At 45.0% G+C, this 72,089-nt stretch overlaps 3 protein-coding genes across 5 annotated transcripts; all 3 read right to left on the bottom strand.

Annotated features, from left to right (window-relative positions):
- Positions 1-31,722: 31,722 nt before the first annotated feature.
- On the bottom strand, positions 31,723-33,627 carry LOC147978696 (uncharacterized). Its single transcript, XM_087546472.1, has one exon. It carries the CDS (start codon positions 33,539-33,541, stop codon positions 31,856-31,858), a length of 1,686 nt encoding a protein of 561 aa, XP_087402598.1. The 5' UTR covers positions 33,542-33,627; the 3' UTR covers positions 31,723-31,855.
- Positions 33,628-34,214: 587 nt separating this feature from the next.
- Positions 34,215-44,040, bottom strand: MSH7 (MUTS homolog 7). 3 transcript variants are annotated; one of them, XM_087546471.1, is made up of 18 exons: positions 43,659-44,040; positions 41,580-42,675; positions 40,997-41,092; positions 40,475-40,530; positions 39,786-39,852; positions 39,114-39,209; positions 38,471-38,599; positions 38,359-38,392; positions 38,246-38,293; positions 37,969-38,165; positions 37,233-37,359; positions 36,967-37,109; positions 36,832-36,846; positions 36,472-36,657; positions 35,959-36,345; positions 35,773-35,869; positions 35,276-35,403; positions 34,215-34,955 (listed from the first exon to the last, which is right to left on the bottom strand). In XM_087546471.1, exons 1-18 carry the CDS (start codon positions 43,832-43,834, stop codon positions 34,485-34,487), a joined length of 3,549 nt encoding a protein of 1,182 aa, XP_087402597.1. In that variant the 5' UTR covers positions 43,835-44,040; the 3' UTR covers positions 34,215-34,484. The 3 variants fall into 3 exon arrangements, with proteins under 3 accessions (XP_087402597.1, XP_048562203.2, XP_048562202.2); XM_048706246.2 differs by lacking the exon at positions 36,832-36,846; XM_048706245.2 differs by having other exon boundaries at positions 36,832-37,109; positions 43,659-44,039.
- Positions 44,041-49,669: 5,629 nt separating this feature from the next.
- LOC125542998 (DDT domain-containing protein DDR4) lies at positions 49,670-55,345 on the bottom strand. The gene is made up of 11 exons (XM_048706243.2): positions 55,142-55,345; positions 54,939-55,049; positions 53,948-54,040; positions 53,825-53,862; positions 53,637-53,718; positions 53,397-53,503; positions 51,735-51,897; positions 51,568-51,657; positions 51,329-51,449; positions 50,853-50,895; positions 49,670-50,757 (listed from the first exon to the last, which is right to left on the bottom strand). Exons 1-11 carry the CDS (start codon positions 55,286-55,288, stop codon positions 49,965-49,967), a joined length of 1,788 nt encoding a protein of 595 aa, XP_048562200.2. The 5' UTR covers positions 55,289-55,345; the 3' UTR covers positions 49,670-49,964.
- Between the last annotated feature and the right edge of the window lie 16,744 nt (positions 55,346-72,089).

The following is a 72,089-nucleotide window of genomic DNA, read 5'->3' as shown; positions in this document are numbered from 1 at the left end:
ACATCAGAAGTAACAATGGCACTAAGTTCAAGAATTCTGGTCTCGATGACTATCTTGATGAACTTGGTATCACTCATGAGTTATCTGCTCCTTACACTACTCAGCAGAACGGCGTCGTGGAGCGCAAGAATAGGACTCTTGCTGAGATGGCTCGCACTATGCTTGATGAATACAAAACGCCTCGTCATTTCTGGACTGAGGCAATTGATACTGCGTGCCACATCATCAACAGAGTATATCTTCACAAATTCTTCAAAAAGACTGCCTATGAACTCCTCACTGATAAGAAACCCAATGTAAGTTATTTCAAAGTCTTCGGTGCTAAATGTTGGATTAGAGATCCTCATCACAACTCAAAATTTGCATCGAAAGCACATGAAGGTTTTATGCTTGGTTACGGAAAGGACTCGCGCACCTACAGAGTCTTCAACAACGTTCTTCACAAAGTTGTTGAAACTGTAGATGTGCGGTTCGATGAAACTAATGGCTCGCAAAGAGAGCACCTACCTACTGTGATAGATGAACCAGCACCTGAGGAAACTATCAAGTTCAAGGCTACTGAGGGTGTCATTCCTGCTGAAGAATCTGCTGAAGAATTTATTCCAGAACATGAAGAACGTCGAGCTAATGCACCTGAAGAAAATGTCGAAGAAAATGGTGCTGAAGAAAATGCTGATCAAACTCTTCAACGACAACCAGCTCATCCTCGCATTGCAAAAGAAGTGCAAGTTGAAAAGATCATCAATGACATCAAAGCGCCAGGTCCTCTCACACGCTCAAAAGCTTCACATTTGTCTAACTTTTGTGGGCAGTATGCTTTTGTCTCTATTACAGAGCCCACTAAGGTAGATGAAGCATTTCTGGAGCCTGAGTGGATTCAGGCCATGCAAGAAGAATTACATCAGTTCGAGCTCAACAATGTCTGGGAACTGGTCAAACGCCCAGATCCTCACAAGCACAATATCATCGACACAAAGTGGATCTACCGCAACAAGCAAGATGAAAATGGCCTTGTGGTGAGGAATAAGGCACAGCTTGTAGCTCAAGGCTACACATAGGTTGAAGGAATTGATTTCGATGAAACTTTTGCACCTGTTGCTAGGCTTGAGGCTATTCGCATATTACTTGCTTATGCTAACCATCATGATATCACTTTATATCAAATGGATGTGAAAAGTGCATTCCTCAATGGTAAGCTTGAGGAAGAAGTATATGTTGCTCAACCCCTAGGTTTTGAAGATCCAAAGAATCCTGACAAAGTCTTCAGACTCAACAAGGACCTTTATGGCCTCAAGCAGGCCCCACGGGCGTGGTATGATAGTTTGAAGGAATTCCTCATGACGAAAGGCTTCAAACCCGGTTCACTCGACCCTACTCTTTTCACTAAATCTTATGATGGTGAATTGTTTGTGTGCTAAATATATGTTGATGATATTATCTTTGGCTATACTGACCAACGTTATAGTGATGAATTTGCATATATGATGAGTGAAGAATATCAAATGTCTATGATGGGAGAGTTGAAATTCTTCTTAGGTCTTCAAATTCGTCAACAACGCAATGGCATATTCATATCTCAGGAGAAATACCTCAAGGATGTACTGAGGAAATTTGGCATGCAAGGTTGCAAAGGCGTCAAAATTCCTATGCCCACAAATGGCCATCTGTGCACTGATGAAAATGGTATTGACTTCGATCATAAGGTATACCGCTCCATGATTGGTTCTTTATTGTACTTATGTGCATCTAGGCCAGATATAATGCTTAGTGTTTGCATGTGTGCCCGATTTCAAGCTGCACCAAAGGAATCACACCATAAGGCTGTGAAACATATTCTTCGATATCTAGCTCACACACCCACACTTGGATTATGGTACCCCAAGGGCTCGGATTTTGATCTTGTTGGATATTCTGACTCTGACTATGCTGGTGATCGTGTGGATCGCAAGTCAACATCTGGTACATGTCATTTCCTCGGAAGATCTTTGGTTTGTTGGTCCTCGAAGAAACAGAACTGCGTATCACTATCTACTGCTGAAGCTGAGTACATTGCCGCTAGTTCTTGCTGTGCCCAATTGCTATGGATGAAGCAAACTCTCAAGGACTACGGCGTCAACATGAAGAATGTACCTCTCCTCTGTGACAATGAGAGTGCCATCAAAATTGCTCACAACCCAGTTCAGCACTCGAAGACAAAGCACATTCAGATTCGTCATCATTTTCTTCGTGATCATGTGTTGAAGGGCGACATTTCTATTTAGCATGTGAAGACTGAAGAACAGCTAGTCGATATCTTCACAAAGCCCTTGGATGAGAAGAGATTTAGCAAGTTGTGGTGTGAGCTAAATATCCTAGAATCTTCGAATGTTCTTTGAAAAGGACACTCATCCTAACACTTATGCAAAATTGATGACTTAGATGTGCAACACATGAAGAAACGTTTTTCTTCAATCAATGAAGAATAACACTCTTAGTGTGAAGAAATTAACAAAGAATTTGATTCTCAGAACCCTACGATAATTGTACGCGGTATATGAAATCATCATTCTTATACGGTGGGTCACGCCACCACCAAAAGTTGAAATTCCTCAAATTATTCATATTCTTCAACTTTGCATAGCCTTCACTGGTTCCGTCATTTTTCTTCATTGGCTATATATATATATATATATATATATATATATATATATATGAGTTTATGTCCTCTACAGTATTCACTTATTGCTATTTCTTCAAGTTGGTTTTCTGCTAAGTGAATGTGATCGGACCCTTCCCCTCTATGCTATACTCAACCCAATCTGTTCACAAATTCTTCATGTGCGTTCTATTTGAAACTCGTTCAAAATCTTCACTGTGTCCTTGTCAGTTGAAGAAATTGCGAACGTAACTTTAAAACCTATCTTATCGAAATTTTCGATCTTGCCGCTCAAACCGTTCCGCATCCCTCGATACACGTATCCACTCACCCACGATCTAACACGATCTCCACCTCTCACTACATGGGTGACACATGTCATGCGAATGAGAAGGGTCAGGGGCACGTTCGTCCAATTTCTTCGGGCGAGCAGTTTTCACCGTGGCTATAAATACCCCTCCTTCCCTTCCTCACTTCTTTTACTCCACTCGACCTCTCTCTCCAGCTCGAGCTTCTCAAACCCTAGCGCCGCTGCTACTTCATCGCCGCCGGTGAGGAAGAGCTTCACTGCCTCGACCTCGTCGCCGACGTAGTCGCGCCGACCGCGGACATCTTCACTCCGCCGCCGCCGTAGTCGTCTTCCTCCACCAAGTTAGGGCGTGGAAGATCTGCACAGACAAACTTCACATCTCCTCACTCCAGTTAGTCGTGTTCTTCATCCAGGGTAATTAAAAGTTACTTTTATTGCCCTCGTTGATTCGAATGATTATCTACAAAATCTTCAAAAGTGTTTTTCTTCATATCTTCACATACTGAACACCTCACAAGTCATTTGTTCTTGATTCGTTTCTCTAAGCATCATTTTTCTTCAAGATTCCTCAATTGTGTGGATCATCGATCTATACAACTCTGGAACCTAAGACAAAGAACGCTTAGTGAAAATCTTCAAGACTCATCTGGTCAAATTCCTCGAACCTGTTCATTTTGAAAAACCTTCTGAGAACGCATATGACCTCTCCAAATTCCTCGCAACTATACTCTGTTCACAGGTACACATGTCAGCTGCTGAATCACTAGGTTCTCATCAACTTAACTCATTTGCAGCGTTCCTCGAAAAAAAGTTGCATACTTCTTCAGAGAATTTGATTGTTCAAATTCCTCAACTGAAGAAAATGGCTGATGGTAAAAGGCCACAGAAGGGAGGAAAGAGGCCTGAGGTAAATACAGCGTTTGAGATCCCTGATGACATATATGCTGGGTACTGCACACCTGCTGAGGAAACCAAGAATGAGCACAAAGTGCGCATTCAGAAGATAGAGAGGAGATGGGCAAGAGAATGGAGAGAGTACAGATATGTCACTCCTAAGTATATGAAGAAATTCGCACTCAATCCTCCATGCCCAAGAGCCTCATTGGCACCTGGCCAAATCACTGATCCCACCAGCCTCAAGCGCGGTGAGGACTATCCTAATGAATGGGCCAAGCGCCAAGCCAAGCTGGCTAAGCAAGCCAAAGAAGCAGTGAGGAAATTTAATGAAGACTCTACTGTTGTTGCTGCTGCTGCTGCCTCTGCTGAGGCCTTTGCTGTCAAGCCAAAGAAGGCTATGTCAAAGAAGCCTGCGCGCAAGCCAAGTGCTTCATCAGCAATGCCCTCATGGCCAGAATCATCAAAGCCCTCACGGTCAATTCCTCATGTTGCTCCTATTCCTCCAAAGTCCTCAGCTCCTCCGCCAAAGCCTTCAGCTGTTCCGACCAAATCCTCAGCACCTGTGCATCTCGCTTCGTGCCAAAGGACTGTCGGCATCTCCATTGCCTTAGGTGTCTCAGCTAGTTCCTAAGCTGCCTCAGCTGGCCCCTCACTACTGAAGACAAAGGCCACTGCTGGACGAGGTCCACGCCCAAGTCCTCAAAAGAAGCAAGTCGCTTTCCAAGTGTCGTCTGATGAAGACGAAGCTGATGATGTTGAACTTGCAGAAATCATCAGAGACAGGCAAGTCAGGGCCGCTAGAGCCAAAGGATCAGAGGTGCCACTGCTTTTGGATCCCAAGCTGATCCTCAACTACATTGATGATTGGCACAAGAACCCCAACACTCCCTTGCCTAACTTCAAGCTGACTCCTGGCCAAAGTCACATGCTGACCCACTTCATTCAAGAAGAAAAGTGGAAATTTGAGAAGGCCAGGCAGATCAAGAAAGCGTAGTACAAGAAAGAGAGCTATCTGAAGAAAAACGGTGTCTCTATGACAACTGAAGAACTTGTCACTACTCAGACTGAGATTAAGAAACCCAGTGATGACTTTGAAGCATATCACGTTGATTGGCTTGGAGACAAGGTTCGTTTTGTGAAACTTGCGGATAACTTCACTTCCAATGTTGCAGCCCCAACGCAACAGGAAATTCCTCAGGCTGAAGCATCTGCTCAGCCTACTGAAGAAAATGCCAGCACCGCTGATGACAATTAGGCTGCTGAAGATAATGTGAGTTCCAGGGGTGATGACTGCATTCTAGCCGCTGAAGAAATTGCCAGGGCACCCACTGGTGGTGTGCCTGAAGAAACTGAAGAACTCAGGGCAACTGCATCAGTTGTACCTGAAGAAAATCAACCAGATTCCTCAGCTGCTCCTGCACCAACTTCAACTCCAATCCTTCCATCTGCATCAGATGTGAAGAAGACCAAGGCTGCAGAGCGTGCTGCAGTGAAGAAAAGGAAAGCATCAGCTGCTTCAGATTCTTCAGCTCCGAAGAAAATGAAGCCTATGACAAGTTCATTTGCTAATCCGATTGATGTTGTTCCCATCTCAACCAGGCCATCAAAGGACCTTGTTCCTTTTGATGAAGAATATGTGATCCCCAGCGGATCTGATGAAGAAACTCATTCTACTGCTTCGTCTGAACCATTGGATGAAGAAATTGAAGTGGATGCGATCCCTTCAACACCTATCATCTCCTCGCATGTGCCTCAGTTCACAGCTGAAGAGGCTGGCATTGAAGAAATGGAAGATGATGCTGTGGAGATTGGCTGCTCCACACCCGTCATCAGTGATGAATTCTGGGAAAGTCAGCATCCAAACTCTCCAATGTTCACTCCTCTATAGCAAATTCCTTAGTCTCCCACACAAACTGTTCACATGGGCTCTGAAAAAACTCATCCCACTGCATCTGTCCATGAGGAAATTCCAGCCACTAGCGCTGATGAAACTGCTACTGCTGAACAACCAACTACGCAGACTTCCATTGAGGAGGAACCAAAAATTCCTCAGCCTGAAGAACCTGCGATTGAGATTCCTGAGGTCGTGATGCAACTCACTGACACTCCTCTGCCGAAGCCAAAGGATCCTTTCTCACGCAAGAAAAAGTTCAAGGCTGATGATTTCTTCGGCGAGCATGTATTCTTCGACGATTACAACCCATATGACTCTACTCGCATTAGGAAGAGGCGTTTCTGGACTGCTAGTCAAGCAAATTTCTATTTCTCAGTGCTGCTCAACAAGGAGAAGATCTTCTACCATGAGCATATTCCTCACATGGATATGGAATCTCTGTCGTGCTTCGCACCAATCCTCAGTGTTCTTCACGATGCTGGGCTGCTCAACTTTTGCTCTGACATCTGCGATTGGAATGAGGAACTGATTCTTCAATTCTATGCAACGCTGCACATCACCGGAGATGCTGAAGATGTGAATTCATGGGTGCTGGACTGGATGTCTGAAAATACTCACTACACTGCACCAGCCTCTGAATTGCTTCGTGCTCTACCACTCAGTCCTCCCCTTGAAGAAGCTCGCTGCATCTACAGTGAACCTGAGCTCACACATCATTACATGCAGGTGCTGATGAAACCTTTGAAGCCAGGTCAAGCACCAAGAACCAAATTCCTCGTGAAGGAATTGTTGTACGTGCCCAGAACTGTTTATCGTATTCTTACGAGGACAATCAGTCCTATCAAAGGCCACGACTCATCTGATGAGGAAATTGTTGGCATCATGAAGAATCTGGTATTCAACATCGTTCATGGCATTCCTGTCAATTATCACGATTTCTTCATGAGGACTATGGCCAATGTTGCACTGTCTCCATTTGAGCTGAAGCCTTATGCACCTTGGATCATGAGATTCCTCAGGACAAGGTCTTCACTCAACTACAAAGCTGATTTCCAGAATCATCTCAGCTACTTGCCCCCAATTGAAGTCCTCAAGCAGACATATTCCTTAGTTGATGGAAAGGGCAAGGCACCAGCTGTAATTGATGAAGGCACTCGTCCATTGGATGATTAGTTTCGCAAAGCTGCATCTTATTCCACCAATGATGACTCTACCACACATGACTCTGCCAATGCACCTAAGTCCACTCCTCAAGTCACTGCTCTGCGCGTGATGACTGACCGTGAACTTCTGCTTAGTCTTCACCAGAAGGTGGATCGAAATCACAAATGGGTTAAGAGTCAGTTTGGTTCACTTCTTCACAACATGACTGCCACACACAATGCAGTAAAACCACTACTACCTCCATCAAGTCTTCGGTCGCACCTGGGCAATCCTGTCACATCTGTATGGTGAAGAAGATCTGAAGAACATGGGTCTTAATGAAGATTTTGACTGGTCTGCACCTCCACCGAAGAAATTCAAGAAGGTCAAGGTTCCTTCTCTGGTGGCCAGCTCATATTCTTCATCGCGCGACACTGATGAACATGAAGATTTGGACGACACTGCGGCAGGCCCTACATCAACAAACGACCCCAACAACACTGGCGCTCCTTCATCAACATGATTATCTTTCAGGGGCGTTAGTCCTCATTTTTGATCCTTTTGGTCATTTGATGACAAAGGGGGAGAAATATGAGTTAGTCTTCAAGCGGGTCTACTATATGGGTGTTTTTTTTGCTAAGTTACAACTCTCGTTCTTCTGAAACTTTATTGGATCGAGTTGTAATCTTAAACCCGATGGTGCTCTGATACTTTTGATGCACTGTGCTCTAATACTCTTGATGCACTATTCTGCATGCTTATTCCTCATTAATATTATTGCACGCATGCTGAATTTCATCAAGCACCACATTTCATCATGCATTTCAAATTCTTCATATTATATGTTAAATGCGTGTATGAATTACAAGATATAGGGGGAGATCTCCATGATTCAACTCTTCAAGTGTGCATTGCTTCAAAAGCAAATTCCTCACTATGCACATCTTCAGGGCGAGTTCTTCTATATGTTGCAATCAAATTCCTCAATATTAGTATTTACACTTCATATGTTTATCCCCATTGAAAACTTAATCTATATTGTCATCAATCACCAAAAAGGGGGAGATTGTAAGTGCATCTAGTCCCCTTAGTGATTTTGGTGTATTGAAGACTTATAGGTTAAGGGACTAATGCGTGTGTGAGTGTACACAGGTCTATAAGTCTATGAGGAGTTTGATATTTATAGGAAAAGTCAACCCCTAAAAATGAATATCTTCGACTGAAGATTTTGGTATTTTTGAAGACTTTCATGAAGACTTTAAAAGTGAAGAAATTGGTGTGTCCGTGAAGACTTGATATTCATGCGAGAAATATGAAGCTTGAAGACTTTCGTGTTCATAGTTTTGTTTTTCTCTTTCTTGAGTCATAGGAAACACCATACTGTTAAAGGGGGTCAAGGAAATACTAAGGGAAAATTTCCATGTGATGCTCAACTCAAATCCTACACCTACCAATCCCTTCGAGTGAAGCCATTGGAAATCTCATACAGTTTAGTCAATTTTCTTCAGTGACAGAGACGAAGTTCTTCTGGTCTCTGAGGAATTTGTCCTGACTGAGGAGTTAGGAATTCGCCAGTGCGGATTGCCTACACAGTGAGGAACATGATAGCCCTGAGGATTTTGCTACTCAAAATTCCGACAGTTGCTGTGCTATGCGCCAGCTGTCCCAAAATATCTATCCACCTAACGGTCATATCATTGAAGGGCATTTATGTCTTATCATGTCGGGCTGCTCCCTAGGCTATAAATAGCCGCCCCCTACAACAACTAGCTGGTTGGCTGCTCCGAGAGAAACTGACACTTGTCATTTGAGAGCAACCCATCCTCCGAGGACTTTGAGCGAAAATCATCAAGTGAGGAAAAACCAAAAACCCAAAACCCAAACACCTACAAACCCCAAGTGATTGAGCATCACTGAAGAGATTGATCCTGAGTGGATCCGACGCTTGTTACCTTTGAAGACTATGCTTCTTCCAGACGGTTAGGCGTCATGGTCTAGAGCATCCAAGAGGAATTGTGGATCGCCGAGTGACCAAGTTTGTGAAGGTTTGGAAGTCGCCTGAAGACTTACCACGAGTGATTGGACGAGGTCTGTGTGACCTTAGTTCAAGGAGAATACGGTGAGGACTGGGTGTCTTGGACTAAGTGTCCTTGACTGGGTGTCCGGGACTGTGTGACCTCGAGTTTAAATACTTAGCCGCTCCAACCAGACGTACAACTGAGATAGCAGTTGGAACTGGTCTACCAAATCATTGTCTTCACCGAGCTTACTGGTTCTATTTCCTCAACTCTTCCATTTCCTCATAACTGTGTTGTATGTTTGTTCATATCTGTGTTTGATGACTTTGACTGAAGACTTTCTCAATTTCCTCAGTTCAATTTCTTCAGTTTGTTTGTCTTCATCCTGTGTTATCATGTGATTACGCTTCCTGTACTCTGTGCCTGTCTTCATTTCATCATGATGACTATGCTTGTATTCTGTTGTGTTTACTTTTGAGTAGTTATTCCGCTGCTAGTAGTTCTTCGCTAAGGAATTTCCTCACCAGCAAATTCCTCAGTGAAGAATTTCATAAAAATCGCCTATTCACCCCCCCCCCTCTAGTCGATATAACGCACTTTCACACGACCACCAACCATGCCGCCTTCGCGCCGCCCTCTCCACCCGGCCAGCACCGCGCTCCGTGCCGCCCCAGCCACCACTCCGCATTGTCCCGCCTCCATCGCCTGTCCCGTCCCGGGTCCGGCATGGATCCACCGTCCGCGTCAGCTGCTGCTCTGGATCTGGGGAGTCCCTTCGCCACCCGATACAGGTGGAGAGCTACGTCACTGGATGCCCCTGCCTCATACTCCGGTGACCCGCTGCTTCCCGGAGCTCCGACGCGCCAACCACCCCAGCCCCTCCCCACCCCCACCCCCAAGCTTCCACTGGGTGGTGGTTTGTTGCATCTCCACGCCGGCGACAGAGAGGAAATCCACCTTGATGCCGGCGAGGTTCATTTCGGGGAGAAGACAACGACCACCCCTGTCCTCCACTCGATCAGGTGCCAAAATCGACGACCATGATGTGCAGATCGGCGAACCACTCGTGTGCAGGTCTGTCCTCACTAACATGCAGTTCCTTGGCGCCTCCATGCACGCCGCATGTACAAAAAAACTGCCAAGATCCAATTCTTCACAGTTTGTTATTTGCTGGCGAGCGAGCAGTGTAGGTTGCTCTTTCGTCGCAGGGCACATGCGGCTCTATTGACGGCGGCTTACAGTTCTGACCACAGGCCCATGCAGTACGGCTACGCCCTCCGTGTTCCCCATCTCCACTTGCAGTCTAGTCACCGGATGCATGAAGAACATCTCTTCACTCCATGCAGTCCTCTCCGCTGACGAGCGTCGTCGTGCCTTTTTTGCACATTATTTCGCCTCTACCTACAGTGCTCTATTTGTTTTCGTGTAAAAAAAGTCACCCTCGGGCCGCACTTCAGTATGATGGCGGGGCGCGTGCAGTGCTCTGTTGCTTTGGTGGGAGAAAAGGGAGTCCTAGTGTCGCCTCTACCTCTTTTGGTGATCCAGCTATGCCCACATGCACGCACAACCCAGAAAAAAGAGTGACTACACAGTTGGCTGTTCCTGGGTTCAGTTCACCAATGTGAGTGGCCGTGTAATGAATGGATACGTATGTTTTTGAAGCTCAATTTGTCCTCTCACGCAGTTCACTAAAAAACTCCTCGCGGGTTACTTGGTAACCAGAAACAAAAACATGTCAAATGAAGCTCGCTTCTCATTATATGTGGTTCACTCACTCAATATATGCGGTCCACTTGCCCGGTCTACGCACACAAAAAATATTGAGTTTGGAAAAATCTCACACGGTTTACTTTCGGTAGTGTCGTGGCCCGTTTACGGTAGTCTCGAGGTTCACTTTTCATAGTATTGCGTTTCACCAACGCTCGACATGAAGTGCACTCCACCTCGTTTGGGAAAAATTATGTCCCACAAAAAAGAAAACATGCAGTGCACTTGTTCGTCTGATGAAGTTCGGTGTCGTGGCCCGTTTACGGTAGTCTCGAGGTTCACTTTTCATAGTATTGCGGTTCAACAACACTCGACATGAAGTGCACTCCATCTCGTTTAAGAAAATTTACGTCTGACAAAAGAAATTATGCAGCTCGCTTGCCCGTCCGATGCAGTTGGGTTTTCATTCTGAAGCAGTGCGGTCGGCCATATGATGTTCTTCATCCCATAAGTTCATAAAAATGTTACGAAAGCGAAAAAAAAGTAATGTGGTTCACTTCTTGATAGTATTGCGGTTCATTTACATCTGATGTGAAGTGCACTTTACTTTCTCGTCCTTGAAAAAATTACGTTTGAATAAAATAAATCATGCAGTTCTCTAACACGTCTGATGCAGTGTGGTTTTCGTCCGATGCAGTGCGGTTTTTAGTCGGATGAAGTACCCACGTCGATTTGGGTGTCGCGAAAAACAAAGTGTCTGCATTTCGGTAAATTTAAAACTGCTTTTAAACCGTAAGGAATTAGAGAGAGTGTTCTACATGAAAAAGTTGTGTCTCGTCGATATCTTTCCAACGGCATATCATTTGAATCATTTCGACGACCGGTTTGTAAAAATTTCGCGAAAAACGGCCGCTGCCACTTGTCGTCTACCACACGATTTTCAAAATTAACTTAAAACTGTAAGGAATCTCAAAACCATTTCTACATGTGAAAGTTGTACCTTGTCCATAGCTTTCCAAGGACATATTACACGCCTCGTTTCGACAAATGGTTAAAAAACTAGAGCAAAAACAGTACCGAAAATTTGGAAATTTTCAAAAAAAATAGAATTCTGCGATTTAGTAAATTTGAAACTGCTCTTAAACCGTAATGAATTAGAGAAAGAAATAGATATGAAAAAGATGCGCCTCGACGATATCTATCCAATGGTGTATCATTTGCTTCATTCCGACGAGCGGTTTAGAAAAAAATGCGAAAAAACGCTCGCTGCCACTCGTTGTGGGCCGCACCATTTTCAAAACTGCTCTTAAACCATGAGGAATCTCGAAAAGTGTTCAACATGGCGAAGTTGCGCCTAATACATAGCTTTTCAACAATATATTACACGCCTCGTTCCGACAAATGGTTCAAAAACTAGAGCGAAAACAGTATCAGAAAAAACACTGCGTGCAGTTTTTTACCACTGGAAGTTCACTCGCCTCAGTACTGCAGCACACTTGGTTCAAACAATGATGTGCACTTGTGTTGAGCATGCAGTGCCGAAGTGTTATCAGAATAACTATTATGGTAATATTATCAGAATAGACCGGCTGTATATATATGTGTGTTGTTGTTCTAAGAATGATCATGATGCCCTCATGTCCGTATTTTATTTTTATCGACACCTCTATCTCTAAACATGTGGACATATTTTTTGATTTCGGCTTTCGCTTGAGGACAAGCGAGGTCTAAGCTTGGGGGAGTTGATACGTCCATTTTGCATCATGCTTTTATATCGATATTTATTGCATTATGGGTTGTTATTACACATTATGTCACAATACTAATGCATATTCTCTCTTATTTTACAAGGTTTACATGAAGAGGGAGAATGCCGGCAGCTGGGATTCTGGGCTGGAAAAGGAGCAAATATTAGAGACCTATTCTGCACAGCTCCAAAAGTTCTGAAACTTCACGGAGATTATTTCCAGAATATATAAAAAATATTGAACGCAAGAAGTTCCAGAGGGGGCCACCCACCAACCACGAGGGTGCCTCGTGGGCCCCCTGGTGGCCCTCTGATGCCCATCTTCTTCTATATGAGGTCTTTTGTTCGAGAAAAAATAAGAAGCAAGCTTATGGGACGAAACTCCGCCGCCACGAGGCGGAACCTTGGCGGAACCAATCTAGGGCTCTCGCGGAGCTGTTCTGCCGGGGAAACTTCCCTCCGGGAGGGGGAAATCATCACCAATGATCCTCTCATCGGGAGGGGGTCAATCTCCATCAACATCTTCACTAGCACCATCTCCTCTCAACCCTAGTTCATCTCTTGTATCCAATCTTTGTATCCAAACCTCAGATTGGTACCTGTGGGTTGCTAGTAGTGTTGATTACTCCTTATAATTGATGCTAGTTGGTTTACTTGGTGGAAGATCATATGTTCAGATCCATTATGCATATTAATACCCCTCTGATTATGAACATTAATATGCTTTGTGAGTAGTTACGTTTGTTCCTGAGGACATGGGAGAAGTCTTGCTATTAGTAGTCATGTGAATTGGTATTCATTCGATATTTTGATGAGATGTATGTTGTCATCCCTCTAGTGGTGTCATGTGAACGTCGACTACATGACACTTCACAATTGTTTGGGCCTAGAGGGAGGCATTTTGAAGTAATAAGTAGATGATGGGTTGCTAGAGTGACAGAAGCTTAAACCCTAGTTTATGCGTTGCTTCGTAAGGGGCTGATTTGGATCCATATGTTTCATGCTATGGTTAGGTTTACCTTAATACTTCTGTTGTAGTTGCGGATGCTTGCAATGGGGGTTAATAATAAGTGGGATGCTTGTCCAAGTAAGGACAGTACCCAAGCACCAGTCCACCCACATATCAAATTATCAAAGTACCGAACGTGAATCATATGAACGTGATGAAAACTAGCTTGACGATAATTCCCATGTGTCCTCGGGAGCGCTTTCCTTCATATAAGAGTTTGTCCAGGCTTGTCCTTTGCTAAAGAAAGGATTGGGCCATCTTGCTGCACCTTATTTACTTTTATTACTTGCTACTCGTTACAAATTACCTTATCACAAAACTATCTGTTACCGATAATTTCAGTGCTTGCAGAGAATACCTTACTGAAAACTGCTTATCATTTCCTTCTGCTCCTCGTTGGGTTCGACACTCTTACTTATCGAAAAGGCTACGATAGATCCCCTACACTTGTGGGTCATTAGATATCACTAGAGATGCTGTCCATTTGCTATTTTTAGTGGATGATAACCCTGTTGCACTTAACATGCCTGTCCATGTACTTACGCAGGGTCATAACGCCGATGCTTTTGTTTGCCGTCGAGGTGAGCTGCATCCCTTGTCTTACAGTATTTCACATAATTTGTGCGATTGCAGTTTAACTTCTACCCATTTACTAGTTGCATGTAGGTACACATGTCAGTGGCACTGATCCACGCTTCGACCCAGAGGAACAGCTTGCCTCCGCTGTCGCTGACTTTGGGCGAGCTCTGGCCAAGATGAAGTGCCCCAGCAACTTCCTCTCAGGACTTACCAAGTATGTACTCACCAGTTCAATCTTACCAATACCAGTTGCAATTAATGGCTATATTCTGTACGGTCGATGTATTAAGCATGTTCTAGTAAACATGCCTAACACGTTTTTGCTACTTTCCCTACCTTTTTATAGACATCTGGGCCATTCTCTGCTCTGGCCGCACCTGCCTCATGATGTTTAACTATGTCAATTGCATTTTTATCAGTACCGGTTTCAATGTCTATTAAGCCTGTTGCAATTAACAGTTGAATCCATTTTTGAACAGTTGCATTTCAATGGCTACAAACTTACAAAACATGACTTAGGATGTTTTTAAGCCCGTTGCAATTAACAGTTGTATCCATTTTTTAATCTGTCCATTTGTTATCATGCTACTCTCCTCAATGAAGATATACTAGAGATGCTACCCCATTTGCTTTTTTGGTGGATGCTAACCCTGTTGTACTTAACATGCTTGTCCATGTACTTACGCAAGGTCATAATGGCCGATGCTGTTGTTTTCCGTCAAGGTTAGCTGCATCCCATGTCTTACAGTATTTCACATCATTTGTGCAATTGTAGTTTAACTTCTACCATTTACTGGTTGCCTGTAGGTACACACGTCAGTAGCACTGATCCATGCTTCGACCCGGAGGAACAGCTCGCCTCCGCCGCCGCTGACTTTGGGCGGGCTCTGGAAAAGATGAAGTGCCCTAGCAACTACCTCTCAGAACTTACCAAGTATGTACCCACCAGTTCAATCTTACCAATACCAGTTGCAATTAATGGCTATGTTTTGTACTGTCGATGTATTAATCATGTTGTAGTAAACATGCCTAACACGTTTGAGTTATTTTCCCTACCTTTTTATAGACAACTGGGTCATTATCTGCTCTGGCAGCACCTGCCCTGTGATGTTTAACTCTGCCAATTGCATTTTTATCAGTACCGTTTCAATGGCCATTAAGCATTTTGTAATTAACAGTTGTATCCATTTTTAAAGAGTTGTATTTCAATGGCTACAAACTTACAAAACATGAATTAGTATGTTGTTAAGCCTATTCCAATTAACAGTTGTATCCATTTTTTAATCCGTCCCTTTGCTACCATGCTACTCTTTCGAAATGAAGATATCACTACTGATGCCGCTGTTTTATTATCATTTGCTATTTTTGGTGGATGTTAACCCTGTTGTAGTTAACATTGGCTTTCCATGTACTTACACAGGGCGACAATGGGCGATGTTGCTGTTTGTCGTCGAGGTTAGCTGCATCTCATGTCTTATACACCATCTATTCCTAAATATAAGTATTTTTAGAGATTCCAATATAGACTACATAAGGAGCAAAATGAGTGAATCTAGATTCTAATCTAAACTATATCTATAATTCTATATACATCCGTATGTAGTTCATATTGAAATCTCAAAAAAATACTTGTACTTAGGAACGTAGCTAGTTGTATTATACATCATTTGTGCAATCTCAGTTTAGCTTCTAACATTTACTGGTTGCTTGTAGGTACATATATGAGGGTTACTGATCCCTGCTTCGATCCCTTTTGCGTATGGGGCAATGAGATATTCATGAACAAGCGTCAAGTGAGGAAACTAAGAAAGATTGTTAGGCGAAAGAAACGGGTGATTGGAATTAAGCTCTTTATTTACACTTTGTCGAAGACAATAGTGAACTTTAGGATGGTAAGTAATGTGTTGCCTTTTCCCCTGCCCACAACAAGTTACTCTATTAGACCTTAGTATCTGATATTTTCTCTTTTCAGTGGTTTACGAAGCTATTTACTAATGATTACCTTGCAAACTACATGACCGGAGTGGAGGCAACTAAGGTTAAAGTATATAATTCATGCTACCATGATAATGCTCTAGAAGTCTTCCTGAAGGCGGTGAAGGATGGGCGGGCGATCGTCACAAGGGGTTGGACAAAAGTGGTTCGTGTCTATGACATGCATGAAGGCACATTATGGGCATTCCGCTTCTTTGACACCGTCGGCAGTCAAAATGATTTACACTTGTCTTTTCACCTTTACCGCCTTTAAATATTGCGGTTCGTCATAGTTAATTGATCCATAATCCTATAATTAATGAACATATTGTACTAGAAATTTTATTTATGGATTCGTTGTTGAATCATTGTGTTGAGAATTTGAATTGCACATTTCGTATTTCGAAATTTACAATTAGAATAATAAATTACAGGCAAAAATAAAAATAGAACAGACGGTCATGGACCTTTGCAAACGGTTCTAGCAGTAAAAGCGCTTGCGATGGATAGCCCAATGCCACATAGTTTTCTACATCAAATCGTGTGTGATGTAGTTAATGAAAGCAAACAGTTAACCAAGGCAGAGCATGTGTGATAGTTACACCTTTCACACATGATCGTAGACATAAAACCGTGTGGGATGTACATCTGAACAGAAACGTCTTCCCTGGATTGACTGTGTGGGATGTACATAAGAACGGAAACGTATTCCTTGGATTGACTGCGTGTGATATACATACGAACGGAAATGTTTTTCTAGGATTCACCGTGTGGGATGTACATACCTACGGAAATGATTTTCTTGGATTACCGTGTGGGATGTACATACCTACGGAAATGATTGGGTTTCGATGCCTCGCCCGATCGCACACGGACCCAGCCTGGGTCCCAGGAGGGCCTATCCCCAACGATTTTTGGGTCGTGTGGGAAGGACACCCTATCGCACACACTCACTTGGCGATGGTTCCAAATGTCGTCGCGGAAAGGGGTAAAAAACCGTTTGTTTAGGGCCGACTTGCACCAGTGGTGATTGAAGAACTCTGTCAATGACACTATCATCAGGAAGATTAACTCCCAATTGAGTCAAGTGGTTGTGGTACCCAGACATTCTGAGTATATGTTCACTGACAGAACTATTCTCCTCCATCTTGCAGCTATAGAACTTATTGGAGACTTCATATCTCTCAATTCGGGCATTTGCTTGAAATATTAACTTCAACTCCTGGAACATCTCATATGCTCCATGACGTTTAAAATGTCTTTGAAGTCCCGATTCTAAGCCGTAAAGCATGGCACACTGAACTATCGAGTAGTCATCAGCTTTGCTCTGCCAGACGTTCATAATGTCTGGAGTTGCTCCTGCAGCAGGTCTTGCACCTAGCGGTGCTTCCAAGATGTAATTCTTTTGTGCAGCAATGAGGATAATACTCAAGTTACGGAGCCAGTCCGTGTAGTTGCTACCATCATATCTCAACTTAGCTTCCTCTAGGAATGCATTAAAATTCAAGGGAACGGTAGCATGGGCCATTGATCTACAACAACATAGACATGCAAAATACTATCAGGTACTAAGTTCATGATAAATTAAAGTTGAATTGAATCATATTACTTAAGAACTCCCACTTAATAGACATCCCTCTAGTCATCTAAAAGATCACGTGATCCATACCAACTAAACCATGTCCGATCATCACGTGAGATGGAGTAGCTTTCAATGGTGAACATCACTATGTTGATCATATCTACTATATGATTCACGTTCGACCTTTCGGTCTCAGTGTTCTGAGGCCATATCTGCATATGCTAGGCTCGTCAAGTTTAACCCGAGTATTCTGCACGGGCAAAACTGGCTTGCACCCGTTGTATGTGAACGTAGAGCTTATCGCACTCGATCATCATATGGTGTCTCAGCACGATGAACTGTAGCAACGGTGCATACTCAGGGATAACACTTGTACCTTGAAATTTAGTGAGGGGTCATCTTACAATGCTACCACCGTACTAAGCAAAATAAGATGCATAAAGGATAAGCATCACATGCAATCAAAATAAGTGATATGATATGGCCATCGTCATCTTGTGCCTTTGATCTCCATCTCCAAAGCACCGTCATGATCACCATCTTCACTGGCTTGACACCTTGATCTCCATCATAGCATCGTTGTCGTCTCACTAATTATTGCTTCTACGACTATCGCTACTGCTTAGTGATAAAGTAAAGCAATTACATGGCAATTGCATTTCATACAATAAAGCGACAACCATAAGGCTCCTGCCAGTTGCCGATAACTTTTACAAAACATGGTCATTTCATACAACAATTTATACTCATCATGTCTTGACCATATCACATCACAACATGCCCTGCAAAAGCAAGTTAGACGGCCTCTACTTTGTTGTTGCAAGTTTTACGTGGTTGCTACGGGCTTCTAGTAAGAACCGTTCTTACCTACGCATCAAAACCACAACGATTTTTTGCCAAGTGCGATGTTTTAACCTTCAACAAGGACCGGGCATAGTCAAACTCAATTCAACTAAAGTTGGAGAAACAGACACCTGCCATCCACCTGTGTGCAAAGCATGTCGTAGAACCAGTCTCATGAACGCGGTCATGTAATGTCGCTCCGGGCCGCTTCATCCAACAATACGGCCAAATCAAAGTAAGACGTTGCTGGTAAGCAGTATGACTATTATCGCCCACAACTCTTTGTGTTCTACTCGTGCATATAACATCTGCGCATAAACCTGGCTCGGATGCCACTGTTGGGGAATGTAGTATTTCAAAAAAATTCCTACGATCACGCAAGATCTATCTAGGAGATGCATAGCAACGAGAGGGCAGAGTGTGTCTACGTACCCTCGTAGACCGAAAGCGGAAGCGTTAAGTAACGCAGTTGATGTAGTCGAACGTCTTCGCGATCCAACCGATCCTAGCACCGAACGTACGGCACCTCCGCGTTCAACACACGTTCGGCACGATGACGTCCCTTGAGCTCTTGATCCAATTGAGGACAAGGGAGAGTTCTGTCAGCACAACGGCGTGGTGACAATGATGATGAAGTTACCAGCGTAGGGCTTCGCCTAAGCACTATGACGATATGATCGAGGTGTGTAACTGTGGAGGGGGGCACCGCACACGGCTAAGACAATTGATCTTGTGTGTCTTTGGGGTGCCCCCCTCCCACGTATATAAAGGAGGGGGAGGCCAGCGGCCAGGGAGGAGGCGCGCCAGGTGTGGGGAGTCCTACTAGGACTCCCTAGTCCTAGTAGGATTCCCTCTCCTTTTTCCTTTTCTGAAATAGCAAAAAGGGGGAAAGAGAGAAGGAGTAGGAGAGGGAAGGGGGCGCCACCCCCACCCCTTGTCCAATTCGGATTGGCAAGGGGGCGCGCCACCTCCTGGCCGGCCCTCTCTCTTCTCCACTAAGGCCCATGTTGGCCCATTAACTTCCTGGGGGGGTTCCGATAACCCCCGGTACTCTGAAACTTATCCAAAACTTCCCGAAACCATTCCGGTGTCCGAATGTAACCTTACAATATATGAATCTTTACCTCTCAACCATTTCAAGACTCCTCGTCATGTCCGTGATCTCATCCAGGACTCCGAACAATCTTCGGTCATCAAATCACATAACTCATAATACAAATCGTCATTGAACGTTAAGCGTGTGGACTGAAAGGATCGATATAGTTGACTAGAGGGGGGTGAATAGGCAACTGACAATTTTTAGCTTTTATTTACCAATTTAAACTTTGCATCAAACTAGGTTGTCTAGATATGCAACTAGCTGAGCAACCTATATGATGCAACAACAACGAGCACTCAAGCAAGCAAGAGATGCAACACAATATAAGCTTGCACAAGTAAAGGTACGAGATAACCAAGAGTGGAGCCGGTGAATATGAGGATGTGTTACCGAAGTTCCTTCCTTTTTAGGGGAAGTACGTCTCCGTTGGAGCGGTGTGGAGGCACAATGCTCCCCAAGAAGCCACTAGGGCCACCGCATTCTCCTCACGCCCTCACACAATGCGAGATGCCATGATTCCACTATTGGTGCCCTTGGAGGCGGCGACGAGACCTTTACAAACAAGGTTGGGGCTCTCTCCACAACTGAATTGGAGGCTCCCAACGAAACCACGGAGCTTCACCACAATGGAATGTGGCTCCGAGGTGACCTCAACCTTCTAGGGTGCTCAAACACCAAAGAGTAACAAAATCCACACAAGAAGGTATGGGGGAAGCAAATATCCTTTGGTGGAAGAGTAGATCGAGGTCTCCTCCTTCAATCCCTAGCAAATCAACAAGTTTGAGTGGCTAGAGAGTGAGATCGGGCAAGAGAGCTTGAGTGGCCTTAATGGTGGAGTGAGAGAGGTAAGAGGTAGGTCTGGTAGGTGGAAGAACCACCCTTATATACCAAACCCTAAAATCCAACCGTTATTGTGAAAATAACCCCGCAGCAGTACAACCGCTCCTTGTCCCGGTACAACCGGGACTCATGGGTACGCTGCAGAAACCCTATCAAGTGGTACAACCGGGCAGACGGGTGGTAGTACCGGTTGTGGAGACCAGATGGAACAACCGCCCAGCCACCGCTCGACCACTGCTTGAAACAGTAGGGTGTCACCCCTGTGTGCGGTGATCGAGCGGTACAGCACCGGTGCAATCGCCCGGCCTTGGTCATTTGAGTGGCTAATTCCCAAGAGGTAGAACCACTTGGGGCACCGATGGTACCGGTGTGCGGGGCACAAACGGGCCACTACCACCCAAGTACCGCATCAATACAGGAACTGGACTGGTTGTTGAGCGGTACTTGGCCGGTACAACCGCCAAAGACACACCCTAGTCAAATTTAAGCACGGTGGCGGTACCACCGCCCGGGAGCAGCGGTACAACCGCTTGGTCATGACTGGGTTGTTCAACCCCAGGGTATCACCCCTGGGGTGGAGGTTGGGTTAGAGCCAAGCGCCAGCGGTACAACCGCTCGCACGAGCGGTACAACCGTTGGGAGAACACAACAGGCAGTTTGAAAAAGAAAGGGAGCTCTCTCTCACATGAAACAAGGAAGGCCAAGGAGGGTGTGGCAGAAGTGTACATGCAAAGATTCCCCCAACTCCTTCCAATGTGGATTCCCTCTTAATAGTACGGGTTCCCTATGACCAAAGAGATAAACACGTGGAAAAACGTCGTCTTCGATCTTTTCCTTCCAGAGAGAATAGCTAACCGATGTAAGACTAATCACTAAGAACCTGAAGCACTTAGCACATGATTAGACCAACAAAGGGTTGTCATCATCATCCAAAACACAAAGTAGGGAAATGCCCTTACACCTATGGGTTCGAGAACTATGTAGACATGACCGAGACGTATCTCCGGTCAATAACCAATAGCGGAACCTGGATGCTCATATTGGCTCCTACATATCTACGAAGATCTTTATTGGCCAAACTGCATAACAACATACGTTGTTCCCTTTGTCATCGGTATGTTACTTGCCCGAGATTCGATCGTCGGTATCATCATACCTAGTTCAATCTCGTTACCAGCAAGTCTCTTTACTTGTTCCGTAATGCATCATCCCGTGACTAACTCATTAGTCACATTGCTTGCAAGGCTCATAGTGATGTGCATTACCGAGAGGGCCCAGAGATACTTCTCCAATACACGGAGTGACAAATCCTAATCTCAAACTATGCCAACTCAACAAACACCATCGGAGACACCTGTAGAGCATCTTTATAATCACCCAATTATGTTGTGACGTTTGATAGCACACAAGGTGTCTGAGGGAGTCCTGGATTAGGGGGTGTCCGGATAGCCGGACTATAACCTTTGGCCGGACTCTTGGACTATGAAGATACAAGATTGAAGACTTCGTCCCGTGTCCGAATGGGACTTTCCTTGGCGTGGAAGGCAAGCTTGGCAATACAAATATGTAGATCTCCTCCCATTGTAACCGACTCTGTGTAACCCTAGCCCTCTCCGGTGTCTATATAAACCGAAGGGTTTTAGTCCATAGGACGAACATACAATCATACCATAGGCTAGCTTCTAGGGTTTAGCCTCTCTGATCTCGTGGTAGATCTACTCTTGTACTACCCATATCATCAATATTAATCAAGCAGGACGTAGGGTTTTACCTCCATCAAGAGGGCCCGAACCTGGGTAAAACATTGTGTCCCCTGCCTCCTGTTACCATCCGGCCTAGACGCACAGTTCGGGACCCCCTACCCTAGATCCGCCGGTTTTGACACCAACATTGGTGCTTTCATTGAGAGTTCCTCTGTGTCTTCGCCATTAGGCTTGATGGCTCCTGCTATCATCGATAGCGACGCAGTCCAAGGTGAGACTTTTCTCCCCGGACAGATCTTCATGTTCGGCGGCTTCGCACTGCGGGCCAATTCGCTTGGCCATCTGGAGCAGATTGAAAGTTACGCCCCTGGCCACCAGGTCAGGTTTGGAAGCTTAAACTACACGGCCGATATCCGTGGAGATTTGATCTTTGACGGATTCGAGCCTCTGCCTTGTGCGCCACGCGGTCACGATGAGTATGACTTAGCTCTCCCATCGGATAGTGTTAAGGAGATCGCACCGGCAGCCGCTCCGACCCTCAATTCGGAGCCAGTTGCGCCTTCCGCGGATGGGTGGATGGAACCCGCCACGGAGGCCTTACCCTCAGCGGTGATCGAGCCGAACATCGACCTTACCTTGCACGAGAGTCGTGCTGTTAAACTGCCGGATCCTTCTCCGGCCACGGACTCCGAACCGCATGCGCCCGTTCCTATCGAATCCGATTGGGCGCCGATCATGGAGTTTACCTTCGTGGATATTTTTCAGCACTCACCCTTTGGCGACATACTAAACTCGTTAAGGTCTCTCTCCTTATCAGGAGGATCCTATCCAAACTATGTCCGGCAGGACTGGGATGCGGACGACGAAGAAATTCGCGACCCACCCACCACCCACTTAGTAGCCACTGTCGATGACTTAACCGACATGCTCAACTTCGACTCCAAAAACATCGACGGTATGGATGATGATGCGAGAGACAAAGAGGAACCACTGCCCATAGGGCACTGGACGCCCACCTCATCACATGATGTATACATGGTGGACACACCAAAAGAAAACGACGACGAGGAACGGAAGGACGCAACGAAGGGTTGTCCCCTCGAGAAGCAATCAAAGCGGCGGCGTAAGCGCCACCCCAAATCCCGCCTCGGAAGAAATAACGATCATACAGACCCAGCGTTGGAGCAGGGTGAACCACTGTCGGACCACGGCAATACAGAGAATCAAACCGAACAAACTGATTATGTCAAAGATAATAGTCTGGATGACATAACGCCGGACAGGCACCCGGAGCAACAGAATGCCCGTCAAAGGCTTGTTGCCACCGCGAGGAGTCTAAAAAAGCAGAAGCAAAGGCTCAAGGCTGTGCAGGACACACTCCAAATCAGATGGAGTAAAGTACTCAACACAGCAGCGAAGTATGGTGGTAATCGCCCCACCAAGAGCTACCCGAAGCAGAAGTTGCTACCCGAATTCGATGAGGAGGCCCTAGATCCCCCACAACCAAAAACCAAAACGGCCACCTGGCCGGATAGATGACCTCACGGCCAACATAGAGCGGTAAGCAATGCCGCACACAAGCCAATATGTGATCCACGCGAGGGCTCGCATCAAAAGGACGGCGCAACCAGATCCATCTATGGACCACGCAAACGCGCTCCAGCATATGATGCAACTCAACAAACATCTGAACAACGCGGTACACCCAGATACAGGGGCGCCGCACACCCCCTATGTTTCACCGATGAGGTGCTGGACCATGAATTTCCAGAGGGATTCAAACCCGTAAACATAGAGGCATACGACGGAACAACAGATCCTGGGGTCTGGATTGAGGACTATATCCTCCACATCCATATGGCTCGAGGAGACGATCTCCACGCCATTAAATACTTACCCCTCAAACTCAAAGGGCCAGCTCGGCACTGGCTTAAAAGCCTCCCCGAAAACTCCATTGGAAGCTGGGAAGAGCTCGAAGACGCTTTTCGGGCAAATTTTCAAGGGACTTATGTCCGACCTCCCGACGCGGACGATTTGAGTCATATAACTCAACAGCCCGGAGAGTCAGCCCAAAAGCTTTGGAATAGGTTTCTTACTAAAAAGAACCAAATAGTCGACTGTCCGGACGCTGAAGCCTTGGCAGCTTTTAAGCATAGCGTCCGTGACAAATGGCTTGCCAGACACCTCGGCCAAGAAAAACCGAGAACAATGGCAGCATTAACAAGCCTCATGACCCGCTTTTGCGCGGGTGAGGATAGCTGGCTAGCCAGATGCAGCACCAGCGACCCCAGTACATCCGAAGCTAGAGATGGAAACAGGAAATCACGGTGCAACAACAATAACAAACGCCGGAATAAAGAAGACAGCACGAAGAGCACGGCAGTAAACGCCGGATTCAAAAGCTCTCGGCCAAGTCAGCAAAAGCCGCCCTCTAAAGGCGCCAGAGACGAACTGTCCAGCCTAAACAAAATTCTGGACCAAGTTTGTCAGATCCATAGCACCCCTGGTAAACCCGCTAATCATACCCACAGAGAATGTTGGGTCTTCAAGCAGTCCGGCAAGCTCAACGCCGTACACAAGGGGGAGGATACACCAAGCGAAGACGAGGATGAGCCTCTCAAGCAAGACACTAGGGAACAAAAGAAGTTTCCACCAGAAGTCAAAACAGTCAACGTGTTACACGTGATCAAGGGAAGCAAAGCGGCACTCCCAGAGAGACACGCCCAAGGGCCTATCATAGCGAAGTCCTACCACTGGTCGTCTCGAATGATCACTTTCGACCATCGTGATTACTCAGCAAGTATCCGGCGTGCAGGATGGGCTGCCCTGGTATTAGACCCAATAATTAACGGATACCACTTTACACGAGTCCTGATGGACGGTGGCAGTAGTTTAAACCTGATATACCAGGATACAATTCGCGAAATGGGGATAGACCCAACGAAAATTTGCCATAGCAACACTACCTTTAAAGGAGTAACGTCGGGCCCAGGGGCTCACTGCACGGGCTCCCTGCTACTAAAGGTTATATTCGGCTTCCCCGATAACTCCCATAGCGAACATTTAACCTTCCACATTGCTCCGTTCCAAAGCGGTTATCAAGCACTACTTGGACGCGAAGCTTTTGCTCGTTTTAATGTAATACCGCATTATGCTTCCCTCACGCTCAAGATGCCCGGTCCATGTGGCATCATTACAATGAACAGAAATATTAAGCGATCTTTGCGTGCCGAAGAGAATGCGACTGCCTTGGCAGCCGCACACTAAAAACGGCCTCACCAACTAAAGCATTTGATAGGTCGTCAAGACCACGGACGCGGTTAGACGAGTCCGGCGCTGCTATATGTAATTTGTACCGGATTGATGGCCACACCCCCATTACAAATACAAGGGGCTCAACGCACGCAGACAAATGACCATTGTGCTACACCCGTCCAGGATATGGCGCAACAGAGACACATGCGCAGACGTGCAGCAGGGACCCGCTCCAAGGATTCTTTTTAGATTAAGACCCTGCGTAAACCTTTTTTACTGTCTCTTGTTGATACACATCCCTCGAATTCTCAGCACAATTGAGAAGGATGCTGACGTCTTGGCATGTGGCCACATCAGAATAATGCACGTACCTGGACACAAGGGGCTTCTTACAAGGGGCACTATTTAGGCCCGGTTTATACCATAAAGACCGAATACCTTAGGGACTGTTCGGCGTCGCGAGTTTGGCCTTATATGCATCAGCTCCGAATCATTGTCTTTGGTCAAATGTTGGGTTTGCCCGGCTCCTGTGTTTTGGTGCCTTACGTTCCACTTTATCGGCTAAGGCAGCACCAGGAGAACTACTGCGATTGTGCCCTGGTTCATCCGGACGAGCACCTCAGTAGAGAAAGCCGAAAACTGACTGTCATGATATAGCGTGAGACTGGTCAACCACTCGATGACCTATCGGAATGTTAGAATTCCTCCGCCTTAACAAAGGGCCGTTTTCCGGCCAGGCATGTACGCACCCCAAGATCGGGAGAGTGCGGAGCCACCAGGGGCTATCTAGTAGCCCCACTGTCAAACTCCTATGGCTAAGTGAAAGTGTTAAAGCATTATAGTCCGGTTGCCTCGTTCGCTGTGCTATCACCTCCTTAATAGGACCAAGACGTTGGGTTAAGTGTGAACACGCATTTTTTGCGAGCACCTCCGCATTATATGCGTGGGGGTTAAAGCCGACGACTGCAATCTTTCAGGTTATATACATATATACATAAACGGCCGCACAGGAGGCATCACATTACTTTCCGGCAAAAGTATACATACAGCCTTACTATATTTCATAAAAACATTGTGTTTACAATGGGAATACATGTCATTCAAACATAATATTCTTCGAGCACTGGGACTCTATCAAACAAGCACCCTCAAGAACCTCTTCAAAATAGTGCTCGGCAGCTACTCGGCCTATGGCCGAACCTTGCGCCGCAACAGTGGTAGCATCCATCTCCGCCCAGTATGCCTTGACACGGGCAAAGGCCATCCGCGAGCCTTCTATGCACGTCGACCTCTTCATCGCGTTGATGCGCGGCACCGCACCAAGGAACTGCTGCACTAAGCTGAAATAGTTGTTCGGCTTCGGCTTCTCCGGACACAAATGATCTACAACAGACCTCATGGCGAGTTCGGACAACCTATTAAGTTCGGCCCATTCGGCTAGCTGATCAGTCAAGGGAAGCGGACGCTCTGGAACGTTGAATTGCGACCAGAATAGCTTGTCCACTTCATGATCTGATTGATCTTGGAAGTATTTGACCGCATCGACAGCGCTCGCCGCCAAGTCCATATATGCGTCTGCCAAACTCCACAGCCGATCCAGAGGGGCATACCGCGGATCTCCGAACTTCCTCCACAGCAGAAAGGGCTTCCCAGCCGCAATATCCCCGGCTTCGCGCAGCTCCTCCTTCTTCGCCCTCATAGCAGAGCGACTGTCTTTGGTCGCCATAGTGGCCTTCTCAAGGTCCACTGCCTTCACTCGGTTCTCTTCTTCAAGGAACTGGCAATGGTCGGCAGTGCCTTTTAATTCTACGGCCATCTTGGCCATCTTTGCTTTCGCAATGGGCGGCCTTCTCGGCTCTTAACTCTTCGGCCGCCTTCAAAGCAGCTGCATTACTAACCCTCGCTTGTTCCTTGGCTCGGGCGAGTTCCGCCCGAAGGGTCTCCACGATGGCAGCTCCGTCTGCAGCCACAACATATTAAAGATACTGGCATCATGCTGCTCTTATTATGTGACATTCACCAGAAAACATTACTTACCCTGTGATTCGTCAAGCCGCTTGTTAACAAGCTCGATGTCGGTGTCTGCCGCATCCAGTTGCCGCTTTAATTCGGCAAACTCACTAATCCGGCTAGCCACCGGAGCTTCCACCACCTGCACATAAAGGCAGTCTGGTTATTGCCTGGGACTATGATCCTCTGTTCGCCGCCGTTCTCGACGACAACCAGAGTCTCAGGGGCTACTATCTACACAGGGCACACCTAACATGTGCGGTACTATCAAATATTATTTCATGTACCTCAAAGTCTGTCAGTAGACTCATAAAGGCGTCATGTAATCCGCTTTCGGCGGACGAAATTCTTTCCATCACCGTACCCATCAGCGTACGGTGTTCTTCTGAGATGGCCGCTCACCCCAACAGCTCCGTCAGAACGTCCGACCGCATACCAGACGGTGACGGACTCTTTTGTTTGCTCTCTTCGAGAGCCGGACGCTGGGGACTTCGGGGGACTATGGGATTATCTTCTAGCCTCACCGGATCCGGAGAGGCCCTCCGTGACGACACTTTGGGGTCGCCCGCTTCTTGAGCGGAGGAGTCCGGGGGAGGCGTTTCACTCTCCATCATCTCCGGAAGAAGATCCCCCGAAGACGAGCTCAGCTGAGAAGGGCTAAGACCCGAACTGCAAGATATATGCGGCGGTTATTTTCTCAGAAGAAAGATAGTATACCTTTACTATTAAAGTATTTTTTGGATCACTTACGACTCGTTGGAGGGCTGATCCCCCCATGGACTTTGTGCGGCAAGAGCACCCCCCCGAGGCAGGACCCTCTGTTGGAGACTTCTTCTCTCGTTTGGAGGCCTCGGCTTCCGGATCCTCGAAAGCAGTCCTCTTCCTCCCCCGGTTATCCTCCTTTATGGAGGCGCTCATTCCCTTGGTTGGAACTGGCAGCGATGGGGGCCCGCTTCCGCCCATATTATTCCCCCCTGTATCTTCCTTCGAGGGCTCCGGGCAAGGTGCGAGCTCGAGCATATTTTCCAATACCGGATTTTCCAAACCCTTAGGGAGGGGGGCCGAACACCGAATCATCTTCGCCTTTGTTAGCCAGTCCTAGTCAAAGAGCGATCTCTCAGAAATAACTTCATGATGAATAAAGGACGGTGTGTTCGGCTAGAGGATTACTTACTTGCTCGGCGGCGTGGTTACTGCTTAGGCCCACGTCCTCGGTAGTATTCGGACACTCTATTTGAGGTCCGAAGAATGACTTGTACATCTCCTCGTGCGTCAGGCCGAGGAAGCTTTGAATGGCACGCGGTCCTTCTGGGTTAAACTCCCACAAGCGAAGGGGCCGGCGTTTGCAGGGCTGGACTCGACGAACCAGCATAACTTGCACTACCACAACCAAATTAAAATCTCCCTCGAAGAGATCTTGAATGCAGCTTTGCAGTATAGGCACGTCCTTGGCTGGACCCCAGCTCAGTCCTCTGCTAATCCATGACATCAGTTGTGGTGGGGGGCCCGAGCGGAAAGCGGGGGCAGCCGCCCACTTGGCACTTCTGGGAGTCGTGATGTAAAACCACTCCCGTTGCCATAATCCGGACACCTCTGGAAGGGAACCTTTCGGCCACGGAGCTCCTACCAGCTTGCTTATTGACGCGCCTCCGCACGCTGCATGTTGCCCCTCGATCATCTTCGGCTTCACTTCAAAGGTCTTGAGCCACAGGCCGAAGTGAGGGGTAATGCGGAGGAAGGCCTCACACACGACAATAAATGTCGAGATGTGGAGAAAGGAGTCCGGATCTAGATCGTGGAAATCTAGCCCGTAATAGAACATCAAACCCTTGACGAAGGGATCCAGAGTGAGGCCTAGGCCTCGGAGGAAGTGGGAGACGAACACGGCGTTCTCGTTGGGTTCAGGAGTAGGGACGACCTGCCCTCGGGCAGGCAGCCGATGCGAAACCTCGGCGATCAGGTATCTGGCCTCCCTCAACTTCTTGATGTCTTCTTCCGTAACGGAGGAGGGCATCCATCGGCCTTGAAGGCTAGATCCGGACATGGTTGAAGATCCGGAGCACCTGACCTGGGCTTTGGGTGTTAGAACTCGAGGAGGAGGAAGGATTCGATTGAACACGGGAGGGAAAAAAGTAAAAGCCTTGTCCCTTTATAAAGAGGGTGAATATCAAGCGTCCTCTCCATAGTCGTTTGGGACTTGTCTATAATCTAGGAGTCCTAGACACGGTTGGGTTACCCATGACCGTATTAATGAGAATCCCGTAATTGGGGGAACACGATCTCTGCTTTGACAAGACGTGTCAAGAAACCGCCTCGCGTTATGTGTGGAGCTAGTTGAAGAAAAACGGTTCGAATAAGCACCGGGCCATGGCATAATGTCATGTTGCCAAAACGTGTCAGCAGATTAAGATTTGTGTAAATGTTATTCTCTCTATGACAGTATGTGGAACTTATTTTGCAGAGCCGGACACTATCCTTGTGTTCAAAATCTTCTATGAAGTATTCGGAGGAGGAACCCGCCTTGCAATGCCGAAGACAATCTGCGCGCCGGACTCGTCGTCATTGAAGCCTGGTTCAGGGGCTACTGAGGGAGTCCTAGATTAGGGGGTGTCCGGATGGCCGGACTATAACCTTTGGCCGGACTCTTGGACTATGAAGATACAAGATTGAAGACTTCTTCCCGTGTCCGGATGGGACTTTCCTTGGCATGTAAGGCAAGCTTGGCAATACGGATATGTAGATCTCCTCCCATTGTAACCGACTCTGTGTAACCCTAGCCCTCTTCGGTGTCTATATAAACCGGAGGGTTTTAGTCCATAGGACGAACATACTATCATACCATAAGCTAGCTTCTAGGGTTTAGCCTCTCTGATCTCATGGTAGATCTACTCTTGTACTACCCATATCATCAATATTAATCAAGTAGGACGTAGGGTTTTACCTCCATCAAGAGGGCCCGAACCTGGGTAAAACATTGTGTCCCCTGCCTCCTGTTACCATCCGGCCTAGACGCACAGTTCGGGACCCCCTACCCGAGATCCGCCGGTTTTGACACCGACAGTGTCCTCCGGTATTCGGGAGTTGCATAATCTCATAGTCAGAGGAACATGTATAAGTCATGAAGAAAGCAATAGCAATAAAACTAAACGATCATTATGCTAAGCTAACGTATAGGTCTTGTCCATCATATCATTCTCTAATGATGTGATCCCGTTCATCAAATGACAACACATGTCTATGGTTAGGAAACTTAACCATCTTTGATTTAACGAGCTAGTCAAGTAGAGGCATACTAGGGACACTCTGTTTGTCTATGTATTCACACATGTACTAAGTTTCCGGTTAATACAATTCTAGCATGAATAATAAACATTTATCATGATATAAGAAAATATAAATAACAACTTTATTATTGCCTCTAGGGCATATTTCCTTCAGCACCCGCTCACCTTTACGATGGCGTTGTCCACCCAGGACATGTTCGTAGCCAGGTACACTCCCTCCCCCCTGGTCGACGTCGACCATGGCGAATACCACACCCGGTAGGTGTCCCGTCAAATGCCAATGGGCTTATTTTCGAACGCAATGTCACTTTTTTAGAGTACAAAGGATGGCGGGTTACTCGGCCGTGGAGGACGAGTTGTTTTGCGATGTGTGGTTGGTCGTATATGCAGATTTCATAGGCGGGAGCAGAGGGGGCCGTTCTGGCAGCGCGTGCATGATTCATTTCACGCGCGAAAACACGTTACGCCCAACAACATGCACATCATCCATGATCGCAATGTGAAGTCATTATCGTATCGATGGTATGCCATCTAAACCACCGTCGCCGAGTTTTGTGATGCTGTTGATATGCTGGAGGCAAGGTGGTCATTGCGCAGCAACATCCAAGGAGATCAGAAGTTTTGCTTCTTCTTGCTCAACTTGTTGATTGATTCATTCATTCATTCAATATTGATCTACACATTGTGTAGCCCGTACACGCTGAAGTGATGTACCACAGGCTAGAGAGACGGAAATTTACGCACATACATTGTTGAATGAAGCTGAAGGGGCAATATATGTGGGACGAGATGATCCGTTTGCGAAGAACTTGTTGAACATCCAGTTAATCTCGTTGAATTTGAATTATTGTTGTAGTAGACTTATTTGCATGCTATGTATGAACAATTATGTTATTTTTTATCCTAACTTTGATGAAATCCGTCGTGTTTGCATGAATTTCTTCCCATTAGTTGAAACCCGACTTGAAATGTATGCAGGCATCGTTAGATGGCCGCCTCCTGCATCCGTGCCGCGGTCTGGTCCATCCTGTCCGCGGATATGGATGTCGGAGCAAATTTGTGGGCCATCATTGGAGATGCACTAACCTGGTTAAAATAACAATTTCTCATACGATATAGAAATATCATATATTTAGAACTTGATTGACAAATTGTTAAAAGAAATTTTTATTGGATATTGTGAATTGGCTCCCTTTTAATAATAACCAATCAAATAAGTAGCTTCCCAAAATTAAATCATATAAGTAGTTTAAATTACAGGGAAGGAGTTGAGCAACGCATAACACAATTGTACTAAGGTGTATCTACAAACACGTCATCAACAACTCAGTTTAAACACCCTTGCTTCTTTTTCCTGCCATTATTGCTTTCACCATGGTGTTTTCCGCCACGTTTTCTCTCGCCACCGCCAACTTTAGCACCAACATTGTGGCCCATTCTACCATCTCCACTAGTGCCACGGCCAGCTCCAAGACCGCCTCTAGTGGCAAGGCCCTTTCCGGCTCCAGCACCTCCGCCAACTTCAATCCCTCCTCCAGCATCAACACCCTTGCCCAATCCACTACCTACACCAACACCGCTGCCACTGCCAGCTCCGATGCCGCCTCCAGCACCAACGCCCTTGCCCAATCCACTACCTCCACCAATACCGCTACCACTGCCAGCACCGATGCCACCTCCGACACCAGCTCCCATGCCTGCACCCGCACCACCACCACTTCCAAAGCCGCCTCCTGCACCTCCGCCGGCTCCAAAGCCACCTCCTATGCCACCTCCACCTCCAAAACCGCCACCTATACCACTGCCAGCTCCGAGGCCGCCTCCAAAACCACTACCTGCACCACCACCGCCTCCGAAGCCGCCACCCATTCCAACACCAGAACCTGCTCCAGCACCAAATCCACCACCACTGCCACCTCCAAAACCACCGCCTTTTCCTCCACCGCCTCCAAAGCCGCCTCCCATTCCAGCACCAGATCCGGCTCCAGCACCAAATCCACCACCGCTTCCACCGCCACCTCCAAAACCACCGCCCTTCCCTCCACCTACACCGTTGCCACCTCCAAGGCCTCCACCGTTGTCATCGCCTATGCCTCCCCCGGAACCACCACCCATACCGCCGCCGCTACCAAAGCCTCCACCGCTCCCGCCACCTATGCCTCCGCCGGAACCACCACCCATACCGCCACCAAAGCCTCCACCGCTTCCGCCACCTACGCCTCCACCGGAACCACCACCCATACCCCCGCCGCCACCTATGCCTCCACCGGAACCACCACTCATGCCACCTCCGGCTCCAAAACCTCCACCGCTCCCTCCACCAATGCCACCACCAGAGCCACCACCCATGCCGCCTCCGGCGCCGCCTCCAAGACCTACGCCGCTACCAACACCACCTCCTGCGCCACCACCAGCACCGAATCCGCCGCCGCTGCCAAATCCTCCACCACCACCTGCGCCAGCTCCTCCTCCAAGTCCCCCGCCACCACCAATTCCTCCACCATCTCCAGCTCCAGCTCCTCCTCCAAGTCCACCACCAGCGCCCATTCCTCCGCCAGATCCTCCTCCAAACCCACCTCCACCACCGCTACCCATGCCGCCGCCAGCTCCGCCTCCGAATCCACCTCCACCACCAGCGCCAACACCACCACCCGCTCCCGCTCCACCTCCGAGCCCACCGCCCGCTCCCACACCTCCTCCGCTTCCAAACCCTGCACCGGCACCGCTGCCCATGCCGCCGCCGGCGCCACCTCCTCCCCCAAACCCACCACCGCCTCCCATACCTCCGCCTGCACCGACATGACCGCCCGCTCCACCTCCAGCACCAACGCCGCCTCCCATCCCACCACCTACGCCAACGCCAGCACCCTTGCCGTGCTTCTTCTTGTCGCAGCCCTCCGCCTCCGGCCCAACCGTGCCCGTGGTCCACACCACAGGCTTGTCCCACGCCGCAGCACTCGCCGCCCACGCAAGCGCCAGCAGCAGCAGGCACGCCATTGCCCGGCTCCCCATCGGAACGCCGCCTTTCAGCCGCGAGGCTGCCGCTATCAACGTCGTACGGTAAGGGTGGGAGAGTTCTGTGGTGCTACTCGCTCGCTGCGTGCATGCGCTGGGGAAGCCAGAAGCGCCGCGCGGGGTATTTATAAACGGCAGGAGCACGCGCTGCATCGGCTCTGGATTAAAATTGGGCGCTTTCGGTTTGGTGGCGGGTGGATGAGGGCGAGGGAGCGTTGACGTGGCTCAACTTACGTCTTTTTAATGCAGTGCCCTGTGGCGGGAGGCTTTGGTTTGCGCAGCCCAGCGCCGCGTTTCTCACTTTCGAGGCCGTGAGCGAGAAGCTACTCATGCATGTCTAGCTGTTCTGCGTATGCGGTAGCTTGATCGGTTGCCTACTTGCCTTCTTTACTTCTTTTAGCCTGTGATTTGTACAGCTGTGTCTCTCTGTGTTGTGCAACTGTGCGTGCACGATGATGCAATGGATGGTACAGCTGTTCATTAATGGCGAGGAGCTCGCAAAGAAGCGATGCGGGTGGTAGGAAGAGAGGACGGACAGCTCGGCGTGCACGGGGATGCTTGTGTGCGGCAGATGGCGGTAAGCCCTTTTCTCTGCAAGTGGGCTTTGTAGCCGTCCATCCAGGCAAATGGAGTTCGATGATACTTGAGGTGTTGGTGCTTCATCTTGGCAAACCTTGTCAAAACTCTCAACTAATCACTAGGATTGTGCATGTGATTACAAACTACGAGATGATTTTTGACAGTTCAGATGAACTCAGGCCCAGGTGCGGTTGCGATGACAAACGCGAGGTGAATATGTACAAGCCGTCGACTGGGACGGATTAAAACACTGATGATTAGTGGTGAGCAGCGACTTTCTCGTTGCTCATCTTCTTCCTGCAGACTAGCTACATCTAATGATATGCCACACATGATTACTGGTGGCGACTCTTCTCAGCGCTCATCTTCCTACTTTCCTGAAATGGGACTTGAGCTCCTGGGCGACGCAGAACATCGTGTCCATGGTGTCCTCGTCCAGGTGCGCGTCCTTGACGCCGCCGATCGCCAGGATCGTCTGCAGCCAGTCCTCGTGGAGGGTGGAGAACTCCGCTCGCCCTTCGCTCGACCTGAAGTTCCCCGCGATCCTTGACTTCATCATCTCGCCCGCGACCGCCGCCTTCTCCACTATGGACTTTGGGATCCCCGCCATCGTGGCGACCTGCAGGCCGTAGCTCTCCGGGGAGGCGCCTGACGCGAGCCGGTAGAGGAAGGTGAGCTCCATCTCGCCGTTGCCGCCGCTCCTTGGCCTCAGCATGCAGGCCATGTGCTGGAGGCTCACGTGGGGGTGGGAGGCGAACTCCTTGGTGAGAGGGTGGTAGTGTGTGGCGAAGAGCAGGCGGCATCGCACCTGTTCCACCAGGTGCCGGAATACCTGAGGCAAAATACAGTCATCAGAAGCACGAAATTGTTTGTCAGAAAATGGATACGATGTGAAAACAATGAGAAAGCACACGGTAATGGCTGATATGCCATGTTGAACGTACGAAATTGATCGGTTTTCTGACTGTCCTATCAATGGCTGATATGCAAAACTATTCCTTCCGTCCCATAATATAAGATCGTTCTTGAAGCTATGTAGCCTACTGATACGGACAGTGACCTTAAAAGACACGGCGACAGCATCTACCATGAAAAAGGCATACTGAAGGGTATGGCAAGCATGGTGATGTAATGGATTGAAGGAAGACTTACAGCATATGCAATCGCATATCCATCAAATGTGCTAGTTCCTCTGCCAAGTTCATCAAGCAAGACAAGAGAATCCTCAGTTGCATTCTGAAGAACAGATGCAGTCTCACTACATTCGACAAGAAAAGTACCTGCAAGACCGCAAATAATGTTGTAACAATCCAAGTTAGGGTCATTGTCATCTCATACCTCATGATTCATGGTACGGCCAAAAGAAAATTGACAAGTGCTTTAGAAGTTAATATTGAGAACCCATGGATTTACTCAACAGATATACCATGTAAAAATAGCTATATAATTTATGTGCAAATGTATATTTGACTATACAAGTATCATTTTATTGGGAACCAGTGTCAGAATATATTATTTATGCAGAACAATAAAAAATAAACCCATGTCTGACCAGATCCAGTTGTAGGACAACCCATATAAAGACCTTATCCATTTTTAACTCCTGTTTTGCGCCAAAAGCAATAGGATTTGCAACACTGATTACTTACTTTCTCCAGACATAATCCGATCCGTTGCGCCTAGCCGTGTAAAGATGGAGTCTGCAAGGGTCAATTCACATGATATGCAGGGGACATAACAGCCAAGCTGCAGACAAGAAATTCCATTTATACATCCAAATAGGGAGCCCAGGAGTTAACAAGCAAAAGGGTATAACCAGATTTATTTATACATACCTGGGCAAGCACGATAGCCAAGCAGGTAGCGCGCATTATTGTAGATTTTCCTCCCATATTTGGACCAGTCAACAACAATGCAAAGCGATTATGACCCGATAAATCCTGGCCAAGAGACAAATCGTTTGGTACAAGCCCAGTTCCACTTTCTGCAAAAGCATATGGATGCCATAGACCCTTCATCCGAAGTATAGGCGATTTGTCTTTCAACAGAATACATGGTCTGCACATGGTGCCAAATGATGACAATGCCATTGCTGCAAAGGACCTAAGGACATCAACAGTGCTGATGGCATTGATTACCAAAGACCATTCGGTAGCTTTTCCAACAAAATGTTCCACTAAGTTAGCGAAGGTGGTAGCATCACCGTCTTTGATATCATGATCCTGTCAAAAACTCAAAACACACAATCAGTACTGTGGAAGTCCAAAACACAGACAGCAAATACTAGAAAAAGAAATGACCGCTTCTTAGATAGATAGCGTCCGAAGAAATTCCCAGCATATTCATACCTGGTACTGTTCAAAGTCATTGCGTATATCCTCTTCAAACTGATGAACTAATTCATCAAGAGAACTCAGGGTTGGAATATCAACTGATTTTGACAGCGCTGGGATGCCATGGTCATCTCTACGCAAGGCACTTAATAAGTCAATTCCAACCCGGAGGCCCTTGATAAGCATGCCAAACGTTTTAATCTGGAAAATGCAGAAAATTTGCATGTCATTAGCAGTAGTGTAGATACAAGAAAGGCAAACTTCATAATTTGCAAAAATGGGCATCTCATTAATTGAATCTAATCCATACAAAAGAGAACTTTAAGCTACGATAAGCTTAGGACTGGGAATGAAAAAGAAAGAACAACCACTAACCCGCCTCTTTAATATCTTTTCACCAACAAAAGGCAACAGGACAGCAGATGTTAGCCCAACAGTAGATCTGATTCGCCCAAGTAACCTCTCAAGGTCAGGAATTTTCCGGAGATAATAAAGTGTAATAGAGCCTACCCCACAATGTTGGATGAAACCCTCAACAACATCAAGCCTTCTATTTATAGCATCGACATCTTTTAGTGGATGGCATATCCATCTTCTTAAAAGCCGCTTACCAGATGCGGTTATGCAGTGATTGAGGTGCTTGTACAGAGTACCTAAAACAAAGTAAATATAATACAAAGTTTATCTGTGTTTTTATGTTTGGATATGTTAGGAAATTGTCACAGCAGGCTGCAAAAATAAGTAGAGAAGAAAATAGGTAGAAGGCAAACTCCTACCTGATGAGCCACCATCAAAGTTATTGCCGAAAATCTCCAGGTTCACAAGAGTCTGACCATCCATCCTTAAACAAGTTTGGTACACATTGTAAGGTAAGACTTCCCCATTTTTTAGAGCATCGTCTAGCTGTTTCCAGATTGTAGCTTATCAGAACGTAAACAGGCAGTCTTATGAAAACAATCGTTTCCCAAGCAAATAAAAAAAGAAAGGCAAGCACATCATTTACTCTATGATTTGTGCAAACAATTTTTTGACATTATACTAGTTTAAAACTAGAACACCTTTGCACATATAACTTGTGAAGTTGATATGGTCAGCATAGAAAATGAGAAAAAAAATTATATATTAAAGAAATTACATACTCCCTCCATTCCAAAATATAGTGCGCCCGCGCTTCCCGAGGTCCAACTTTGACCATAAATTTAATCAACGAGACCAATTGCGGCGGGAGAAAAAATTATATAATTGAAAACTTTTTTCGAATACGAATTCACTGATATAATTTTTGCTCCCGCCGCAATCGGTCTTGGTAGTTAAATTTACGGTCAAAGTTGGAGCACGTGGATAGAGGAAGCACTACATTGTGGAATGGAGGGAGTACTAATTAGTTGTATCTAGGAAACAGGAAAGTGATGTCTAATGACAGTGTTCTGAAGCAATTTGAAGTGTTGCTGAAAAGGAAAATGTTGCAACAGAGGCACTCGGAGTGAGAGAGTTGGATTAAGATAAGTATACCATAAGTCTAGTCAAATGACCAATAAGTCCACCAAGTGCAAAGATAACTGCATCTCGATTCACTGAATAATCCAATGCAGATAACCAAGAATCTGTTGATGCTTTAAAGTATCCTTTAGAATGTACTAGCATTTGAATTTGTGAGGCATCAGAGAAACCTGTCCCAGGTAGTGGGGTCAGTTGCATTTTCACAGAGCCTGCAGTTAGAAGAAAGATGTTTAACAAAGAAACCAGGTGAAAATAGAAACTAAAAGAGCAAAAGATTACAACATTTTACCTGCTGAGGCATATTTTATCATTGATTTACGACTTTCTCTTGAGAGGCCTGGCAAAAGAAAACAAATATTAGTTCTTAATACATCGAGATTACAAGATAAAAGATGTACTGACCTGAGGATTCATAGATTATCTCCCTCGGGGAAACCTGAAAAAGCATGCTGATGAATGATCATTTCTGATCTGTTGAACCAAAGCAAATAAATTGCTACAGCAAAGCGCCTACCTGCACCAGCAAAGCCCCCAAAGCTGCAGACGAATCATCATCTTGAAGTGAACCAACCCAGATTTTAAGTGCAGCATAATCTAGAAAAGCAAATCCGTAGACCCGAGAACCATTAGAAGCTAGAGTAACCTGAAAATTCCCAAAAAAAAAGGACTGGCTACATTAGGTCAACATCACCTATGAAAAATGTTGATAAAAGTAATTCAAGATGAATTACAGAATTTGTGAACAAATTGCAGGACAAAACTGACTCGTAAAATCTAGGATACATAACACTGCATGTTTCACAGGGACAGTGAAAATATCATTTTACTAAAACAATAGCTGAATTAAGTATCAAGATTGTCTTCTGCAAGTTACATATATTTCTACTGCCACAATATTTTACATGTTTATACACAGTGATCAACTAGACTTAGATTTATCACTATGTTTCTATGTAAATTTATTTGGTCATTGTGTCCAAAGACCACGAGTTTGTAGTTCTTTCCTGTCTTTTGAGGAAATAGTGTTCTTTCTATTATCAGATGGTTAGCTTTTGTGGTAGTATTGTGTCTTCTCATGTGCGTCAGATGAACATACAAAACATTATACCAAATCATATTGCCAAATGCAATGTATTGCTTTGTTAAAAAAGGCAAACCTCTTTCAATGCAAGAAGATGAACAGCATCAGGCCCTATGTTGCTGTCAGCTGCAGTTGACGGTGTGGATACATGAGCTAACTTTCTTTCGATAACCTTGCAGGAGTACAAAAAAAAGTCACACTTATATACAGTCAATCTCTTGTAACTTGAAAGGACGTGCATCCGTCCATGGAGATGCCAGGGTACATATTAATATATGCATTCAAGTGCTGCTGCACAGACCACAGGTTATGTAACTACTACCTTGATCAATTCTACTACATGTTTTAGACCATGAGAGTGTCTAATGTGTGTGCTTCACCATTAGTTTTGCAGTCACATGTCAATGTAAGTTCTTAAAACTGTACTGACCTCTAAGCTTTTTTATGACAATCTAGTAATAACATTTACACGAGATTAATCAAAATACTATTGCGTATATACCTCCGTTTCTAAAATCTAAATATATGACTTTTTAGAGATTTCAATATAGACTACATACGGATGTATATAGACGTATTTTAGTGTGTGGATTCACTCATGTTGCTCCGTATGTAGTCCACATTGGAATCTCTAAAGGGCTTATATTTAGGAACGGAGGGAATAATATATTAGTGGTCAAAGTTTCAAAGTGTTGACTACACACATTCTGAAAGGGCATCCAAAAAAGAATGGAAGTGGAAAACTTACTGAATTTGGTCCTCTAGATTTCGCCTGTGCTGCAGATTCCATTTGTTCTATCCTTCCAACTTTATATCTGGAGGGAAATGCTAGATTGATCAGCAGTCAAACCACCAAAAGAAATAAAAGTAGAGCAAGAAGTAATTTATATCCAGTATTATAATGGATGTGTCACATCACAAATCATATCATATACATTTCAGTATACAAGGCCGCTTCATTTTTTTTTTATGTCTAATTTTGACCATTAAATTTACCAACAAAAAGTGAGTTATATGCCACAAAAAGTATGTCAATGTATACACATTGGAAAGAACTTTCCAATGATATATTTTTTATGACATAACCCGTATTTTGTTGACCAAAATTATAAGTCAAAGTTTGACACGAAAAACCAAAGTGGCCTTGCATACAGAAATGGAGGGAGTACTCAAATATAGCGTTCAGATGGAACTAAATGCATTTTGCAGCTGAACAGATATAGTTTTTTTTTCACAACGACACTGGCACAGAAACCAATAAGGAATCAATCTTGAGTGCATTTCTCATATTATAATCAACAACAATACCGATAGAAACAAACATATGGCCTATCAATACCAACCGGAAGAACTGTGCATGAACTTGCTGATGTTCAAGATAATTTTAAGATCAAAATGCTGAAAATGAGCAAAGCATAAGGAGACTAAGAAGTTTACCCCCGAGCTAAAAGCTTTTCAACAGCATCGTCAATCCCACTCTCTGAAATACCAACCTTCACATAAGATGAACAAGTCAGCCTCATGTACCACAGCGAGAGTGTTTACTAAAAGGCTGTATAAAACTCCCTTTTCTTCAAGAGTGTTTAATACAAAAGCATTAGTTGAAACAGAACATGAAATGCTACTATAGTGGCCAACAAAATATGAAAAAGACAAGCTGCTGCGGATAGACCCTGGAGGAAGTGGTGTATTGCCAAAAGCTTGAAGCAATGTACCCAATCATCTCCAAAATGCCAATAGAACTACATTACCGAGAGTATTGTCTAAATAATACAAAATAATATAGCGTACACATGATATTATAGGACAAATGATCTAGCAAATGATACTTATTACTCAACCAACAAGCAACCATGAGGGAGTATATATTAGCAGGGTCAGCACAGCAGACATTCAGACATCAGAACCAAGCATTCCAGTGGCAAAATAAGAATGGTCACAGTTTGTGACTTAAGTTACCTGTCGGCATTTTCCAACCCCACTAATAGTCATTTTCCAATCAAGTTCCTTTTGGCCGATCTCAGCATCTACTTCATAGAGCTCATAAAACTTCCCCTACACATACAGGAAAAACACTTCTGTAGGTTATATATCTCAAGTAGCAGAAAATAACTGGTCAACTTAGATAATTTTGGAGGTCAGGGGAGTCTGGGAGAGGGATCAAAGCAGCATTCAAAACTGTGAGGTGTAAGCAGACTGAGAGGATAAGAACAAATGAAGGAACCCAAAATAAAAGCAAATAACATTTTGGACTATTAACCAGAACAAACATCATTCATAAATGTCTAACTTCTGATGCATATGTCAATATGCATGGAGTAATTGAGTAGAACTGTCTAAGTATGAGAAGTAAACAAAGAATTGTGCGGTAGTCCCATGAGAAAAATGCATCTAGTTCATAATTATAGGGTTAGGCAATAGCTCAGTATGACACCAAGGTATGAGAGATACTAGTTAGCATTGCAGTAATCTTTAACGTGATAATCTTACAGATAGTATACTGCATATATGCAGTGTATGAGTCAATGATGATGGAATTTACCACTTTGAAGAAGAGGAGAACATCCATATATTTGCACTTAATAGTCCAGTATTGCTTTTGAGATGTTGACATCTTTCTCAGTGCATCAGGTGGAATAAAAAGAGTTCTCTTGTCATAAAGTGGGTCATCTGGCCGCCTTTTATTTGCATCCCTGATATTCAAAGGATTCAGCCATTCAAATTTACTACGTGCACTTTCAGCCATTTCATCATGAGCCATTTCCCCAGCTGGAGAACAATGAGCTGATTTCACCTTCTTATTTGAACCCCACAAAGGAGACTGACTGTTATTGGCAGTCATGCATTGATCCTGTTGAACTCTCTTCCCACGAGGAGCCACTGCTCGTGTCACTGGAGTTTCTGGTTTCAGAAGAACAGAATCAAGTTCCGGAAACAGTGTAGCAGGTGCTCCAATATGCTTACCATTCATAGATACTGAGAACTTATTCAAGTGGTTCTGCAGCGGAGTTCCATTTGAATCAAATTCCGGAAACAAATTAGTTGCTTTAATGTATGAATGGTCTGAAGACCCAGAGAATAGCTTCTTTGAGTGTTTCGCTATAGGAGTATCATTCGAATCAAGTCCAAGCGGTGTCACTGCTCTAAGGTATTCACCACTAGAAGAGCCCGATGACGACTTTTTCGATGGATGCTGCAAAGGAATTGGATATGAACGATACTCTGATAAAGGTGTATCTGCTCCATGAAAAGGCCCAGAAAAGATTCTCTTTAATGGATCCTGGGACGGTGTTTGTACATCAAATGCTTCAAACACTGAATTAGCTTGAACGTACTGGTTGCTGGGGCACTCTGAGGATAACTTCTTCGGACACTCCTGAAGCAGAGTTGGATAACCAAGTTCAGGGAACAGCGTGCTTGCTCTAACAAATTCATCGGTGGAAGACCTTGCAGAGAACTTCAATGGCTCCTGTGGCGGAGTGGTATCCGTGCTATGTTCTGCAAATAACACAGTTCCTCTGCTATATTTGCCATTGTGCCGTACAGGGAATGATGCACTTGGCTGCTCATTTGAGGTATCTTCATTTCTACCAGGTAAGGCTCTCTCAGCATTTCTAATCTGAGCGGCATCTTTGTTTCTGCAACAAACACAGAGAGCATCACCATGATGGCACAGCAAAAAAAAGTGTTCTCCAAAATAAGCAGAAAATCTGCCGATGCAAACAAACAAACAAGAAACTTTAGGGACCAAGAAGGCAATAACATACACCTGTCATACACCCAATAACACAGAAACAAATGCATCCAACCCAAACAATCCATAGTCCATTACAGCAATCCAAGCTTGCACTGAAGTGAAGGACGATTAGCACAGTTAAACACTGGACCCAAAATCCAATAAGCTTAAGGCTAGTTGCAATGTAGATGGAGTGAACCACATGCAAAATATGAATCTGCAATCAATGGTGATGTGTATTAGACCAGATTCTTCCTTTCGATTGTACGGAACAGCTTCCAACCTGAAGTTTACTTTGGTTCGCAAAATTATGGTGGATCATCTATCCATGCTCAAAAACTACAACCATGTGAATCAAAACATAGATAGATCACATAAAACACCATCCAACAGCCAGGAGACACGGTCAGTAAGCAAATTGGAGTTAAGAGAAACGGATTTAGCAGCAAGCATGGCGACTGATGAGGACAACGCAATAGCAAAAACAAACTGACTAACTGAGGATGACAACGCGGCCCGTAAACTATCAGGCACAACACATGCAGTGGCCAAACACCAGTCGCGGTCAGCAGCTAAGCCCGTCAAAAGACAGCGCAACTGCAAACTCGCATCGATCTCATCCCTGCTGCTACCGGCCACACAATAGCGCTACCCGCAACAAATGAAGCCACGCCAGAATTTGGGGTTCAAGCAATTCCAGCAGAATACATGTGGAGACCAATGGAACGATAAATCGGCCGAATCGGCATCCACTATCAAGCGGCAACCACCTAAGCGAATGCGCGCGCGGACCCGTTAGCCAGATACCGCGGCAGCTAGCCCAATCAAACGGCACCCAAACCCGGACAAAACCCTAGGACGGCGGGAGCTGCATTGGTCGCGTACCTCCCCTGCGACGGCGGCCGCACGAGACGCTCCATGATGCCGTCGACCGACGACGCGGCGGGGGGGCGCGGGGGCCTCTCGGGGGTCCTGCCGGCGCCGGGCGCCTCCTGCGCCGGGCCCTGGCGCGGGTGGAGGAAGGGGAGGATGGACTGCTGCTGCTGCCGCCGCGGCTGCATCGCGGTGGCCGGGATTCGATTCGAGGTGGCTCCGTCCGGGCGGGAGGAGCGGGGTTCTCTGGGAGGTGGTAGCGGAGAGGGGAATGGGAGGGAGATGAAATTATTTGGGGGAATTTCCGAGCGGGAAATGCGAGCGCGGTGGAGAGGGGAACTGGGTGGGGGTTTTCCGCTTTCAATCCCCGCCGTCTCGCGTCTCGCGCCCTGCGTGCGGGGAAGAAGAGAGGTTTGGGCCTAGGCCTGAAAGCGTTGTGCCAAATCGGCGGCCCGGGCTTCCAGCGCGCTCCTCACACGATGGGCCCCTGCATTTGTTTCGGTGGGATTCCTCTGACGCCATCAAAACAGGTGAGCTTGTCTCCAAAATAAAAATAAAAATAGACGAGCAAACACCAACTCTATTATATTAGCCCGTTAAAGGGCTGCCCAATAAGCTTAGAGGTGTTCTTATTATTATTATTTAGAAGTTTGATTTGATGATATTTTCCTAAAAAAATGATTTTAGAAAAATAAAAATATATACTGGGAAATATTCATTTGCCATGTATTGATAAAAGTTCATGGTGTGTTAAGAATGTCCACAGTATTTTCAAAACATATTCATGTGTACAAATATAGAACAAAATTTAAAATGAAAAAAAAGGAAAAGGAAAGGGTGAGAGAAAAGAAAAGTAAATCCGTGCAAAAGCCAAAAGAACCAAACAGAAACCAGTTTAAAATTGGAGGAAAACTAATAAGGTTGAAAATTCCGACAAATGGCCTTGCCTAGGAGGCTGTTATGACCGGCATATTAGGGGTTTAGCCCAATGGGTTGTGGACCAAGTTATTTTATCATTATTAGGGGCTTAGCCCAATTATCTTATCGTTGTTATGATCGTTTACTTAGGAGTCAAGTAAACCTCTCTATATAAGGAGAGGAGATGTATCAATCTAATCAAGCAAGAAGCAATCATTATTTGCTCGGCTTCCCAAAGGGAGCCGGGAGACTTAACCCTAGCCGCCTCTTGCGCCTCCGCCGCCTTTTCTTCATCGCGCCATGGCGCCCCGCCGCCGGCAGCCGCTATCGCATCTCCGTCAACCCTCCCCCTTCCCGTACAACCTACGCCCTAGACCGGGTAGGATCCTAGCTCCTACCAGAGGCACACATGTGGGCGGTCGCCCTCCTATCTAATGCAATGGACGCCCGAATCGGAATTCTGATCCTAATAAAAGGAATAGTTCGAACAACATCTACTACTATCACTGAAAACTTTGTGTTAGTATTTACCATCTGTATTAGCCTTAAGCTTTTACTAGAACAAAAATACCTTGAGATAGAAAGGAAAGCAAATGTTATAACTCGCTTGCCTACAATTGTTCCGCCCAGTAGCGCACGATTCACAGGGAGAGGTTCCCAGTGCTTTTTTTACGATTTATGCATTGGTTTTTTATCTAGTTTCCATGTGCTCTAACGCTTTCCTTTTGGTTTTTTATGGTACATCTGTTTTTATTTTTCAGACCTTACCAACTTTATTTTTTTATTTTCATTATTTAATATATTCCTGCTTTTTTTAATTACCCAAAGATTTTTTAAAAAATCAAAATTATATGTGTTGAACACTTTTTCAAATTTCCCTTTCTATTCTTTGTGTATGTTTTTTATTTATACTATATGAACGCAATTTTAACAACAAGCCCACATTTTAGACATTGCTCCTTTTAAATTACATTACTGTTTTACTTAAAAGATATGAAAAAAAATTAGATCGCATGAAACTTTTTCGTAATGTTCTTATTTAAAAATTATAGGAGCATTTTATAAAATTCTTGGAACACTTTTAAAAATACATTAACATTAGAAAAAAAGTGCATCTAACACTTTTCAAAATTATAAAAGAAACTATAGTTATATGATTGTTTTTACAAAATGCATCAAACACTTTTCTTAATGACGTGATTTTTTTAAATGTGTTGAACACTTTTTTTAATAACGTGATTATTTTTCTATTTACAAGCAGATTTATAAAAATGCATTGAGCACTTTAATTAATCAATTGAATTTTTTAAAATAAATGCAGTAACCTTTATTAATTAAATGATCATTTTTATGTTTTCCTTTTATTTATTTTACTTTTTCATTCCCCCTATCTGTTGTTTATCTAAAATAGACATATATTTTTACATAAGAATATTTCTTCAATTACATGTCGAACATCGTTTTCTAAATATATGCTAAATATTTTTTTAAATACATGCTAAACTTTTTCCGGATACACGTTGAAATTTTTCACTGAACTCGTTGAATATTTCTAAAATATATGATGAACCATTCCGAAATGCGCCAACACTTTTTTAAAATTTCATAACAAATGTAAACATTTGTTTACATTTCTGTGTACATGAATAATGAAAAATATCAAACAAAAAAGAAAATATAGAGAAGAAATAAAAACTACTCCCGCCGTTTCTAAATATAAGATTTTTTAGAGATTCGATACATACTGCATTCATATGTGTATAGATGTATTTTAAAGTGTAGATTCAGTTATTTTGCTTTATATGTAGTCCGCATTGAAATATCTAGATGGGTTATATTTTGAAATGGGGGAGTAATAAAATGGAGAAAAAGATCAACCCTAACGGGATTTATATACATTGTAGCCCTATTGTTGACCCGAGAAGTTTGAATTCCATATATTTTTCTCGTTTGGAAAAAGAAAGAGGTCAATAGACAAGGTGGTGTAGTACGTTTGGCCACACGTTTTCCCTACTCTTATTTTAGCCTTTTCGCGAAGTGTCTAAATACGTGAACTACGGCTAGTGCATCATTTTTTTTTTTGAGGGAACGGCTAGTGCATCATTTGCACCACAAGGCGACCAGACCAGTCCACCTCTTCTAGTACGAGTACCTTCTAATTTTTTTAATTTTTTTGCGGGGTTCTAATTTTTCTTTCGTATGCACATTTTGACAGTTTCAATAATCTTGATTGATGGTGACTAGTCTAGTCTACTAGAAGTTCTCATCGGTGACGCTTGGCCAAAGCCAAAGCCAAAGCTGACCTGATTCGATTTGGACGCGGCATCCTCGTCCCAGCCACGTGGAAACACCGCAGAAGCTTCCGAGCAAACGACTTTTACGTACGCGCCTAAGCAAAAGGCCGGCAGGCACGTTTGACCGGGAACCAGACCCGTAACACCCTCCCAAATCCTATCCCGCTATATAAACGCGCCAGATCCACCGCCTCTCCACCAAGCACAAATTGGCCACGACCAACACCCACAGCCCGGATCCAGATCTTGTTCTAGTAGCAACCTTCTTCTGCGTCGGCGGCTCACAGGGAAGGGAAGGACTCCACCGTCGAGCCGATTTTCGGAGCGGATCGTTCGTCGGTCATCAGGCGATGGCTCGCGCGGCGAACGTCGACGCGCCCGCTGCCGGCGCGGCGCAGGGCGGGGCGAGGAAGGCGGAGGGGTTGGCGGCCGTGGCCGGCGACGGCAGGAGGGTCGACCAGGCCGTGGCGTACCTGCTCATGGCCGCCGCGCTCGCCGTCACCTACCTCGTGCACTGATCGGTCGATCGGTCGACGGACGACAGTCGGCAGCTAGGAGAATTCATGTTCGTGTGGCCTCATCTTTGTGTAGATCTTTAGCGAGGAAAAAAAAAGGGATTCTATTACTTTTGTATCTCTGTAGCTAGTTGGAATCAGTTAGATTCGTAGGTGAATCGCCTGTTCGTGTCGTTTCATCCATGTTCGTTCTGAAGGTCTCTTGACATGTTCGTGGTCAGGCCCAGTTAATTGAAGAACTAGGTTGACGTCTCCCAATCCTGCCCAAGATCGTTAGCCCTAAGCGCCACTGCCCACGTGTCGCTCTCATAGGCGGCTCGGACGGCCGCCTCATCCTCCACCACCAGCGCCTCTCCTCCCCTCTCCATGGCGATTGCACTTGGAGCAGCGGTTTTTACATTTTAGTAAACCGCACGCATCATTAATCAATGAAAATGATAAAATCCAAACGTCAGATCTTTTATCATGACAAATCGAATATTTTTAATTTTAGTTGTCAGAATGACTAGTTTAGTTGACAAGCACGATAATTTTTTGGCAAAAAGCAAACACACGGAACACACAACAACTTTAGAAAAATTAAGAGTTGACAAATGTCTTGAAAACTATGCAAAGGACCCCAGGACATGGAATAAGAAAGCCCGTACAAATCCTTGCATACACCGAAGCTAACAGTTGTAGCCAATATCCAGCGTCACCTTGATGGAGGATGAGACCCGACATACACCGAAATTTTGTTTTGTTTGTTTTTGTGGAGTCAAACGTAGAATGAAAGCTACATACACACCGACACTCTCTTATTCCTATACCTCTTCGCTAACTCACTCGCCTACAAAAATGAATAGGCGAGGCTAGGCAAACCCAGCCGCTGACTTTGACTGTATTGTACTAGACTTTCTAGCCTTTTATTTTAATTTAGAACCTTTTCTCATGTTCTTTCATCCATTAAGTAGGCGAATCGTCAGGTCCTTAGTAGCGTTGACAAAGAAGAACAACCGGTGGAAAAAAATTGGTGGCCCGTTCAGTGATTTTTCGTGGCGCCAGCTGTGATTGGTTTTGTCCTTCAAAGTTCTCCATCAGAGTTGAAGTTGCGCTATCTGGTTGCTGGTGGCTAAGTTTTGGCGCAGATTTTCATTCAGCTTCACGCGTCTGCTATGATGTGGGTTGTGTCAACGACTGCGTACGACGAAGTCGGAGTCATTTGCTCAGAGTTTAGGGATAGCGATGACGCCTCTATCGAAGCGATGACGATAACGCCTGGGCTGTCCCGACGTGGTCCTTTTTGGAGTGGTATGTGTGCTGCTTAGTGGTTGTGATGGTTTTTTCATCCGGTTCTTCATAATTATTTGGACAATCTGATTTTCGCTCGGTTTTCCTTCATTAGGTGATGAACTCTTATTTTAGTGAATGCAGAAATTCTGTTATTTAAAAAAAAATCCAGCGTGACACTTAACACCATCTTCATAAAGAGTTTCTAAGTTAACGAACATTCATGTTATAAAGGGGTTGAGATCCTCTGTAGTACTGTATCGTACTGTAGTGCGGATGACAACATGAAACCGGGTCCATATGACAGTGACCGTACTGCATGATACGCTACATCAAAGGATCCTAACCCGTTACAAGGGACATGTCACTACGGCAGGAACATCCCATGCTAACCTGGACACAAAACCGCCGCATCCCACAGACGTAGCCGGGAAAAGCGCGAGAGCCACAACCGTCGAACCACGAATTCGGAAAATGGAGAGGAAAAGAAGGCCTAATCTCCGCCCCAACCGGACGGTGGGAAGACGAGACCATCCGCTTCTCAACGCCGTCATGGAGAGTGTCGTCATGGTGAGAAGCACTGGAGAAAACCAAGACAACCTTGTTCGGCGTGGAATTGTCCTCATCCTTCCGTCGCCACCACACCCGCGTATGAAAAAACCACAGGAAAGGAATGGGATCCCCCTCCTTCACCCGCAGCCGAAGCAGCGAGCAGGGGCGGAGGAAACCACGCCCTCGCCGGCTTTCACCGAGAGAAACCGCCTGCCCACAATCGCATTTTTCTCCTGGGGAGGGAGTCGGGGTACGGGCAACTACCACCTATGTGCGCTCCACTCCAAGTCTCCACACTGCTCCTGCTCCATTATCCCCTTGCGGCAGGGGCTTCCTCCTCTGTCATTGGGCTCCTCCACGAGACACACATCCTCCTGCAGAGGGAGCATGGCAGCATGCCTCTTATCTGTCATTCCTCGTCATCACTACCTTACCCTAGACCTTGCAACAACACGCATCATAAGCAGAGTCATGCTTGATCAGTTTAAAGTTTCATAGTAAAACATAACTTAAGTGAACCGTCTGGCAACACGACAAGTATGTACAATCACAACAACAAAGCATACACAGGTATTTCCCAGGACTCTGAAGACAACCAGGCAATTCTTCGGCCAAGAAAAGCGAAGATAAAACTCGGGTATTGTCTGTCTGATTCCCACTACCCCGAGCTGGTATAAGTGGAAGCCGGCGAGGGCCCTAAACCTATCGAACTCGCCAACTTCCTTCCATCCATAGCACAAAATGCTAAAGAGATGCACATATACTCATCTCTAAGACGACTCAGAGTCAGATTCCTCCTCGGAATCTGCAGCTGACTCTGAATGATGATCATCATCTTTGGAGCCATCTTCAGGTTCCTCCTCAGAATCTGCAGCTGACTCTGAATGATGATCATCTTTGGAGCCATCTTCAGGTTCCTCCTCAGATTCTGCAGCTGACTCTGAATGATGATCTTCTTCGGAGCCATCTTCAGGTTCCTCCTCAGAATCTGCAGATGACTCTGAATGATGATCATCTTTGGAGCCATCATCAGGTTCCTCCTCGGAATCTGCAGCTGACTCTGAATGATGATCTTCTTCAGAGCCATCTTCAGAGCCTGACATAGAGAACTGCTTGGAGATGGGCGTCGGTCTTTGCCTCGTTGTTTTCTTTGTCATAGCTTCAGGAGTCACCTCGCCTGGGTGCACCATCTCTTCATCAGAACCTTTCATGTTTCTTCGACTCCGACGAACCCCTGGTCGAAACTGCTTGCTAGCAAGAGCCTGGGCAGCAAGGCGGGTCCTCTTGCGTGGTACAATAACCTCCTCATCCGAGTTGCTCTCGTGGGAGTCAGAAGCATCAGTGTCTCCATCGCTGCTGGAGGAGCCGTCATCCTTGTCATCATAGTCTGAGACTTCATCGTCGCCAGAACTAAGATCGTCTAGGTCCTCCTTGGCATCCTCCTGTTCTCTGTCTTCATTATGCTCGATGTCAGCACCTATATCAGTTCTGTTGTCTGCCTGACGAGGAACTTGCTTTTCCTTTTTTGCCGCCTCCTTGCCTGAATCAGCTTCCTTTCCTTTCCTGCATCCAAGTAGGTAGATTCTTTTCACATATGCACCACTATAGTATTTACTAAGAAACTAGGGGAAAACAGCAGTGGAATTGTTTGAACTTACGCTGTAGCTTTTATTGCCTCGTTTATGCGACGATCATAATCAGCTGCACAGAAAACAAACACATGGTGTCGACGTCAAAAGGATAGCAGGTGATCACAAAATATAAATAATTTTAATTAAAGGTCAAGATATAAACTTCTACAAAATTGGAATGGAAGCAACCTACATCACATATTGCAAATAACAAATACAGTAGAATCAGTGCTCCAACTCCCCTAATTTGCCTCTGACTATCAGAGCCAGTAAAAGCATATTGATGAATGCATAAATTTGATTACATAAACGAGGGATGCCAAAAGAACACAAGTTTTAATATAACAACCAAGCTGCAGGCCATGAAACCAAAAGATATTGCTAATGTAAGGAACAATTGTGACAAGGTTTCATTAAAATTGCAATTATTCATCTACTACTGGAAATTTAGAGTGTTTTTTTTTCATCTGTAGCTAAGGTTGTGGAATAGAAATGCTCCTTACAGTAATCGTAGCTGACAGCTTTACGTTCGCGCAATGAACGGGTTTGGAAAACATTAGCAAAAGCTAAACGTTCCAAACGCTCATTCTTCTGCTGCCGACGTTTCAAGTCCCTCTCTTTCTTCTGCAAGTTAAAGAACAGGTAAAAATGCTGTGCTAAACCATCAGCGCAAAAGTAAAATCTGTTGCCAAGGATAGACAGATGCAAACATAACAAAAAATGCAACTAGGGTAGAACTTACCTTCTGGAACTTCTCCACAGCTGGAACAATATTTTCCTTAAGATGCTCCCCAATGGTAGCTTCAGATCGACCCTTGCTGCATAACTTCTCCTGTAAACATCACATGTCAAATATCGGTACTAAAAAAGTGAAATGCACATGAAGAACATCTCAGCAGGAAACGTAACTGATATCTCAAGAAACTCATCAAGGTTAGTTGCAACTGTTTCCCACTGAATATTGGTAACTGGTTTTGTCAAACGGCCATCCTTCCCCTTCCAGTTATTCTTAAAACCAACCAATACATCTTCTTTGTATAATCTATGTCCAATAGTTGAGTCCCCAACATACCTTCAAGCAGAAAAATTAAGAAGTGTCAGCAAGACAACAAAAGATACAAAGGGGGCAATCAATAACTTTTCTGGAATGTGCAATGGACAGAAAACAAACACGAGATGAAAAGATTCAAGGTCCAACCCAGCATCACTTTAAATGAAGCGTATGTGTCATATTAGAAATACAGTAGGTGGGTATTTGAAAACCAAGAAGGGCAATACCAAGGATGGAGGAGTAAATCCTTATCAGTCAGCCACGTTCGTCCCTATCGAGTTTTAGAACAGTCATCCAATTTGCATTAGTAGCAACTAGCAAATTGCTTGCCTGACAGCTGACCATCTCAATTTGGTCATCTATATCTATGCTTTAAAAAGCACAAGGAAAACCAAGACAAATATGGACTATATCTATGGCAACAGCTTATGGTGCAATCCAAGTCTTTCAACTGTCCAACAGAATCAAGCCAAAGTTTTCATGTTGCTGAGTCAAGGCAAGTTGAGTCGACATGGCGCCCGGCACGGCGACAATTAGGTGCTCCATGAAAATAATAATAAGCACTCCCTCTGTTCCATTTTAATTGCCGCTGATTTAGTACAAAGCTGTACTAAATCAGCGACAATTAATATGGAACGGAGGGAGTAATATATCACATGGCAAGAAATATGAAATTATACCCCATATGGTAGCAAATTCCAACATTATGTCAAAAGTTAGGCCCAATAGGTATCCCAGAGCCAACCCATTAGGCCCAACAACCTGGACTACATAAGCTAACAGAAACCCTAGCAGCTCTCCGTGCCTCTCAGCCTCTCCCTCCAACCTAGCTCCCTTCTACCGCATCGCCCAGCTCAGTCTCTTCCCCGTATGCTCCTGTCATGCCGCCCCTACAGCCAACAACCCCATCCCTACTGCCACTCCAGCAGCTGCACAGCTCCCCGTCTCTGTCCGCAAGCGACTCGGACACGCCGGTGGCGTCCCGCCCAGATCCAATGTATTCACCCATTCTTGTGCCAAAACTCAAGTTTACGCCATCAATTCCCCCCTGGTCAAGTGACACAGTTAGCTGAGGCGACACCATTAATTTCTGGGCACCCACCTAACTGATAAATCCTGGGCATTGCTCCCAGTCGTCCACGTCAGAGCACCCAAACAAAATGGCGACAACGCGATGACTTAATAATCTTGAGTCAAGCCATGAATATCAAAGATTGCATCAACTTCTGTTTTGGAAGTTGTGATTGCAATTTTGGAATATGCAGAAACGGATTTAAGAAGTGAGCTTGAGGAGTAAGGACTATTAAATGAGCAACCCCGGCCCATGTCGTGGCCGACGTGTGCATGGAAGGGTTTAAAATTTATGGAATGGGCATATTAGGTTTCCTCCCATTAGGGTAACAAGACCTTTCTGTCTGAGCTTACTGTTATAGTAATACCAAAAAACTCAAATGCGAATAAAAGTGACCGAAGATGATAGATTATGGAAAATGTAACGAAAAGGAAAGAGGAATACTGACCAGTATATAGCCCCATCACTAGCACTCCCTAACTTATCTTTCCTAAAGTTGTCAATACTAACTCCTTTCTTCATTTCATCAGTTATGTAGCATACTGCATCATCTTGCTGAAATATAGAAAAAATAATATCAATCTACCATGTGTAAAACACTCAAGGAAACTTGTTGATATTTAACATGTGTAAATGCTCAGCTGGCTAAAACTTCAGCGATTAAGAACATGTCTCACAAAAGCAATACCTCTAAGCGAACTTCACAAAGCGCTTTGAGTATAAATAAACGGCTCACTGGATCCTGCTCCTTAAACGTCTCAACTTCCTTACTGCACCAATAAAGGGTTATAGTGATGAAAAATCAATAAAGTAGTGATGAAAAATCAATAAAGAGTACAACACACAGAGCCTTATTAACAATATGATGATGCATACCCACGATTTTTTTCGAATGGGTTTTCCCCTTCAGCGACCTGAAACCAAAACTTAGTAAGGTCTGGAATAATCTATTTTATTTACAATAGTAAAAAGGCCAAGCAATATGTACTAGCAACCTACCCATGACCACCAGTCGGATAGTTTCTTGGCAGTTGCTATCACCCATCCATCATCAACATTGAGTTTGAGTTTTTTGTTAACTGGTGGTATTCCCTGATACATTTGACCACTATAAGTTAGTGAACAACATCACAGAGAAACATGGCATCGTACGACAAAAAAAAGAGGTGATACTTCAATATGTCAGAAGCAAAATGTACCAAACTAAAATAGTTGTAGGGACATAAAATCGATTTTTCTGCAGATGCGTAGGCCATGTATTATACAATAAGCAACACAAACATTTGGTACAAATACATAAACAATGAAGGTGCCCCACACATGTCCTGTTGAGAAATGCTGACTGCACTAGAAGATCGGGGGGGGGGGGGGGGGGGCTAAGACACAGTTACTATAGACATATAGTTGGTAGAAGATATGCACTTGGCAACATATTTTCTGGAATGACAGGTATGAAACTTGAGTACATAAAAGAAGAGTAATTTATTTAGAAAATAATAGGTGGACAGACATCTTGATGATTTGGTGAAAGACGTTGATCAGTGAATAAGATGCTGTTTTAGCTCTATGCCAGATATATTGGCGCCTGGTAATAATTCCAAAGTCAAACACGCATTCATAACAAGAATATGAAACCAATCAGGCCACCTTGTTTCACAAAAATTAACATCAATACCTCATGTTCACAGTAATCGGTTTACATGATAGAAAACAAAAAATTATAAGGAAAATGAATGCTAAATCTTTTTTATAGATTGCATCAGTTTTTAGTTTTTTTTTGTGTGTGAATCAGATTGCATCAGCTTAAAACAAAGCATACTAGGCACTCCAAACCTAGACTATTTCGACATGCCACGATGCATCTGATCTCTGCGCAAACAATCAATCGCACTGTTGGCCGGACCAAATCAGATCAGCAAAGTGCTTGCACGCGCTCTGCGACCCACGACCCACGCAAACTCGGAATAAAAATTATGCGGGCGACGAAAACCTTCAAAAGGGCAATGTGGATGCGAGCGAGGTCGTCGTTGTTGGCGATGAGCGCCGTCTCGATCTCGTCGGCCGAGAGCCCCAGGTTCGCCTCGATCACCGGCTCGAAGACCTGCAAATCCTCACCCGATTACGCCGACGCGAAGCGGAAAACCAACAGATGGCAAAAGGGGAGACGGAAACCCTAGACGAGGCCGCGCTCACCTGGAGGAAGTGGAGAACGGAGGCGAACTCCCAGCGGCGGCGGAGGAGCAGGCGGGGATCCTCCGCGGGGCCTTCCTCCGCAGGGGGCGGCATCTCCGGGCGCTTCCCCGGCGACGAGTGCTTCGGGCGCTTCGCCGGCGAGGCCATGGGGCCGGGGGAGCGTTGGGTGGGCGGGAAGGGGGGAGAATTCGGGGGTGGAGGCGGGACGGAGGGCGGGGAAGAGTCGAGGCGCACACGGGTAAGCGGCGCTTGCGAGTGGTTGGGTATTATAGGGTTTTTTTTCTCACACAAAGCGGCCACACATTTCGTTTTGAACCCTGACAAAGGCATGGATTTATTAGTATGGACAGGGGCCTATATTTGGATAGAAACTGATTGAAGGTTTTCGTAGCATTTTATTACCTCCGTCCAGAAAAATTGTTCATATTTATTTAGATACAGATGTATCTAACATTAAAATATGGCTACATACATCTGTATCTAGATAAATCTAAAACAATAATCCATGAGCGCCCTAATACTCCCTCCGTCCATAGTGAACATTTTTTGAAATTTTAAAATATCATTATTTTAGACCCCAAGCGTCTAAATCGAAATCGGTTTCACCGATGTATTCCTCACAACTTGATATTCAAACTTAGATCTCACACGGGCATATTCCCGCAAACATTTCTGAAAAGCAATCTTGTATCACTGAGCATGCTTTTCTATCCTAATGATAACCCAATCATTTGTTATGAATGAGCCCTTTTGGATTCGTTTCCTCGGTCACGTAGGTTACATCAGGTGATTTCATCTCTCCTTTTTTTATTCCTCTTTTGTGACTGGCGATCTTTCCGCTCTCCTAAGACAAGGTGTGTTGGTGAACGCCATTGAGCCAGTGAAGGGGTGCACTCGTGCGCTCGAGGTGTTCATCTTCTCTTCACCGAGGACACAGTCTTATTTTCACACACACACACACACACACACACACACACACATATATATATATATATCAAGGAACCATTGGTGGCTATGTGTTGGCAATAAGGCAAGTCATAGATCATGCCAAATGCTCCATCGTGTTTGGACCTAATTGACTCCCCTTGTTCAACAAGAAGTACGTTGTCTTTTACAAGTTGATAGTATGGATTTTGAAGTCAGATTCATGGAATTGTCTACACCAAAGGGTGGCATGCATATGAAGAAGATTCAAAATTACAAGAAAAAATCACTAGCAAAGTAAATAGGTCTTTATCAAAAGTGGTCAATTAGACCATTCCTACATACGCAGGGTCTTAATGAAGAATATTCAAAAATTACAGGAAAAATTCACTAGTGGGTAAATAGGATCATGATCAAAAGTGATCAATCAGGCCATTCCTACATACGCGGGGTCTTAACTCTCTATGTTTGTGCGTGATGACCTTACATGCATGGTGGGGAACAACCGACTAGGGTCGGCAAACAACAAATGTAAGATGCACTGGAAGTCATGGGAGTCTCTTAGCCAACCAAAGCACATGGGTATCTTCAGATTTCGGGATTTTTTGGATGTTCAACCAAGCTTTGCTAGCTTGGCAAGCCTAGCGCCTACTCACAATGTAGGATAGATTGTGTGCTTAGGTAAAAGGCCAAATATTATCCTAACGGACGCCTTGAGGATATCGTGTTCGCGGGAAACACTTCGTCTACCTAGCAGACAACCCAACACAGTTCGAATGTGCTAAAGAAGGGCCTATTGTGACAATTGGCGCCGACAAGTAGGTCTGCATCTGGCACGACCCGTGGCTACAACGAGCAACGTCATACCGACCGACTTCTGCACGTGGAAACTTCCGCCTCATCCGGGTGTATGAGATCCTCGACGAGAATGATGCATGGAATGTTGAACTTCTATGTCGAGACTTCATGCTGCTCGACTTTGATGAGATACTCAAGATCAAGTTGTTGCCGCATTTCCTTGAGGACGTCTTGGCCTAGGCTTCATAGCGGAGGACATCTTCTTTGTCCGCTCTACTTATCGCCTCGCCCTTGATGGACATTTTCGCATGACGGCCTACACTACAAGCAGGTACCAGATGGCCAACTTATATAAGATCATGGGTATGTTTAGCTTATATACTAAGTTTCTCGGTATTTTCCATATTTTCTTGCCATACATGCCTAAGGATAGCCAATCAAACTGGTGCCACAATTTACCACACTTGAGGAATTTCTTGCCACATGTTTCCAAGTAAATTACAAGTAAGGCCTAAAATACATAAAATACAGGAAATAATCTTGCCATAAGTGTGGTTGCAAACCAAACACCAAAGTTTAATCCAATGATCCATGTCTAATTGCCAACATGCCATCACGAACAGCATAAACGAACTCATTAAAGTGATGAACTACCAACATGCCATCAAGAATAATAACGAGTTTGATTGCTAGGAATGTTTAGTCCAGCGCTCATGTGTAGCATCAGTACAACGTCGTTGGTCACCATGGTGATGCCAAGAAGCTTGCTTAGATCCTTGTCATTTCACATTGTATTAGCGACCAAAGTACTAGGTACACCAATTCAAAACATGATTTTGTCATGCCATTATTCCATCTGGAGAGGAGACGGCAGGGGTATTTTCGATCAAGATGAAAAGGGACATCTGATCAGATAGACATGCCGAGAAATCATGGGGTGTTCGATGAAAAGTATAACATATCTTTTAAATGAAAGTTTGATTATATTGTTACTTTAAATCTCTTTACGGGGTACCAGGGTATTGTAAAGATCCTCTTAAACATTCTACTCCAAACAAACTATTCTTTGTATGCAAGAAAGAGTGTATGAATGCTTGTTGTACTACTGCGTCCGAGATCCCCAACACTATCGGTTTTCTTTGCTTGGCCATTTTCTTAGGAGAAAACAATTCACCGGTGCATATCATGCAAAAAAGCTGATGGTGTATGGTTTGTGGTATACGTAGTTAATTAATTGTACCTTTGCCCGGGAGACGTAGCACCTTGTCATGCCATTGGTTAGAGGGAAATATTGCCACACGTAGCCGAACAAATTACTGTTGGTAAATTTTTGCTTTAGAGTAATGTTCATGGAATGCAAGGAAGGAATGGCAGCCTACTGTAGCTACCCTGACATCCCTTGATAAGTCAGAGGATCTCATTCCAGCCAAACCTCGGGTAGAAGTAATAAGGGCAGTCCCAATGCTCTAATGTGTAATATAGATAAAAAAACATGTCACTTCGTTAAAAATCTGGGTTGACACCATATTTAATGAAGGGGAGTATTGCTACATCTTAATCTATATATAGGTCTTAGCATCGAAACCAAGAAAACTACTCTCTCATAAACCGTATTAAATGAGAGGTTCTTTTGGATATAATTCATTGAAGAAGTTGTATATCTAAACACACATTTAATTTATATGATTGTGAGCTAAAGATTCAAGCTCAGTAATGACATCTTTCCTCTTTACCACATCATGATCTTGACCCAGTTCAACTAACATCGGAAATGAGATATGGCAACAAAGTAGCATATTTGATACATAAGGTGGTGGCTTCGAATGAATTATCTCGTTTTCGATGTACCAAATTGTTAGGGATCGTAGTAGAAATTTAAAATTTTCTACGCATCACCAAGATCAATCTATGGAGTAATATAGCAATGAGGGGAAGGAGAGTGCATCTACATACCCTTGTAGATCGCTAAGCGGAAGCGTTGCAAGAACGCGGATGAAGGAGTCGTACTCGTAGCGATTCAGATCGCGGTTGATTCCGATCTAAGCGCCGAACCACGGCGCCTCCGCGTTCAACACACGTGCAGCCCGGTGACGTCTCCTACGCCTTGATCCAGAAAGGGGAGAAGGAGAGGTTGGGGAAGACTCCATCCAGCAGCAGCACGATGGTGTGGTGGTGAAGGAGGAGCGTGGCAATCCTGCAGGGCTTCGCCAAGCACCGCGGAAGAGGAGGAGGACTTGGGAGAGGGGGAGGGCTGAGCCAGAACTTGGGTGCGGCTGCCCTCCCACCCCCCACATATATATAGGGGCAAGGGAGAGGGGGGCCGGCCCCCTCAGATCCAATCTGAGGAGGGGGTGGCGGCCAGGGGGGTTGCCTTGCCCCCCAAGGCAAGGGGGCGCCCCCCCCTTTAGGGTTCCCCCAAACCCTAGGCGCATGGGCCCTAGGGGGGAGGCGCCCAACCCACTAAGGGGCTGGTCCCTCTCCACACACAGCCCAAAGGGCCCTCCGGGGCAGGTGGACCCTCCCGGTGGACCCCCAGAACCCCTCCAGTGGTCCCGGTACAATACCGGTAACCCCCCGAATTATTCCGGTGACCGTATGATGACTTCCCATATATAAATCTTTACCTCCGAACCATTCCGGAACTCCTCGTGACGTCCTAGATCTCATCCGGGACTCCGAACAACATTCGGTGACCACGTACATACTTTCCCTATAACCCTAGCGTCATCAAACCTTAAGTGTGTAGACCCTACGGGTTCGGGAGTCATGCAGACATGGCCGAGACAACTCTCCGGTAAATAACCAACAGTGGGATCTGGATACCCATGTTGGCTCCCACATGCTCCACGATGATCTCATCGGATGAACCACGATGTCAAGGATTCAATCAATCCCGTATACAATTCCCTTTGTGCATCGGTACGATACTTGCCCGAGATTCGATCGTCGGTATCCCGGTACCTTGTTCAATCTCGTTACCGACAAGTCTCTTTACTCGTTCCGTAACACATCATCCCGTGATCAACTCCTTGATCACATTGTGCACATTATGATGATGTCCTACCGAGTGGGCCCAGAGATACCTCTCCGTTTACACGGAGTCACAAATCCCAGTCTCGATTCGTGCCAACCCAACAGACACTTTCGGAGATACCTGTAGTGAACCTTTATAGCCACCCAGTTATGTTGTGACGTTTGGTACACCCAAAGCATTCCTACGGTATCCGGGAGTTGCACAATCTCATGGTCTAAGGAAATGATACTTGACATTAGAAAAGCTTTAGCATACGAACTACACGATCTTTGTGCTAGGCTTAGGATTGGGTCTTGTCCATTACATCATTCTCCTAATGATGTGATCCCGTTATCAACGACATCCAATGTCCATGGTCAGGAAACTGTAACCATCTATTGATCAACGAGCTAGTCAACTAGAGGCTTACTAGGGACATGGTGTTGTCTATGTATCCACACATGTATCTGAGTTTCCTATCAATACAATTCTAGCATGGATAATAAACGATTATCATGAACAAGGAAATATAATAATAACCAATTTATTATTGCCTCTAGGGCATATTTCCAACAGTCTCCCACTTGCACTAGAGTCAATAATCTAGTTCACATTGCCATGTGATTAACACTCATAGGTCACATCGCCATGTGACCAACATCCAAAGAGTTTACTAGAGTCACTAATCTAGTTCACATCACTATGTGATTAATACTCAATGAGTTCTGGGTTTGATCATGTTATGCTTGTGAGAGAGGTTGTAGTCAACGGGTCTTGCCATATTCAGATCCCTATGTATTTCGCAAAACTTTATATCGTAGATGCTGCTACCACGTTCCACTTGGAGCTATTCCAAATTATTGCTCCATTATACGTATCCGGTATCTCTACTCAGAGCTATCCGGATAGGTGTTAAGCTTGCATCGACGTAACTCTTTATGTCAAACTCTTTATCACCTCCATAACCGAGAAACATTTCCTTATTCCTCTAAGGATAATTTTGACTGCTATCTGGTGATCCAAACCTAGATCACCTTTGTACCCTCTTGCCAGACATGTGGCAAGGCACACATCAGGTGCGGTACTCAGCATGGCATACCGTATAGGGTCTATGACAAGAGCATAGGGGACGACCTTCGTCCTTCCTCTTTCTTCTGCCGTGGTCAATCTTTGAGTCTTAATCAACTTCACACCTTACAACTCAGGTAAGAACCCCTTCTTTGAATGATCTATTTTGAACTCCTTCAAAAACATGTCAAGGTGTGCGTTCTTTGAAAGTATCATCAGGCATCTTGTTCTATCTCTATAGATCTTGATGCCCAATATGTAAGCAGCTTTATCCAGGTCTTCCTTTGAAAAACACTCTTCAAACAACCGTTTATGCTTTCCAGAAATTCTACATTATTTTGGATCTACAATATGTCATCCACATATACTTATCAGAAATGTTGTAGTGCTCCCACTCACTTTCTTGTAAATACAAGTTTCTAGCAAACATTGTATAAACCTAAAAGCTTTGGTCACTCCATCAAAACATATATCCCGATTCCGAGATGCTTGCTGTAGTCCATAGAAGGATTGCTGGAGCCAGCATACCTTTTAGCATCCTTAGGATCGACAAAACCTTTTATTGTATCACATACAACTTTTCTTACGAAAACTTGGTAATAAAACTTGTTTTGACATCCATTTGTAAGATTTCATAATCGAAAAATACAGCTAGTGCTAACATGATTCCGACGGACTTAAGCATCGCTACGGGTGAGAAATTCTCATCGTAGTCAACTCTTTGAACTTGTGAAAAGACTCTTTCCCACAAGTCTAGCTTCATAGACGGTAACATTACCGCCCACGTCCGTCTTCTTCTTAAAGATCCATTTATCTCAATGGCTTGCCGATCATCGGGCAAGTCCACCAAAGTCCATACTTTGTTCTGATATATGGATCCTATCTCGGATTTCATGGCTCCTACCATTTGTCGGAATATGGGCCCACCATCACTTCTCCATAGCTCGTAGTTTCATTGTTGTCTAACAACATGATATCTAAGACAGGATTACCGTACCACTTAGGAGTAGTACATATCCTTGTCGACCTACGAGGTTCGATAGCAACTTGATCTGAAGCTTCATGATCACTATCATTAACTTCCTATTCAACAGACGTAGGCGCCACAGAAAACATCTTTCTGTGTTGCATCACTCTCTGGTTGAAGTAAAGGTTCGACAACCTCATCAAGTTCTATCTTCCTCCCACTCAATTCTTTCAAGAGAAACTCCTTCTCGAGAAAGGACCCGTTCTAAGCGACAAACAATTTGCCCTCGGATCTGAGATAGAAGGTATACCCAACTGTCACCCTTGGGTATCCTATGAAGATGTGTTTGTCCGCTTTGGGTTCGAGCTTCTCCGGCTGAAGCCTTAAGCATCACAGCCCCAAACATTAAGAAACACAACTTTGGTTTCTTGGCAAACCATATTCTTACGACGTCATCTCAACGGACTTAGATGGTGTCCTATCTAAAGTGACTGCAGCTGTCTCTAACGCATAACCTCAAAATGAAAACGGTAGATCGGTAAGAGACATCATAGATCGCACCATATCTCATAAGGTTCGTTTATGACGTCCGGGTACACCATTACCCTGTGGTGTTCCAGGTGGCTTCAACTGTGAAACAATTCCACAATGTCTTAAGTGTTTGCCAAAGTCATAACTCAGAAATTCTCATTGATCAGATCGTAGGAATTTGATCTTCTTGTTATGATGATTCTTAACTTCACTCTGAAATCGCTTGAACTTTTCAAACGTTTCAGACTTGTGCTTCATTAAGTAAATATACCTATACCTACTCAAATCGTCAGTGAAGATGAGAAAATAGCGATATCCACCGCACGCTTCAATTCTCATTGGATCACACACATCTGCATGTATGATTTCCAACAAGTCACTTGCCCGTTTCATTGTACCTGAAAACGGGGTCTTAGTCATCCTGCCCATGAGGCATGGCTCTCATGTGTCAAGCGATTCCAAATCAAGTGACTCCAAACATCCATCGATATGGAGTTTCTTCATGCATCTTACGCCAATACGACCTAAGCGGCAGTGCCACAAGAAAGTGGTACTATCATTATTAACTCTACATCTTTTGGCGTGAACATGTGTATCACCACGACCGAGATTCAATGAACCATCCACATAGGGTGCATGACCATGAAAGGTATCATTCATGTAAACAGAATAACCATTATTCTCTAATTTAAATGAATAGCCGTATTGCAATGAACATGATCTAATCATATTCATGCTCAACGTAGACACCTGATAACATTTATCTAGGTTCAATACTAATCCCGAAGGCAGATGGAGTATGCGATGGTGATCTCATCAACTTTGGAAACACTTCCAACACACATCGTCACCTTGCCCTTAGCCAGTCTTCGTTTAGTCCATAGCTTTCGCTTCAAGTCACCAATAATAGTAACTGAACCGGTATCCAATACCCAGGTGCTACCAGGAGTACTAGTGAGGTACACATTAATAACACGTATATACTTTGTTGAAGTTGCCAGCCTTCTTATCTACCATGCATTTGGGGTAATTCCGCTACCAGTGACCGTTCCCCTTACAATAGAAGCACTCAGTCTCGGGTTTGGGTTCAACCTTGGGTTCCTTCACTGGAGCGGCAACTGGTTTCCATCCATGAAGTTTCCCTTCTAGCCCTTGCCCTTCTTGAAACCAGTGGTCTTGTTAAACCATCAACACTTGATGCTCCTTCTTTGATTTCTACCTTTTGTGGTCTTAAGCACCGCGAACAGCTCCGGGATCAACTCCATCCCTTGCATGTCATAGTTCATCACGAAGATCTAGTAGCTTAGTGATAGTGGCTAGAGAACTCTATCAATCACTATCTTATCTGGAAGTTTAACTCCCACTTGATTTAAGTGATTGTAGCACCCAGACATTCTGAGCACATGCTCATTAGCTGAGCTATTCTCCTCCATCTTGTTGGCAAAAGAACTTGTCAGAGGTCTCACACCTCTCAACACGGGCATGAGCCTGAAATCCCAATTTCAGCTCTTGGAACATATGTTCTATGGCGTTCAAAACGTCATTGGAATGCCGATTCTAAGCCATAAAGTATGGTGCACTAAACTATCATGTAGTCATCAGGATGTGTCTGTCAGGTGTTCACAACATCCACAGATGACGTTGTAGGGGTTTGCACATCGAGCGGTGCATTAAAGACGTAAGCCTTCTATGTGGCAGTGAGGACACTCCTCGGACTACAGACCTAGTCCGCATCATTGCTTACAATATCTTTCAACTTAATCTTTCTCTAGGAACGTATTGAAACAGGGAGCTAGAACATGAGCTATTTATCTACAACATATTTGCGAAGACAATTTAGACTATGTTCATGATAATTGAGTTCATCTAATCAAATTATTTAATGAACTCCCACTCAGATAGACATCCCTCTAGTCATCTAAGTGAAACATGATCCGAATCGACTAGGCCATGTCCGATCATCACGTGAGACGGACTAGCCATCAACGGTGAACATCTCATGTTGATCGTATCTTCTATACGACTCATGTTCGACCTTTCGGTCTTCCGTGTTCCGAGGCCATGTCTGTACATGCTAGGCTCGTCAAGTCAACCTAAGTGTTTCGCATGTGTCCCGAGGCCATGTCTGTACATGCTAGGCTCGTCAACACCCATTGTATTCGAACGTTAGAATCTATCACACCCGATCATCACGTGGTGCTTCGAAACGACGAACCTTCGCAACGGTGCACAGTTAGGGGGAACACTTTTCTTGAAATTTTAGTGAGGGATCATCTTATTTAAGCTACCGTCGTTCTAAGCAAATAAGATGTAAAACATGATAAACATCACATGCAATCAAATAGTGACATGATATGGCCAATATCATTTTGCTCCTTTTGATCTCCATCTTCGGGGCTCCATGATCATCGTTGTCACCGGCATGACACCATGATCTCCATCATCATGATCTCCATCATCGTGTCTTCTTGAAGTTGTCTCGTCATCTATTACTTCTACTACTATGACTAACGCTTTAGCAATAAAGTAAAGTAATTACATGACGTTTATGTTGACACGCAGGTCATAAATAAATTAAGACAGCTCCTATGGATCCTGCCGGTTGTCATACTCATCGACATGCAAGTCGTGATTCCTATTACAAGAACATGATCAATCTCATACATCACATATATCATTCATCACATCCTTTTGGCCATATCACATCACAAGGCATATGCTGCAAAAACAAGTTAGACGTCCTCTAATTGTTGTTGCAAGTTTTTACGTGGCTGCTATAGGTTTCTAGCAAGAACGTTTCTTACCTACGCCAAAACCACAACGTGATATGCCAATTTCTATTTACCCTTCATAAGGACCCTTTTCATCGAATCCGATCCGACTAAAGTGGGAGAGACAGACACCCGCTAGCCACCTTATGCAACTAGTGCATGTCAGTCGGTGGAACCAGTCTCACGTAAGCGTACGTGTAAGGTCGGTCCGGGCCGCTTCATCCCACGATGCCGCCGAATCAAGATAAGACTAGTAACGGCAAGCAAATTGGCAGTATCGATGCCCACAACTGCTTTGTGTTCTACTCGTGCATAGAAACTACGCATAGACCTAGCTCATGATGCCACTGTTAGGGATTGTAGTAGAAATTTAAAATTTTCTAGGCATCACCAAGATCAATCTATGGAGTAATCTAGCAACGAGGGGAAGGAGAGTGCATCTACATACCCTTGTAGATCGCTAAGCGGAAGCGTTGCAAGAACGCGGATGAAGGAGTCGTACTCGTAGCGATTCAGATCGCGGTTGATTCCGATCTAAGCGCCGAACCACGGCGCCTCCGTGTTCAACACACGTGCAGCCCGGTGACGTCTCCTACGCCTTGATCTAGCAAGGGGAGAAGGAGAGGTTGGGGAAGACTCCATCCAGCAGCAGCACGACAGCGTGGTGGTGAAGGAGGAGCGTGGCAATCCCGCAGGGCTTCGCCAAGCACCGCGGAAGAGGAGGGGGACTTGGGAGAGGGGGAGGGCTGCGCCAGAACTTGGGTGCGGCTGCCCTCCCACCCCCCACATATATATAGGGGTAAGGGAGAGGGGGACCGGCCCCCTCAGATCCAATCTAAGGAGGGGGCGGCGGCCAGGGGGGTTGCCTTGCCCCCCAAGGCAAGGGGGGCGCCCCCCCTTTAGGGTTCCCCCAAACCCTAGGCGCATGGGCCCTAGGGGGGAGGCGCCCAACCCACTAAGGGGCTGGTCCCTCTCCGCACACAGCCCATAGGGCCCTCCGGGGCAGGTGGACCCTCCCGGTGGACCCCCGGAACCCCTCCAGTGGTCCCGGTACAATACCGGTAACCCCCCGAACTATTCCGGTGACCGTATGATGACTTCCCATATATAAATCTTTACCTCCGGACCATTCCGGAACTCCTCGTGACGTCCGGGATCTCATCCGGGACTCCGAACAACATTCGGTGACCACGTACATACTTTCCCTATAACCCTAGCGTCATCGAACCTTAAGTGTGTAGACCCTACGGGTTCGGGAGTCATGCAGACATGGCCGAGACAACTCTCCGGTAAATAACCAACAGCGGGATCTGGATACCCATGTTGGCTCCCACATGCTCCACGTTGATCTCATCGGATGAACCACGATGTCAAGGATTCAATCAATCCCGTATACAATTCCCTTTGTGCATCGGTACGATACTTGCCCGAGATTCGATCGTCGGTATCCCGATACCTTGTTCAATCTCGTTACCGGCAAGTCTCTTTACTCGTTCCGTAACACATCATCCCGTGATCAACTCCTTGATCACATTATGCACATTATGATGATGTCCTACCGAGTGGGCCCAGAGATACCTCTCCGTTTACACAGAGTCACAAATCCCAGTCTCGATTCGTGCCAACCCAACAGACACTTTTGGAGATACCTGTAGTGAACCTTTATAGCCACCTAGTTACGTTGTGACGTTTGGTACACCCAAAGCATTCCTACGGTATCCGGGAGTTGCACAATCTCATGGTCTAAGGAAATGATACTTGACATTAGAAAAGCTTTAGTATACGAACTACACGATCTTTGTGCTTGGCTTAGGATTGGGTCTCGTCCATTACATCATTCTCCTAATGATGTGATCCCGTTATCAACGACATCCAATGTCCATGGTCAGGAAACTGTAACCATCTATTGATCAACGAGCTAGTCAACTAGAGGCTTACTAGGGACATGGTGTTGTCTATGTATCCACACATGTATCTGAGTTTCCTATCAATACAATTCTAGCATGGATAATAAACGATTATCATGAACAAGGAAATATAATAATAACCAATTTATTATTGCCTCTAGGGCATATTTCCAACACAAATCTTCTAAAATAGCATAAGAAATTTCACCCTTGGTGCTTTGCCATCTCACATGTAGTATGGAGCACCCACTCCGGTCCAATATTTTTTAGCTCGACGACGTGAGACAAGCTCCAAGTTCTATCCATAGAATGACACAATACTCAAGACAAAGTGCATTTGCACAATGCATTATATGATCTTCAGGCTTCGCACCAGAAGCGGGCAATCATCAGAGGGCTTGAGGTTCCTAGAGTGTTGTAGAAGCCAGGTCGGAAGAGTCTATTGCAAGTATGCAGGAGAAAAAATTCACCATGGAGCAGATTGTAGCCCCATATGGCCAACCACATAGTCCAGTTACCATTAGACATAGAACTAGATGCACATTGATCGACTTGGTACATTTCTTCAAAGCGAGATAGTAGGCACTACATGCAGTGAAGTTCTAGATTTCTCACAAGCCCAGGCAATGAAATTGTCAGGATTCCCATCGAAGGTCTTGATCTTCAAATTATCTTCGACATCGAGTGGAAATACTGGCAAATTGGCTATGTGTTCCATGTCCCACTCAAGTTCACAAGTTCATATACCTAGCGATGGCGGCAACCGCCCTTAAGGGAGAAGATCTTGAAATCAGGCTTCTGAAGTATCCATCGGTCCCTCCAGATCATAATTTTAGTACCATCGGTATTGGTTCATCTTAAACCCCTTTTTTTGAGCAAATCAATACCATGAGATATACTTTGCCATGAAGACGGGGGATTTTTGGTGAACACCATATCCTCGAGCCTGTCATGAGGATAATACTTAGCCCTTATAACTCTGGCACATAAACTATATGGGATAGTCGGTAGGCACCATGCTTGGCAAGAAAGCAACGCCATACTAAAAAGTCAAGAGTCTTGGAAGCCAAGGCCACCCATTCCTTTTAGTTTGATAATTTGTTCCCACGAATTTCGGTGTGTACTACTCTTCTCTTTCCTCAAGCCCACCAATAGTTGCAGACCATTTGACCAAGGCCATCACACAACCCAGAGGTAATTTGAAGACACTTACTAAATATATGTATGCAAAGATCGATCAATGGATTTTAACAAATACTTTTTTGCCTACTTGAGACAGGCATTCCCATAACAACATTTTTTAGTGAGCTTATCTTGTATGTTTTGCAATTTTTGCTTAACCAGACCATCTGGAGTAGGCAAGCCAAAGTGTCTTCATCAAAATTGATATTTTCAATTTGCATTTCTTACATATGACAACCCCGCTAGTAACAGGGCATGGCCCATCAAACATTCATCAAGGTTTATAAATTTACATAATTGGTTTGAATTTGATTTGCCTGAAAGAATAGGGGTGGGTCGTCTACAAAAATAAATGAGATGCCCTGGAGGTATGATTTTTTTGTTCCTAACGATGTTCCGTTCATAAGTTCATCACTAACATTGTCCCCTAAAACGGGCACACTTTTTGTGCACGGACTAGTCTAGGCTCGGCCGTGAACATGGACACAGGAGCCGGCTATCAGACCATGTCCCCTAAACACTCGTCCTTGCTTGTTTTTCTCTAAATCCGTGACAATCGAAATAATTATAGAAAGTAGCACAATTCATCCATAAAATAACATGCAAATATCCATACTACAAAAATGGTTCAAATATAAATATTACATATGAGATAACCAAATGTTCAACAAGTTTTTCAAATCCATTGTTTCCAAATTCAACGATACTCAAGTTAGAATTTGCACATGTCATCCCACACATTGTGCCCCTCGAGCTTCGTCCGATAATGTATGAATGTAAACGGTTTGCCCTCGGTTCAGTGGTAAAACACGACATCACATTCGGTCTATAGAATGTGATGATTACCAAGTTGAAACACTGATCGAATCAATGAATTGACCAACATGTAGAGCAACAAGAAGCAAAACTTTCGTTCTTCATGATTGATGCGCCCGGTGGCCATCTTCTCTCCATTTGTGCAACTGCACCACAATACTTCATGCCGAAGTTGGAGATGGTGTACCACTGATGGGCTAGCAACTTCACATTGCATATATGGGTCATGTGCAAGTTGTAGGGCGCGAAGTGCTTTTGCTTATGAAACGAGGAATGCATGTTTTGCCAAGAGGTCGAGCTCCCTTGTCTCATACCTAAAAATTTTGCGGATACGACCAACCACACTTCACACAATAACCCATCCTCCACACCAAGTACCCCACCATCGCACTTACTTGGGAAACAACGAGAAGGTAAAAAGAAGTTCAATGGCATTTGATTGAACACTTGGCGGGCATGGTATCCGACGATGTTGGCATGGGGGTGATACGTCCATTTTGCATCATGTTTTCTTACTATTATTTATAATGTTTTTATCCATAATAATGCCTTTTGGAGTAATTCTAATGCTTTTTTCTCTCATAATTTGCAAGGTACACATCAAGGGGGAGGATTCCGGCAGCTGGAAATCTGGACCTGGAAAAGCTACGTCAGGCTACCTATTCTGCACAAGTCCAAACAAGCTGAAACTTCACGAGGATTTTTTATGGAATATATAAGAATTATTGGAGCCAATAAGTACCAGAGGGGGCCTACCAGGTGGGCACAACCCACCTGGGCATGCCAGGGAGCCCAGGCACGCCCTAGTGGGTTGTGCTCCCCTCGGCCCACCTCCGGTGCCCATCTTTTGGTATATAAGTCATTTTGACCTAGAAAAAAAATAAGAGGAGGACTTTCGGGACGAAGCACCGCCACCTCGAGGCGGAACTTGGGCAGGAGCACTTTTGCCCTCCGGCGGAGCAATTCCGCCGGGGGAACTTCCCTCCCGGAGGGGGAAATCATCGTCATCATCATCACCAACAGCTCTCCCATCTTGGGGAGGGCAATCTCCATCAACATCTTCAACATCACCATCTCCTCTCAAACCCTAGTTCATCTCTTGTGTCCAATCTTGTTACCGGAACTATAGATTGGTACTTGTGGGTGACTAGTAGTGTTGATTACATCTTGTAGTTGATTACTATATGGTTTATTTGGTGGAAGATTATATGTTCAGATCCAATATGCTATTTAATACCCCTCTGATCATGAGCATGTTTATCATTTGTGAGTAGTCACCTTTGTTCTTGAGGTCACGGGAGAAATCATGTTGCAAGTAATCATGTAAATTTGATATGTGTTCGATATTTTGATAGTATGTATGTTGTGATTCCCTTAGTGGTGTCATGTGAACATTGACTACATGACACTTCACCATATTTTGGGCCTAAGGGAATGCATTGTGGAGTAGCAGTTAGATGATGGGTTGCGAGAGTGATAGAAACTTAAACCCCAGTTTATGCGCTATTTCGTAAGGGACCGATTGGATCCAAAAGTTTAATGCTATGGTTAGAATTTATTCTTAATATTTTTCTTGTAGTTGCGGATGCTTGCGGGAGGGTTAATCATAAGTAGAGGTTTGTTCAAGTAAGAATAACACCTAAGCACCGGTCCACCCACATATCAAATCATCAAAGTAGCGAACATGAATTAAACTAACATGATGAAAGTGACTAGATGAAATTCCTGTGTACCCTCAAGAACACTTTGCTTATCATAAGAGACCGTTTTGGCATGTCCTTTGCCTCAAAAGGATCGGGCTACCTTGCTGCACTTTTGTTAGTACTATCGTTACTTGCTCGTTACAAATTATCTTGCTATCAAACTACCCTGCTACTTACGATTTCAGCACTTGCAGACATTACCTTACTGAAAACTACTTGTCATTTCCTTCCGCTCCTCGTTGGGTTCGACACTCTTACTTATCGAAAAGATCTACAATTGATCCCCTATACTTGTGGGTCACCAAGGCTATTTTCTAGCGTCGTTGCCGGGGAGTGAAGCGCCTTTGGTAAGCGAAATTTGGTAAGGAAACATTTATATAGTGTGCTGAAATTTATTGTCACTTGTTATCATGGAAAACAATCCTTTGAGGGGTTTGATCAGGGTATCTTCACCTCGTCCGGAACCATAATTAATTACCCCTCAACCTACTGCACCTACTGAAAATATTGAATGTGAAATTCCTTTGGGTATGATAGAACAACTGCTAGCTAATCCTTATGCAGGAGATGAAACGGAACATCCTGATATGCACTTGATATATGTAGAACAAATTTGCGGATTGTTTAAGCTTGCAGGTTTACCCGGAGATGAAGTTATGAGAAAGGTTTTACCTTTATCTTTGAAGGGAAAAGCATTGGCATGGTATAGGCTATGCGATGATATTGGATCTTGGAATTGGAATCGTTTGAAATTGGAGTTCCACCAAAAGTTTTATCCTATGCATCTAGTTCATCGTGATCGGAATTATATATATAATTTTTGGCCTCGTGAAGGAGAAAGTATCGCTCTAGCTTGGGGAGGCTTAAGTCACTGTTATATTCATGCCCCAATCATGAGCTCTCAAGATAAATTATTATCCAGAATTTTTATGCTCGGCTTTCTCGTAATGATCAAACCATGCTTGATACTTCTTGTGCGGGTTCTTTTATGAACAAGACTATTGATTTCCGGTGGTATCTTTTGGAAAGAATTAAACGCAACTCTGAAGATTGGGAAGTCGACGAAGGTAAATAGTCGGGTATTAAACTTAAGTATGATTGTGTTAAATCTTTTATGGATACCGATGCTTTTCAAAAGTTTAGCACTAAATATGGACTTGACTCTGAGATAGTAGCCTCCTTTTGTGAATCATTTGCTACTCATGTTGAACTCCCTAAAGAGAGTGGTTTAAATATCACCCACCTATTAAAGAAGAAATTAAAGAACC

Source organism: Triticum urartu, chromosome 3A (genome assembly GCF_056163025.1).
Source record: "Triticum urartu cultivar PI428250 chromosome 3A, HENAU_Tu73, whole genome shotgun sequence".
In the NCBI taxonomy this organism is placed as follows: domain Eukaryota; kingdom Viridiplantae; phylum Streptophyta; class Magnoliopsida; order Poales; family Poaceae; genus Triticum; species Triticum urartu.
Note: the sequence above shows the minus strand (reverse complement) of the source record. Positions and strands in the feature narration are given on the sequence as shown.

Bases quoted from the DNA above. Each gene is read 5' to 3' on its own strand.
- LOC147978696 (XM_087546472.1), bottom strand. From the start codon at position 33,541: ATGGGGAGCCGGGCAATGGCGTGCCTGCTGCTGCTGGCGCTTGCGTGG.
- MSH7 (XM_048706245.2), bottom strand. From the start codon at position 43,834: ATGCAGCCGCGGCGGCAGCAGCAGCAGTCCATCCTCCCCTTCCTCCAC. The intron at 40,531-40,996 runs GTAACTTAAGTC...TCTTATGTGAAG, and splicing joins GGGTTGGAAAATGCCGACAG to GTTGGTATTTCAGAGAGTGG. The intron at 36,658-36,831 runs GTTAGTGGTTGT...TGCATTTTCCAG, and splicing joins AAAAGATATTAAAGAGGCGG to ATTAAAACGTTTGGCATGCT.
- LOC125542998 (XM_048706243.2), bottom strand. From the start codon at position 55,288: ATGGCCTCGCCGGCGAAGCGCCCGAAGCACTCGTCGCCGGGGAAGCGC. The intron at 53,863-53,947 runs GTAGGTTGCTAG...TTTTGGTTTCAG, and splicing joins TATCCGACTGGTGGTCATGG to GTCGCTGAAGGGGAAAACCC. The intron at 53,719-53,824 runs GTATGCATCATC...TTATTGGTGCAG, and splicing joins CCATTCGAAAAAAATCGTGG to TAAGGAAGTTGAGACGTTTA.